This window comes from Cannabis sativa, chromosome 9 (genome assembly GCF_029168945.1).
Source record: "Cannabis sativa cultivar Pink pepper isolate KNU-18-1 chromosome 9, ASM2916894v1, whole genome shotgun sequence".
Classification (NCBI taxonomy): Eukaryota; Viridiplantae; Streptophyta; class Magnoliopsida; order Rosales; family Cannabaceae; genus Cannabis; species Cannabis sativa.
The window spans coordinates 5,052,575-5,112,834 of record NC_083609.1 but is presented as its reverse complement, the minus strand read 5'-3'; the positions used below and the strand labels follow the sequence as shown (position 1 = coordinate 5,112,834).

Sequence of the window (60,260 nt, the reverse complement as noted above, 5' to 3'; positions counted from 1 at the left end):
AATTAAAACAATAAAATTATTAGGTCGTCAAAAAGAGCTCATTTATATACACCTTTCCAATATTAATTAGAAAATGGTAAGTTATTGGATAATCTTATTAATTAGTTCGTTTAGTACGCCGTATTATACTGTATTGTATTATATAGTGTTATATTAAATTAAATTTTATACAATATTTTTATATAAAACTATATGTAGTATTTATTTGTATGGACACTTAAATATATAATATTTTAGTATAAATTAAAATTTAATATAATATTATATAAAAATATAATATATAATTCAATTTAATATAATACAATACAATACAAGTTAATACGATGTTCCAAACGAGCCAGTGCATAAGATTAGGACTTGGACAAATTAATAGTCTCTGGTATGTTGTGTTTGATGTAATATTGAATTTGGATATTTGATGAGTTTGAATGAGTTTTCTTGTTTGTTTAGGAATGCATCTGCATATCTGTGTTCGATATGGGTATAAATGTCTGGTGGAGAAGAATAGTGGGAGGGAAAAAAATAAATCAGAAAAACTTGAGTTGTTTAGTATGAAAGAAAAATAGAGATAAGAGAAAAGTGAGAAAAAAAAGAAAAGTATGGTCCTTTTTAATGATGAGAAATGTCCTTTTAATTATAGTTGAAATAAAGGATTTAAAAATGGTATTTATCATCTAAAATAGTATATAATTTATAGAAAAAAAAATGAAATGAAAAATTATATTTTTTTATACTTAATTTTTGTGTAAAAATATAATTTTTATGAAAAAATTGAAATAATGTTTTTTTTTTTTCTAAAATTTTCTAATAAAATAATATTTTTTAAGAAAAAAAATCATATTTTGGTAAACTTATAATTGATAGAAGTCATAGTCACAGATAAGGCTTCACATTTTACATACTATAGTAGGGCCACATTAATTAGAACAATACAAGGTCATTCATGCTATTATTATATGGCCCAATAGATACTCAATATCACTATCATGACTAACATTTGATAAAGAGTAATTGTTGATTTTACTCCTTGAATTTTTTATAGAAAAAATAATATATGGGGTGATTTCTCTTTTTTATAATACTAATTTTGTTCCTTAAAATATACAGTTTATTAAGAATTTTTTCTGAACTTTTATATTTACAAAAATTTAGTCCTTCTGTTAGATTTTGTCTTATTATTTCATTTAAATACTGACATGTCTTTGTAAATTAGTAAATTTGTAACTTAAACTTTGACAACTATTAAATCGTATCTCCTCAAAATAAAAACAATATTTTTTTAGTAAATCTTAAAAAATTAATTTATTTCTTAAAAAATCATTTTGAATAATTAAGAAAATTAAAACGAAATTAAAATTTTGAAACTAAATAACTAATTTAAAAAATATATTTATTTTTTTATTAAAAAAATCTATTTTGATATAAAAAAAATATTAAAAATTCAATTTTTATAAAAACTAAATTTTACGGGAACAAGTTTGAGTCTATTTTTTTTCTCTAAAATCTAGACTTGTTAAAGTAAACATAATATTTTTTAAGTTTAATTTCTATTTTTTTTTTCAAAATAATTTTGTATTTTTATTGAATTTTTAATTATTTTTCTTTATTTTTTAAGATTTGAGTTTATAAATATAAATAAGTTTGATTTTTCTTCAAAAAAATCTTAGTTTGTTTAAATTATTTATTAAAAAATTTTAGTGTTATTTTTTAAGATACATGTTTATAAATAAAAAATTTAAAAATATTTTTTTAGGAATAATTTAGGTTTATTAAGTAAACTTAATATATTTTTTAATTAATTTAATATTTTTATTAGGTTTTTTAGTAATTTTTTATTAATTTTTTCAGAATTAATAGAATATTATAACTTTTAAAATTAATTTTTTTTAATAAAAGGAGCAAAATTTTGTATTGGTCAAAGTTCAGGGGATAAAAATATTAATTTTTAACGGTAAAAGAAACAGAATCTAATAAAAGGGATATAATTATGTAACTGTTATATTTTAAGAGAAATTTTTAACAAGTAATATATTTTAAGGGACAAGATCAGGTAATGTCGAAAGTTTAAGGACAAAAATACTAATTATTCTTTAATAAAATATGATGGATAGAAAGTACACAAGAGTTGATGAAAAAAAAGTTGGTGAAATGTAATAGTTTTTCTTAATCTAAGGGTACTTTTCTTTGTTTTCTTTTATACAATTGGAAATACTATTGTATTACATATAAATATATGAATGCTACTTCTTACTTTATTGTTCATGTCATGAACGTACATGATTAACTCTATATGATACGTAAATTCAACTTAATTAATTGTCACATATCTTTTATGAATGACTCTACTACATCTATAATTAATTAATATAGATTATGAAACTAATTAATTTTATAATTATGAGAAACCCTAGATCGTGTACCACTTATAAGTTGAATCAAGTATATGGAAAAACATTGTGAATTTGTATCATAAACAAAATCAATACATGTTGTTGGATACATGTCAATTTTGAAGGTCGAACTACTATAATTTGATTTGACTATTAATTAAAAGGTAAGAAATTTTCATTAACATAGTCAATCATACAATTTTTACAATAGTGTCCTATACCAATCCTCAATATATTAATTTATTTTAGACAATAAATTTAAAGGGTACGTACTCATTTAGGTGGCATTTAGTTGGAAGTAATGAAACAGAATGGAATGGAAAGGAAATAATTTTCATTCTATTCTTTTATTTGGTTGCATCTAAAACACTTAGAATACCATTCCGATGGAATGATCTTTCCATTATTTTAGTAGAATGACTATTCTATTTTGAAATTGAAAGAAAAACCATTCGAATGCAAGATTTGAAAAAATTTAATAATTTTTTTATTATTTTTTATGCATTTTAAATTTTATTCTATTCCATTCCTATTTCAATTCTCATTCTTAATCCTATTCTTATATTTTCATTCCTTCCAACTAAACGTCACCTTAGTGTTTTATTAAAATACCAACTTAACATTATATATTTAATAATACTTGTGGGATAAATTGTAATTTAAAGCTATACATATTTAATTACTTTTTACTAAAATTTTCAAAAACTGATTATAAAATAATTAAACTTAAGAAAGAAATATTTTAAAGAATAAGAAAATTAAGACTTTACATGGTTTCACTACTACAAATTACACTATTTACGTCGGTCAACGCTACTGTTCATAGCGTTGACCGACGTGAATAGTACCCAAATAACTGACCCGTCTTTTTAAAAATGACACTAATAATATGTTATTTGCGTCTTTTAAAAAATGACGGTAAAAAATTAACTGACGAGAATAAAGGAACAAATTTTAAAATTGCTTTTCATTTTACGTCTGTTATTAACACTCGACTATTGTGTTAGCGAGGTTTTAAAAACGACACAAAATGAAATAGAAGAGACAGCAACCGACGTAATAAAATGTAAAATCCTTAAAACCTAATCAGATGCCTACTGTTCACAACCTAACTCTCTTCAAATTTGCTCTGGCGAAACAGGCGGCTCCTCTGTCCTCTTTGATACTGCGCCCAGTCGAAGAGAACCAAAGGGCTCGAGTGGATTCAACTACACCCCATCTCATCCACTTCAAAAAGTGTAATCCCTAAAAGTTGGTTTCCTCTCACTCGTGATTCTCCCTCCCTCACATTTTTCTCTCGCTATTTTTGTCGATATACCCTAAACGCATACTCCCGTCTCTCGAACCAACTCGCATTTTGTGTCCCTTGCTTCTTGGTCTGCCGCCGCCGCCGGAGTAGCCTTCACAGAGGACCATGTCACAGGTATTAAGGTTCCTTCCTCTTAGTTACTTCTATAATTTGTTTGGGTTCATTTATGAGATTTTTTTTCCTTTTCGAAACCTTAGAAGTAGGAATTTCATTTGCTTCATTGGTGAAGGCACTCTTAGTGGAGTGCACAAGTTAGAATTTTGGATGATTTGATTATGTCTGACAGTAGCTCTTTTTTTATGGATGGCTCTATTACATTCATGAGTTTTGAAAGGGTACTTCAATCTCAGAGTAATATCGATTAGATATTCTCTCAAGTTTGTGTTGTTTGTATGTTTACATAAGATGAGCTCATTGTATAATCAAGAAAATACTAGTTAGAGAAATTAAATTTAGGTCTATTTAATGATTCAGGTTATATTACGCTTGTTTATTCGTACTTTTCCTATGTAGTTTGGCTTGTGTTGATAATAGCATTAATTTATTTTCTAACTTGCAGACAATAATAAGAACATTGAGATGAAACATCCTGGAAATATTAGTTTTGGAACTACAGAGGTAGTATATAGTGGTGAGCTATTTGAATTCGACCATCACCTTAAATTTAAATCTATTTGCTGATGTTCCATTATGACTTGAGAAACTATTAGGGCCTTATTTATGAATTCAGTTAAAAAGGGTTTGTTGTTGCAGTTAAATGTTTTAAGTTGTAGAGTTCCCAAAACCATAGGGCAGAAAAAGTATTTTAGAGATTTATAGAACATTCCCAAACCCTGAAGCTCTCCTCTCTCCTTCTCTGCCATCTCCAACCCATCTCTGACGCCCATTTCTTGCCGTCGATGGCACAGGCGGACCATAGATTCAGTTTAGTACTCTATGGAATTCAATGTTTACTCATTACTCTATTTATTCTCCCGCTATTTTGAAATTTCGATTTGATAAAGTATTGAAGAATTTTTTAATAGCCTTGGTCCCTTTTTCTTATTGATATTCATGTTGATTGAGGATCATTATTTGGTAGATCATGAGTGCTGGTCCTTCACAAAAGATCATTATTTCATTTTTTTTTTCTTTCTTTTGATTTTAGGTTGGTCCCCCATTATGTCGCTTTTCAATTTCTTGTAAAACCAGAGATTTTAATTATTGTTGAAAAATTACTCAATTAGCCATATATATCGAATATAAATTTTGAGTTGGTTATTATATACGTTTCATTCTACTGTGATATGCTACCTCTGATTTTGTATAAGCCATGCATGCATTTCTCTTGATATGTGCTTAATTTTTAATTTAGTCATTTGTTTTGGTGCGCATTCAATGTTTGAGGTAAACTGCTTTTGCATAAGATTTATTTATCATTGCAAGTATTGTTCTCATCCCTTTGATCTGATTGTAGTTCTTGTATCGTTGTGTGTTTGATGTGAATGAACAGTTGGAGCTTGCTCAGAGCGTAAAAGATTCGTCGAATTGTCAAGTGAAAATAAGGTTTGAATTCATTATTTCTTAGTCTAATATACTACATTTCTCAGGTTTCGTCTTTTGATATTACTAAGATTTAAGGTAAACAAAATTATACTAGTGTTTGAAATTTGAATAGTTTATACATTGCTGTCCTATTTGGTAGTTTTTCACTTGTAATTACCATATATTTGCATATTTTTTGGGGACAATTGGTCCCATATTAGTTAATACATTGTTGGCCTATTTGATAGATTTTCACTTGTTTATATTTGATGCATAAATAATATAAGCTAGCTATATAGCTACTGCATTAATCTGAATCTATAACTACATATTTTTTTCACGTAGTAGTTTTTCACTTAGCTGATCTTAAGATATAGAGTAGACCACATCGAAGAAATACTAAAAGCCTACTAATTACACACATAATTAGGCTTCCTCATTATTTTATTTCAACTATTCGGTTCTTTTCTTTCTTTCAACTTTTGTTCTTTTGCTTTTTGTATTCACCTTAAGTTTTGCTTTTTCAAGACTAATAGAATTTTAAGTGGAGAAACGTATTTCAATAATTGCAAATTTTAAGTTAGAAAAATTGATACCATAGCCATTAGCCGATAATTACTTTATTCTTCCTATTTTTTTTTTCTCATTACTCTTTTTCTGGAACACAATCAAAACTAGTATTTAGTAATCCATTCCATTACTCTTTTTTAATTTTCTGATATTATTATTATTATTGTTTGTTGATGTTGTAGTAGTTTCCTTCTTTTAATTAAATTCTTGATGAAATACATATACGTTCATGGTGCATATTGGTTACGTGCTCAGGATCATGGTGTTATTTTTCACCCATGTAAACTATGTGAACCTATACACACATGAACACAACAAACTATTAAAAGATTATATTCTTATTATGAAATACATGATCAATTCTTAGATATATTTATATTTGCTTAGAATTCATTAGTACTTAGTACTTACTTCACTCCTGCCTATAGAGGAAGACTAAGAAAATATAGGCTATTAAAAACAAAGAACCACTGGTGCTCTTCATTATATTTATGAAAAGGGCTCTCATGTAATGTGGTGAGACTTTATTATTAGAATTCTAGCTAGTACCACCTACATATAGTTGTTTAGAGCTTGCATATTCGTAATTTGGTGCATTGCTTTATATAGCTAGAGATTATCAATGAGTAAATTCCTAAATAATAATAATACAAAAATAAGTTTTTTTTTTAATTAATGAGATTTGATTTGAATGCATTTGTATAATTTATCCAGCTTTAAGAAAAATATTACGACGCTATAAGCTGTTCAATGTATTATATATATATTAATTAATGTGATGACTAATGTTTACTGTCTACTTGTTTTTTTTTTTTTTGTGCTGGGATGAAATTATCAATCGGATGGATGTTTTGAATCCCCAGGTATGCCATTCATTGTTTATTAAGATAATAAGCTTATGATTATCGTTAAGTATTTATTCAAACAAGAGATAGCATTCATTGAATCCACAGGTATGCCATTCATTTTTTTCTCTGTGTTATGTTTTGTATATGTGAAGAGAAGAGATAGATCGACTGAAGTTGGACTGTCTACAAAGAAAAGAGGAGAATTCGAAGGAAATCACTGGAAATGGCCATTAATAATGACTGGAGCTATTCTTGAAATCTCTAGCTGTTCCCAGCCGATACAAGTTAATGGCTCTTCAACTTTGACACTGCATCCTACACTGTGTTTGACACGCTCTTGGATTCAAGCTACATATGCTTGGTGATCTTGGGGTTTCCTACTGTTTGTAGCTGAAATTTCAGAGTGGAGACTCAACTCAGTGTACTTAACAAGAAAATGACAAAAGGAATATTTTGTATACTAACACAATTTTGGTATTATGTGATTAGTTAAAAGAGTTGATTACTAATTTTATATAAGTTTTAAAAATGTTATTATAATTTTTTTTTGTATTATGTATTTACTATTATATAGAATGATTCTAAAATTTGATAATGTAGGTGGGAAAAATTGCATGAAAATTTACAATTTTTCTTTACCTACACTTGTGCTTCATTTTATAAATGACGCAATATGTTAAAAAAAAAGTATTTTGGCAATTGATATGACATTTTTGAACCGACATAATAAGTTTTTTGTGACAGTTTTAAAATGCCATGAAAGATTTAGCGTCATTTTTTAATCGACACATAAAATAAAATAGAAAAGTAAGTATTTAGCGTCGGTTTATAAATGTCGAAAATTTTTTTTTGCGTCGTTTTGAAAATGACGCTAATAAAAACTATTTGCGACTACGGTATATACGTCGGTTTTATAAACCGACGTAAATTCTTTAAGTGACACTTAAAAACCGACGTGAATTATACTTTTTGTAGTAGTGTTTAGACGGTAATGAATCTTGCTCCACGAGCTAATATTATTGAGCTAAAAAAGCTTCAAAGTATCTTTACAAAAATATTTTTGTCCTAGCAGATGAACCCTAATTCTTAGCATTTTTCTCAGAATTGATTTGCAGCTGATCCCCTTGCATGAGGGGATACTGTTATATATATCGGGTAGAACCGAGTATTGATGAACTCGAACCCGGTAGGGTTTGAAGTTGTCAACTAGGCCCACAAATAGGGTAAAATACAATATATATTGACTTCAGATTGATTGGGTGACACCCAATTCATGAAATAACGGTCATCCATACGAGTGAGGACCGATTATATATGATGCCACGTGTCGCAAGTTGTTGTACTAGTGATGAGAATGTCAGATAATATGTCACTGGACAAAAGGATTGTTGCATTTTGGTGGTGTGCGCACTCTTTGGGCTTGACGTAGGGGACAAATCCCTGACATGGTGGGACCCCATGTCTGGAGGACGTTACATAAGATGATATTCGAAAGCTTATGGATGTCTCTTCAATTACCCGTATCTGAATTACTACTGCATCAATATTGATCTTGATGGATCATTTGCCTTTTGGGCCAAACATTATTTCTCGAATCATAGTGGCCTGGCCTCGTCACGTCTGTAGGCTGACCTTACATCCGAATTCAAAGTCGTAGCTTGACTCCGTAACTGGGTTTACTTGCTAACTTGATTGGGCCTGCTAATATTAACTTTGGACATTAGAAAATGCACACGCCATCTATCTAAAAATATGGATAACATTTACCCCCAAGCCTTCAGGGCTCGAGAGTCATGGAGGCTTGTAGCCTACTCCCAGATTCACTATTGGATACGGACCCATGAATAGGTACAACCTCTTAGGATTCTATAGTAGTAAATGGTGGAGGCTTGCAATCTTTTTGTCTAATGGAAATGGAGTACATGTGTCATGAATCTTTTGGTCCGTGCACACTACATGCCTTGAAAAAGCGTGTGAAGCCTGAGGATGTGAAATGACGGCTAACTCATGTCAGCAGGATTTTCGAGGTGAATGTCATCATAAGACGACCTCGATCCCGCATACATCATTAACTGCTACCCTTCCCTATTCTCAAACTGTTAGATCTCTTTTATGTTTTCCAAATTTTAATATGGGTTGTCAGATTAAAAGTACATGGATCACCACTTTGTATATATAGAGTGAGGATTGACTAGTTACCACTTTCGTCATTTTAAATTTCTAAGTTCAAAATTTCCAAAGGGAAAAAATTTCCCAAGAGAGAAGAAATCCTCAAATATTTACTAATGAATGTCCAATATCATAAAAGAAATTCTTCACATTCTGCTTCACATTCGATCAAGACTATAGCTAGACACACCACCCCTATCCCTCACCATAGACCCTTCAAAGCCATCGAAGTCGCTGGGTTTTCAAGCAAATGTCGACGAACTACTAGGACGTGCTCAAGATTTTCAAGCAAGGCTCTTACGTCTCGATCAAATCCCCCTGACTATAGTTTTCATAAGTAAGTGTTTCTTACTTCAAACTTATATTTAAATTTATGTCGAAGTCGCTGCGTCTAAAGAGGAGATTGTAGATGTATAGCCATGATGTTTAGGGTTTGAGTGGGTTTTTATTGCAAACTTTGTTGTGTAGGGCAGTTCTTAGGATATGTGTTTTGCTTGTGAAGCTTTTAAGTTAATTAAGGCAAATTTGCTCAGTAGTTTGCTCTGTATTGGTGGTATATATGCTTTATAAACACTGCATTTTCTTTTGTCTAGGTCTCTTTTGGTGTTAGACAGACCATTTTGTGATCTTTTGCTTTGTATTCTTGTGTTCCTGATCTTATTATCCTGGAGTAATGTTCCTTGGAGAACTTGCTTCCGGATGTTGGGTCTAGCAGGAACCTCTCCAAATAGTTATAGGGACTATATTTGTTTTTTCTTATCAAAAGGACTATATTTGTTAGTGTATGGTATTAACGACTTGGTTTCGCCTTTTTTTTCTTTTTTCAGTTTTTGCGATGGCCGAAGCAAATAATTTCGCAAAATAAATGATCATAGACCACAAAGTGGAGCTGGCTTGAGAAACCATTAGCGTGGAGTAGAAAGTAACAGCCAATCCATCTTAGTGGGAGATGGATCAATATAAAAATAAAATTCTGATAAAATAACTCTAATTTTTAGAGTTATCAAAGACAAAACAAAAGGTTATAATAGAGTTGTCTTAAATAAAAGGTTTTGTTGACTCAAAAATTAGGACTGAACTTCTAAGCCACACCCGCTCGCTAAATTGATGAGAATAAAAAAGTTGTAAAATAATTATAAGAGAGACACAACAAATTTATAGTAGTTCACTCTCTATATCGCGACAGTAATGAAGCTACAACTACTTTGAGTTATTTTTCATGAGATGGTATTATAGAAAAAGACTAAATATCAAAAGCTCCAATTTATAGAGAAAGAAACTAGAGAGAGAAGTTCTGACCTTGTGGGTAGTTTTTGAACTTGAAAAATGAGCTAAGGGAGCTCTCCTTTTATAGGTGAAGGAGACCCACAAAAAATAAGAGAAAAATATATTTTTTCAACCTAAGCTAATAATCTAACGGTGAAAATTATCTCTTGGTGGTGATAGCCATTTTTTGGAGCCCGACGAGTCATGCTGAGGGTAACTTAGAGCTTATTTTCGTAACTCTCTTGGAGTAAAATTTGACGATGATAGCTTCAGAATTACGATTTGAGTGTGATACATGACTTGATAGATAATTGAATTATCTTCGAAACACAAGTTGAATCGCGTCAATCAGATCAATATAGTGAGTTATGATTATTTTACTGAAGTCAGTTCATGACCCAACGTCCAGGTTGATATCCAGCAGCCAGGTTGACATAACGTCCAAGGGATGTAATTTAAGATGCCTAGCTGATATTTTGACATCACTCAGTCTATTTTTGTATCCTGGTGATGTTGGTCACCAGTTCTCGGAGATGTTGTTGTTCTGCAAAAATAAGAGACTCAAAACTCTTCATTTCTTAGAGTTTTTCATGTTGGAAATGAGAAATGTGAAGTTGTGAATTTGACTTCTCTGACTTCATGGATATTAGTTATTGTGAAATACTAGATTGACGATCGAAACGAAATCAAAATCAGATAAACAGAACCCAACGCACCAGGCCATTTGTCAACCTCAGCGTTGGGTGTCATATTCCCAAGCTCTCAGGATCTCGTTTTAATACTTCCAAGGTTCTTGATGAGATAAATAATCTTACATAAATAAAATTAACTGCATTAGTGATCCAGTTCTCCAACATGGCTAAACACTGAACTACTAAAATTATTGAGTCTAGTTCAGTCCAATCCTATCTGCCAAACATATCCTTAAATAAAAAAAAATGAGTATTGCTATGAGGCACTCATAGTGCCTAGCACTACGATGAAGTGTTATCGTATAATTAGTTAGTAATATTCTATAATATTTATAGGCTAATTAAGATTTTTGCCCCCTGAACTTTGACATGTACCAAATTATGTCCCCTGAACTTTTAAGGTCATTAAAAATGCCCCTGAACTATTGAGATTGTTAGATTTAAGGACTTTTGTCTAATTTCATTCAATTTTACTATTTCAGTGATTATTTATGTACTAAACCATGCTCCCTAAACTTTGATATCTACCAAATCATGCCTCTCAACTTTGACATATACTAAATAATGCCTTTGAACTTTCATCCATATTAGACTTTTTTATTAAAATTAGAAAAAAGTCCTTAAATCCAATAATCTCAATTTTTAACGACCTTAAAAGTTCAGGGAACATGATTTAGTACATGTTAAAATTAAGAGGACATAAATCTCAATTAGCCATATTTATAAAAGTAAAATAAGTGGGAACTAATATGTCACATTCAAAACAAAAAATAGTATAAAGGACAGAATGAGCAGTCATCAGCTGATCCTTTCACCAGTGTAACACTAACACATGTACAATGTACAGTAACACTATTTAATAAATGAATTATTGCTATTTTTCACTTTTTTTTTTTATTTTTTTTAGTAACAACAAAAGAATAAATACATATATTTTTTTAAAACAAACAAATAAATAATATTATTTAAGTAAATAAATAAATAAATAAATAATAATAAATAAAAAGTACAGCGCTTAAAAGTCGTCTTCTCTTTTATGATATGCAATGTATGTATGTATATGTCTGTGTGACCATTTTTAGTTGCAGTGAAAGAGAAAACTGATCACTTTCATTAACCCTTTTTCTTCTCAATTTTCTCTCCTCCTCCATTTCAGACTATACACTTTCGTTTCTTCCTTCCTTTCTTTCTTATCAAGTAAGTTTTCATCAATTATTATTGTTTTATCCATCTAATCAGTCGATTTTGAGTTTGATTCTGTATTACTCTTTTTCAAGATTGAAGGGTTTAGATGGGTTTAAGGTGTATAATATTGGGTTGAAGTTTTGAGATAGAATTAAGGACGATTTTTCCACAATGGAAGGAGGACAGCTCGTGGATTCGAACATTCATGGATTCCACACTTTGCAAGGTACGTACGACGTGGTCTCTCTCTCTCTCTCTGATATTTTCTTGTGTGTAAATGCGTAATTTTGTGCTCTTTGGACTGATAATTGGGTTTTTTTTTCTTCTTCTTTGTCTTGATTGTACTTGTCTCTGTTATTTGATTTCAATTTTTTTTATTAGCACAAAACTTAAATTATATATGGTTTCTTTTACTGAACTGAGGAGTGACCAAACTGCATGGGATTTTTCTGTAAGAGTGAGAAAAGTAATTTTAAATTGTGAAAAAAAAAGTGCCTTTTTTTATTTGGGATTTCATGTTTTCTATGGAGGAAGTATACATTTGGGTGTATTTTCTTTGTTTTGAGGATTCGACTGAATTAGGCTGATTGAAGGGGTTTATAGTCTGTATAGTGTAGATTTTTAAGTGTTCAATCTGTATATTATTGAGTTCCTCATGTTCTACTTTTGTCTGGTTAATTTTTTTGGGTTATGTTGTTCTTTATGTCGATTCCTTTTATTTGGATGTTCTGTTAGTTTTTGTTTGTTACCTCGGAGATAAGCTCAATAAGTTTTGACCTGATATGCATGTGTGCTTAAGAGAATAAAAAGTTATTTTGTACAATAAGTTTGAATTTTATTGCAGATTTGGATGTTCCAACCATCATGGCTGAGGCCCCGAGCAGATGGCTTCGCCCGAATGAAATTTATGCAATGTTGTCCAATTACAAATATTTTACCATCCATGTCAAGCCAATGAACTTACCTAAAGGTAACTACATATTTCTCATGTTTGTTGTAATGTATTGTTTTTTTCTCTATGGTTTAGCTCCATAATCTTCCATTTATGTCCCTGTTATTCCTTGGATTATTCGTTCATAATTAGCTCACAGTTACCTTAGTTTGTGCATTTCACCTTTTCCTTTTTATTTGAATCGACATTGTATAATAGAATAGAAGCTATTATGAAGAGGAGTTTGCAATGCTGCATTAAATTGTAAACGTAAACATATATGCTGACATCCTGACACAAGAACTTTTGATTTTGGTCCAATTTCTTTGCTTTTGATCTGTGTGATATAACAGGTGGCACTATCGTACTATTTGATCGTAAGATGCTTAGGAACTTTAGGAAAGATGGTCATAACTGGAAGAAGAAAAAGGATGGGAAGACTGTTAAGGAAGCTCACGAACACTTAAAAGTGAGTTTTACTTCCTCAATATGTTATCTTTATCCTATTACTCATTCGTGTTATATGGAGTAGTGAACGGACTGGGTTGATGATGCTCTTTTTTCCAATATTTACAGAATTGTTTTCCTGGGCCTACTATTGTGACATGTTTGCTGTTATTATGTGGATGCTTAAAAATGCATTAAATCTCTGGATGGATAAATCTTTCTACTGATGATCGGCCTTCCAAATGCATGAATTGTTACAATTGTTTGTATATAATGACTATACGGGCTTATCTATGTTCATATATGATTGGTATTTCTTGCTAGTCATTCAAAACTTTGTTGCTAACTACCCAGTCTAAGTTGACTTCCGGTTAATGGGGGTTTTGGATGATTATAAAATTGATTTGTTAAAAAGAAGTTTGTGTGAGCTGTTCTATGTACCATTTTTGTATCTTATTATTAGGCATGCATTCGATTACTTTATAGCTCTTCCCGTTTAATTTTTGGAAAGTGATACCCTCAGCTGGAAGGGTGAGAGTAGAAGATGTGGAGTTTAGAACATAGGAATTTGGACTGAGGTTGGTAGGAATTTGGACTGAGGTTGGAAGTTAAGAGAGGTTACAAGTTGGGGCAGCTTTGTCAGGTTCTGGTGGTAGAAAATCTTGTTTCAATTTGTACAGAGAGATATGTATGTATGTGTATATATATATATTGTATCTCTAAAATGTTTATCTTCGGTACCACCTATTTGATCTCTGGATATTTAACTGAGCAGGGGCCTTTTGATTACTAATTTTTTAATTGGTTGACATTAGTCTTGCTTTCATGGACTGAATCGTCTTGAAATAACATTCCCTCATTAGAAAACTATGATTATACATTCATTTGCCTTCTTTCATTTTTTTGCAACTGTACAGGTTGGTAATGAAGAAAAGATACATGTGTACTATGCACATGGCCAGGATTCCCCAACCTTTGTTCGGAGGTGTTATTGGCTACTTAATAAGTAAGTGAATTTTTGTGCTTCATCTATTAGTCTACTGTCTCGTGTAAACAAACTCTATCAGTTCAGTACCATGTAAAATTCATTGTTAATTTTATTCCAGGAGTCTAGAGCACATTGTCCTTGTTCATTATCGAGAAACACAAGAGGTTAGTATTCTTTTTAGCCTATCAGTAGTTGATTCAAAGTATAATTGAGTAAATATCTATTTATTCTTCTTTTGATTTTTATATGGCAGTATTATGTTACTTCAATAATTCAATAACTTTCACTGGAACTTGTTTTAAATTAATAGAGAGAAGTCCAGTATAATGAAACTAGTAATACTAATTTAATATACAAAAAAACTGTACACTCTTGGTGCAAGGTTCTTAAGGCTTGGAAGAAAATAATTTTTTCTTTGGCTAATTGTCTTGAGAATGGAAATCTTAGCCTTACATGGGAATGGATGTACTCATAGCTGGCAGAATAAGCTATTCGAAACACCCAATTTAGACTCATTTTGTCATTTTTGCTCTGTGCTCTAAACTATGTGCCTAACCTTACTTTTGGCTCTGATTTCATTATGATACAGTCGCAGGGATCTCCAATCACTCCTTTGCATACACCTGTATATTCACATTCTAGTTCTTCGCCTGATCCACATGCTCGAATTTTATCAGATGAACTTGATTCTGGTACTAAAAATGCACATTATGACGCTGGAGAAGAACATTTAGGTGCACTCTCTACTTAACTATACAGTGTTTCTGTCTTGGCTGGTTATTTTGAAGTCTTATAGAAACAAATCTTGTTCATAATATAACCCTGCATTATAATGTGATTTTGATCAATTTGAAGTAGTCCTCCTATAATGTAAAGTCATTTTTTTTGGTTCCCCTTAAATAAGTGATTCTGCAGTGCTTCTCACCCTTTGCTTTTCTGTGGATCAACAGAGTCTGGGAACACTTCAACTGACAAAATTTATGAGCAGAGCCTACATGATATTAATACACTTGAATGGGATGAACTTCTTGATCCAAATGATCCGATTAACTCAGCATTGGGAGGTAACTGACCAAGACCATTTATTAGTAGAGGTTGTGATAAGGAATGTATTGACTCTTTTTTCCTTTTGTCCTTTTTTTTGTGGGGGTTGGGATTATTTTTTAATGTAGCACATACAGTTTCATGCTTCAACCAGCAGAATCAAGGTGTTGGAAATGGCTTCTCGAGTGGTGTAAGTTCTATCATTTGAGGTTCTTTATTCCTAGGCTCAATTTTCTTGTCCCCTTCTATATAAGTAGTTTATCTACCGCTGTTCGTTTGAGTTGTGTAGAGATTATAAGAAATGGCTAGCTGTTTCAATTACACAACATCAACTTGTTTGGTTGGTGACAGCAATGATAGTTTTCATGTCGTATTTTTATGATGTGCCTACCAAATTAAAATCATTCGAAACATCAATTCTAGTGGCTAATATTGATTCGCCATTGATCACATGTTTTCTTCTCTAGCTAGGAAGCTACTAGACCATTGCAAATGTTTTTTCGCTTCAGCATTTGCATTATAAAACCTTCTCTCTCTCTCTCTCTCTCTCTCTCTCTCTCTCTCTCTCTCTCTCTCTCTCTCTCTCTCTCTCTCTCTCTCTCTCTCGGGGAGGTTAAGTTTTTTTTTGTAACGGATCAATCTTCTGGGTTGCCTATTCAGGGAGCTATGCACTCTTCTTTTGATCATTCGACCAATCCGAATGCTATGAGTGGCAACATGCCTGGTGATCTCCAAAACAGTGTTTATGTTCAGAATATGGGAGCCCAAATGAATTCAGATTTCCAGAAAAGGGATTCTGTTGGAGTTGTTACTGGTGAGTCAGACCTTTTGGCTAACAATGGATTGCAGAGCCAGGACAGTTTTGGGAGGTGGATAGACGGCATTTTGATTGAATCTCCAGGCTCTGTAATCGATCCATTGCTTGAAACATCAATTTTGCCAGCTCAAGATTCATTTGTTTCTCCAGCAACTGGTCATAATCTTCAATCTTCTGTTCAAGAGCACATGTTTAATATAACTGATGTGTCACCTGAATGGGCTTATTCAAATGAAAAGACAAAGGTATTGTTATGTATGCATTTATACAAAGTTTGGAGAATGTTTCGCAGCTTTCTTGCTTTTGCCAAGATAAGTAACGATTCATTTCCTATATTTTTCTCAGTGACATTTTAATTTTCTTGCAGATTCTAGTCACTGGCTTCTTTCATGAACAGTATCAACAGTTTGCAAAGTACAACCTACTTTGTGTCTGTGGTGATGTATGTGTTCCTGCCGAATTTATTCAAATTGGGGTGTATCGCTGTTTGGTTCCACCACATTCCCCTGGATTCGTAAACCTTTTTCTGAGTGTAGATGGCCACAAACCCATCAGCCAAATTGTAAATTTGGAATATCGTGCCCCTGTAATTAGTGAGCCAGTTACTACTTTGGATGTGAAGAACAACTGGGATAAATTTCGACTGCAGATGCGGCTTGCACATTTACTTTTCTCCTCATCTAAGTGCCTCAACATTCTATCTAGTAAAGTATCACCTATTACACTGAAGGAGGCAAAGAAGTTTGTGGAAAAAATTCCCAACTTTCCTAAAGCCTGGGATAAGTTCATCAATTCAACTGGAGATGGGAAAACTCTGTTTCCACAAGCACAGGATAAACTATTCAATCTCATTTTAAGGGACAGGCTGAAAGATTGGCTAGTTGAAAAAGTCATTGAGGGGTCTAAGCCCACTGAATTTGATGTTCACGGTCAAAGCATAATCCATCTATGTGCCATTCTTGGATATTCATGGGCCATCCATTTGTTTTCAATGGCAGGTTTGTCACTGGATTTTCGCGATAAGCATGGTTGGACAGCTCTACATTGGGCAGCTTATAATGGAAAGTATGATATTTCTTCATTTTTGTAGTTTTCTTTTCAATTAAAGAGGAAGCAAGGGGGGAGGACAGGGTGGGGGAGTATTTTTATAATGTTTTCCTTCTTATTTTCTTTATAAAATTAATAATGTAATAATCAGGAGTTCAATTTTCTTGCTCTTCTTTAGCTCTTTAAATTTTACAGGGCTTTGATCTCTCTCGCGAGGTTGCTTATCACGTCTGTCTGATTTTCATTTGTTTTATTAACATTGCTTGAATCGCTAGATCATTTCTTAACCCGTAAATATTTCATTGACAGTGACAAAATGGTGGCAGTTCTTCTAACCTTAGGAGCAAAGCCAAACTTGGTAACGGATCCCACTTCAGCGAACCCTGATGGATGTACAGCTGGTGATCTTGCATTGTTGATGGGTCATGAAGGCTTAGCTGGTTATCTTTCAGAAAAGGCTTTGGTAGAACAATTTAAGGATATGACCATAGCTGGAAATGCTAGCGGCACCCTTGATACTAATGCAAATGACACTGTATACCCTGAGACTCTCAGTGAAGAGCAGGTGTATTTGAAGGATACTTTGGCTGCTTATCGCAACGCTGCTGATGCAGCAGCACGTATACAGGTTGCCTTCAGGGAGCATTCATTGAAAGTTCGAACTAAAGCAGTTGAGGGTTCCTCTCCGGAGGAAGAAGCACGCAGTATAATTGCAGCAATGAAGATTCAGCATGCCTTCCGCAATTTTGAAACCCGGAAAAAGATTCAAGCTGCTGCTCGCATACAATATAGATTTCGTTCTTGGAAGATTCGTAGAGATTTTCTTAACCTGCGCCGCCAAACTATAAAAATCCAGGTGACCATTGGTTGAAAATTGTGTTTCTGAACTATTAATAAGATCCATGAGGCTGAATGAACAAAGTACTTTTGAGAGCCAAGAAAACCTAATGATTTTTCTATTTCTCCAATGCAGGCTGCTTTCCGGGGATTTCAAGTACGAAGGCAGTACAGAAAAATTCTCTGGTCTGTTGGAGTCCTTGAAAAGCTTGTTCTGAGGTGGCGTTTGAAGAGAAAGGGCTTTCGAGGACTCCAGGTTCCCCCAGTCGAAGAACAGGGCAGGGAAAGCGACACCGAAGAAGATTTCTATAAAGCTAGCCAGAAACAAGCTGGCGAACGCGTCGGGAGATCAATGGTGCAGGTGAAGAATATGTTTGCTTCAACGAAAGCACAAGAAGAATATCACAGGATGAAAGTTGCACATAATCAAGTCAAGGTTAGTGATCTTTAACATGATATTCTCAGCATAATAACACTTCAAAGTCTGCATATCATTGATCATTTTATAATGTTTTGTTTTCTACAGCTCGAATATGAAGACCTTTTCGATCCTGATTCCGACATAACCAGTTGAAGGAAGACAAAAACAGCCACAGGTTTCACTTATTAGCTTCAGACAAAATGTGAATGAATGAATATAGGCATGTATCAAAGTTGACCTACGTCTGCAGTTGTGTAGCCTGTAAATATTGTAAATGCTTAGAATTATGTTATATCAGATCTGCCCTTTAGTCCCTTTTTAAACTATATTTTAACGTTTTAAGGGGTCGTTTCAGTGTCCAACTTTTAATGTCTTTTTTTGGTTTTTGATTTTCTTGTTAATGGGTTCACTGACTTTAGGCTAATATTTTGCTAATGGTATGAACTATGAAGGTTGACAGACCACAAGCTTGCCTTTTTAGCATCTCCTGGCTACTTGATTGTCAATATGCAAAACCTGTTGTTTTCCAGCTAATAAACAAACAGAGAGCAAATTCGACTTGTTTGGTTCTTCTACATCTTCGGAATTAAGACTCCTCAGCATAGCATTAGATGAGATATTATGTGCTGAACGTATCATTAAAATATATTTTTTTAAAAAAATTACTATAATGCTCTTTAAATGAAAATTAAGACTTCAAATAAACCAATTGAAAGTTCAGTCAGGATAATAAGAAGCTCTTGCCAAGAAATGAGACACCTAGACTACTACGAATGGCTTGCACTACAACAAGATAATCTATTTCGAGAACTACATTATGCCACTCACATTTCTTAATTCAACTCAATGCTTCTTTTAACTCCCAACACCTCAACCACATCCGGGTCTAAATACAAATAGTGCACTTGGAAATAGATTCAAGGAAAGTACCATAATGATTCCGAGCCACATAACTAAGGATATGGCAATTAAGGTTTTTAAAAACTACAGCATTCACATTAATCTTGATCATATTTTTACCTGGTTTAGTCCAATGCTCTACCCCATCATTAAGAGTCATGAAAATCATCCAAGGGTCCATGTTATTACTTTGAGCATTCAACCATTGATCAAGAACGAGCTTAAAAGATACTGCAACACCCTCCACCGTATTCACTTTCCTTCTCCAAACAAGATCATTACGAGAATTACAAAAAGACTAACAGAGCATAGCAACCGCCATAGTATCATCACAAGAGTCAAAAAGCTTTGCAATCACCCCAAGAAACTGTTTTCAGCAACAGTCCACACCCTCATCCCAAGCCAAATCCAACAGCTATGAGCAAAAGAACAACAAACTAAAGAATGAAGAATAGTCTCAATCCCAGAATGACAACTTCCCACACTTCTTTTGTAATGAATAATGTCAATATTACTTAACAAGCATTGTCAAATTAAAATCACCAAGCTTATGAAAACCCAACCTCCATTAGATTTATCCACACACATCCTCTCCCAACTCATCTAAGAAATCTTCATGCCTTGAGTGAGAATTAGAGTATTTCCACCAAAAGCGACTCATCATCCATCCTAATTCCTCATGCATGCCTTTACGTAACAAAAACACTCCTATTGCATAATTAGGCAAAGCTTGAACCACAAAATTCCATAAAAATTCCTTACCATCTCTTGACAATAACTTGCCTTCCCAATTTTGTATACGCTTTCGAATTTTTTTAGTCAAAAATTAAGAATAGCATTCTTATTACGACTCATAGCACTAGGCAGCCCAAGCCCAAGATAAGTAAAAAGCTCACCACTCTCAACAATGCCCATCAGTGAACAAATTTGAGTATTGTCTAACCACCTCGTATTAGTACTAAACAAAAAGTATGATTATTTAAAGTAAATACTTAACGGGTTGTGTTGAGTTTAGGGATTGTATATGCTAGATAATATAATATTGGAGAAAATTTTGGTCAAAACAAATACACAAGTTTTTCAGTATTTTATTTTTCTTAAATCAACAAAGTACAAAATCCAAGAGGTGAATTTTTAGGTGGAAGTTGAAGTTGGTGTCGGTGTGTAATAAATAAAATGAGATTTGTGTGCATACATACAGACCATGGCTCCTTGTTTGTGACGACCTTAAGGTTGTTGTTAGGTATAAGTGGTCCACACTCTTCTCAAAACAAGACAAGACAATACCCCATAATTTCCTTCTTACACCCAAACAAAAAAGAAAAAGAGAATTATTACTTGGTGAGTATCATAGTCCACAAATTGTAAATTTGCTAAATTTACCTCTATAATAAACAAACATTACTTTCTTTAAGGATCCAAAACTAGAAATGGGAACTTGTAACATTGAAAAAGTCAAGGGACTGGTGGCTCTAGATTTCCAAAGCTACAAAAGCAAAAGCTAAAATTACTCTGTTTTTACATGAACACTATGCTTAAACATGGGCTTGAATGGCCACAATCTTGCTCATGTCATAACCCAATCTTAAACTACTTGATGTATTGAGACAGCCACTTGAAGCCTTCTCCATAACCCATCTTCCGGACAATGCTGCACATGAAAACCTCAATGGGACGAATATCGGAATCAGATAGATTGAGCTTGTCCTTTCCGGTTGTCAAGTTAGTGAGGCCTAAATAGTAACGCAGCTCATCTTCTGAGGCAGCATAAGGTATGTCAATCTTGTTCCCCAAGATGAGAAATGGAACTGTGGCTAGAGACTCGTCGGTGAGGAGAGCATCGAGCTCCTTTTTCGACTCTCCAAACCTCTCCTTGTCGAAAGCATCGACTAAGTATATAACAGCATCAACCTGAATTGTCAATATGAAAACAAAGATGAGCAAAGATGAAACATGTCATCCCAACAAGAACAGAAAGAGAAACACTATAAAATGTTACTACTATAGTAAATGAAAGAGTCTTTCTTCATTCTATAGCCACTTGGGGCATCCTGAAATGGTTGGTTAGGTGAGTTTTAGAGTTGGTATTTGAGTTGGTTAAATGTATCTTGAAGAAGAAGAACATTCAAAGTTAAAGAGTTTTGCCTATAGTCAAACATAACATAATGAAGAGATAATAACATTTTACATTAATAAAGAAGGTTCAATGGTCCAACAATCAAGATAGACTTCATCGTTTTTAACGACAACCTTTCAAAAAATAAAAAATAACCAACCAAATGAACAAATAAATTAATTTCAAACATTGACTGTACTGTTTAGTCTATAAATAAACCAGTGCCCAAAACTATAAAACTAGAGTTTGAATTTTATAAGTAAAACCCACAAGTGTCACCACCACCACCATTGATCAACCTCATAGAGTTTATGATTATATACCTTAGCGTAATAGTCCTTCCACACTCTGCGAGCGATCTGATGACCACCCAAATCAAAAGCTTTGAACTTGATTTGCCCAATACTCAATTCTTCTGAAGTTGGGTACTGCGTTGGTTGATGCTGAACTAATCTCTGTGTTTAAAAAAAGAAAAACTATTAATCTTATATTCAATCAAAACAACATATTATGCTCCTTCTTCTACTTAGATTTTCCATGTAATATAAAAAAAAAGGTTAAAAATGAATACCTCATCCTTTAACATGTGAAGCAAGGTGGTCTTTCCAGCATTATCAAGCCCCAAAAACAAGATCTTAGCTTCCTTTTGCCAAAGACCAAGTGATGCTAGAACCCCATAAAACCAATCAACCAAAAACATCTCCTTTTTTCTATAACTCGATCAAGAAAAATGAAACAGCAACCTCAGCCTATAAGGAGAACAACCCAGATAAAATCAGACCGAAAAATTGAAACCCAATGAACGGGAAGAGATTTGGTGGAAGAAAACGAGGGAAATCCAAATGCCGGAGAGTTATTTCTGAAAGATTTTCCGGGAGAATTATATATAGTGAGAAAGAGGGTGATACCGATGACTGGTTTGGCCGGTTGTAATAGGCATTCGGTGTGTTTTAGGTGCTGACGTGTAAAGTGATGATGGTATTAGTCAGTTTAATATCTTACGTGGACAAATTTTATTGGAGGATACTCGTCATTACTTGTGTGCTTGTCCACTAGACTAGTCGTCTATTTAGAAACCGGTTAACTTTTTTTCAAAAAGAAAAAAAAAATAAAAAACAATATATTTTCGAGTAAATACCATTTTGCACCCTTTGTTTTGCAAAAGTTACCAATTAGACCCTGTGTTTTATTAAATGACAAAATAGACCTTGTATTTTCTAAAATAGTACAAATAGGACCTTGAATTGATTTTTTGTCAAAATAAAATTTAATTATAATCCGATCTAAAAGTGCTATGACAAAACTGTTTATATTTTTTGTATCTGTTCGTATTAAGCATTGTCTTTAAGTTGGTTGTATTAAAAAAAAGTTGTCAAAAATTAAGTTCAGGGTCCTATTTTTACTATTTTAGAAAATACAGGATCCATTCTGTCATTTAATAAAACACAGGGTTCAATCTATAACTTTTACAAAACACAAGGTCCAAAATAGTATTTACCTTATATTTTCTTTCAGAGTAATTATATAATTTTGATTAAAAAAATAAATAAATAAATAATATTATATAACTCCAAATTCAAAAAGGAAAAAAGAATAGTCTTTGTTTTTTTTTAAAAAAAATTATTTACTTATAATTTCTTTTTAGAAAATTTTGTTATTATTAAAGAATCGAATCCATTATAACAATAAAATAATTGAATAAAGTAGGAATAACCCTCAATTTGTTTGCATCACGATTAACATGAAACACTATTGTTCTAGAAAATTTTGAAAGAAGAATAAAAGTGTCATCTACAAAATCATAAATGACCATTTCTCAAGCCATTTACTTATAATTATTCATTAGCATTTTATAATATTCATGAAAAAATACCATAATTTATTTTGATATTTTATTAGTTTTTAATTATGATTAAAATGTGAAATAATTTAGATTGTCATAAAGAAAATCCACTTTTAAAGTAAAATAATGTATACTCTTTCCTTAAAAATAATAATGTATTCGAAAGATTTTTATAAAATATACAAAAAAAAAAAAAAAAAAAAAGCTTAAGTAAATATAATATTATGCTCAATATAGGCCGCCACTAGAGTATTTAATACTTACCATATAATTAAAATTGAATTTAAATTTGAAGGAAAAGAAAGCAACTATACTATAAACTATAAAGTTGATCAAAATTTAAGTAGACTTTTTTATTTAAGTAAAATGAAAGCAAGAAAATAATATTTATTGAGATTCCATACAATGTAAGCCAAGAACAATAATAATGATGCTAAACAAAAAGTCACAAGAGTTTAAAGCACAAACTTTCAGTCCCAACATTAGCAATGAATCAAATATTGTTACCTCCTCCAACCCAATAAAATGGAAAGCAAAAAAAAAAATTATGAAAAGAAAAAATTATAAAATCTCTGTTGGGATATGAATCGTGGTGAGTCACTGCAACCTAACAGCAGAAAAAAATTTCCCACGCAAATACAGAAAAGCTAATAACAATAATAATAATGATGATGATGATGTTTTTGCTTATCTCCCCCTAACTCTTCTTTCTTTCTTCCCTATTTGATGTATTGAGATAGCCATTTGAAGCCATCTCCATATCCCATCTTGCGAACAATGCTGCACATGAAAACTTCAAGAGGCCTAACGTTGGACTCGGTGAGATTGACCTTCCCCTTCCCGGTTGTGAAATTGGTCAGCCCCAGATGGTATCGAAGCTCGTCTTCTGAAGCTGCATATGGGATGTCAATCTTGTTGCCCAAAATCAGAAATGGTACAGTGGCGAGGGACTCGTCTGAAAGGAGTGCATCGAGCTCTTTCTTTGACTCGGCAAACCGCTCTTTGTCATAGGCATCAACTAGGTAAACTACAGCATCAACCTGTTTGATGAGAAACAGAAAGGAAAGGCAATGTAGCAGAGTTTAGTTCTTTGACATGTGATTATAGTTTCATAACGAGAAAAGGACTCTTTCGATGTTCTTCCTAACTATAACATAATAACTAATCTGACATGCTTACAATAGTAAGAACTAGTTTTCAGTCATTTTCTTCATGTATCTTGATTTGGTTCAGACATTACCTTTTACAAGTATCAAAATGCTGTGGCAAAAACACTTGACAACATAAAAGCATGATTAGCTTCCAAAAGGAAGACATGTATGGAAAACTAGTATCAAACACCTCTAGTAAATATAGTGAAAAAAAGGTACTTATCAGCAAAACTTTCCTGGACAATTTTTGAGATAGCCATGAAACAGATAAAACATGGAATTTTAGCTTAAATTGCTTTGGTAACATCTTTTGAATTTCAAAAAGTCTCAGTTTTTGTCATATGAAAAAGATTAACAATCAACACAACTGAAATGCACTAAGATGCTGGTTGTACATAACAATGTCTCATTATCCCAACATATAGGGGATTTTGCAAAATGACTAAATTTATATTTAGGAAAGAAACAAAAATTAAAAGGTGAAATCCAATGCTAACACCAGCAAGCAAAGGTTTTTTAACTTTGAGATCAAAACAAACAAGAGCACAAATCAAATTCAGCTCACAATTCAAATCTAATAATTAGTTAAGAAAATAAGAACAAGAAAAACATTGAGAAGAAAACCCAATATATGGCAAAAGAAAAGAACATGGATTTACCTTAGCATAGTAATCTTTCCAGACTCTACGAGCGATCTGGTGACCACCCAAATCAAAAGCCTTGAACTTAATCTTCCCAATGCTCAATTCCTCGGAGGTGGGATGCTGGGTCGGCTGATGCTGCACTAATCTCTGAAACCCAACCAAACCCAGTTCCAAATTGTCAAAAAAAAATTACCCAGAAAAAGAAATCTACACGAAAATTAGAGAAACAAACAAACAAACAAACCTCGTCCTTCAACATATGGAGAAGGGTTGTCTTGCCAGCATTATCAAGGCCTAAAAAGAGAATCTTTGCCTCCTTTTGCCATAGGCCAAGAGAAGCGAGAACCCCGTAGAACCAATCTAACAAAAACATGGTATGAGAAAGAGAAGCCCAGATCGGAGAATTGATGAAAGAGATCGCTTGAAGCAGAGATCGAATCTGGGTTGAAGGGGAAAAAGGGGTAGGAGGAGTTATTGAGTTGTTGAGTAGTAATAGAATACAATAGAAGTCGTAGAGGTGTGATTTTCTTCTCCTGAAAAGGTATTTATATATATATCGAACATTTTTAAAAATACACTTACCTATAAATATTAATTTATTTTAAAAATATCAAACAATCTAATTTTAATCGAATAATGAAATTATAAAATTTGAATTTCTATATTTAATTTAATTACTTGATTAAAAAAATATTAAAAAATATATCTTTTTACACCTTATCAAAAATATTTAACTCAAACTCAATTTTTTCTTTTTTTATTTTTCTTGCTAAAAGATTTTTTTTTTTACGGATGTAACAATGTCAGCCCATATAATATAAAAATTAGAAACTTTTTTAATTAGATAGAAAAATTAAGCATAAAAACTCAAAATTTTTTAATTTTACCTATTTATGGGTAATACACATTAAAAATGCATCCCCATATATATATGAGTTGGTCTCTTCTTCTCACCTACGTTATTCAATTTCAATAGTTCCGTCGCCTCGTCTTTCATCATTATTTAATTATTTTCTTTAACAATAATTCTCTTAAACATTTTACACTATTAAATTAAGTTGTATTTTATGTAGTACTTGTTAATAATAGTTTTGTTTACATAAATTTTTACTTTTACTTATAATTAAGTTATTTAAAAAAAAATTATAAGATAAGTTTAAGTTTTGATTTGTTTTTATTATTTGAATGACTATTATATAAATATTTTTATTAATAAAAAAATATTTTTTAAAGTATTTCAATATTATTAGAAAAAAAAATTGTAAGTAAATTAAGAATTATCCAAATTATTTTAACTTTAAAAATAACTTTTCAAAAGTCTCTTTAAAAAAAAATTATAAATCTTAGCTTCTTCCAAAATGATATTTTATTTTTTTATCCACACGCTTAGAAGGATTTTTTTTAATTCTAACAGCTAAAAAAGAATCAAACGGGGTCATTATCTCTTAAGATATAACTTTTAAAATAACATAATCATTCCATCACATTTTATTCAATTTTATCGTAAATTAAGTAAAGTGTTAGATAGTAATTGATAAATTAAAGTAAATGAAATACTCTTAACCATTTTTACGTTAATGAATAATATAATAAAAGATATTTTTAATAATAATTTATCTTTTTTAATTTTTTAATCATTAAAGTAAAAAATTTGATAAATATTTAATTTATATATATTTATTAACTCCTACTTACTGCGTCACTCATTTTACAATAAAATTAAATAGAATATAATGAAATGATATAATTTTTTTTTTCAAATAACATATTAGCAACCTAAGAAAAAAATTATAATTATTATACACTTTAAGCAAATTAGTTCGCTAACATGTGTTTGGAAGTTACTACATAAATTACTAGGTAGTGTAACTATCAAGTGTTATTTATAAGTTTAGCAATTACATTATATTTTAAAATATAAAATGGATTTAAATATGAAATAATAATTACAATATGAATTTCTAATATCAAACACATAGTAAATACAAGAAAATAATATTTTTTTAATAATTAATAATTGAAATCAAATTTTTTTAATAATTACAAATAATTCTAGAGAGTGTAATTATATGGTTGTTTTTCAAACACAAAAACAATCTTAAAAAGTGCAGAACCCAAATTAAAAAGGGAAATTTGACAATATATGCTTAAATATAGCATATATTGTTTTAATATACTATGTTAAAAAAAATTAAAAAAATACTCTCCAATTAATTATAATCCCAACTTTACCCTCCCCATTTCAAACTTTCACTCTCCCTCTAACTCTCAGTTTTCTCTCTCTCTCTCTCTCTCTCTCTCTCTCTCTCTCTCTCTCTCTCTCTCTCTCTCTCTCTCTCTCTCGTTCTCACGCAAACCAGACAACACATACCCCAGTCACCGGACCACCCCTCACTCACCGGACCACCCACGACACCCACCCCTCACGCAAACCAGACAGCCCTCACCCCACTCACGGACCACCCCCTCACCACCCGACCCCAGCATCCAGAGGAAATCGCGAAACCCATCTCAGACGACATCGCGAACTCTTCGAAGAAGAAATCGTGAAACCCCAGACGAGATCGAGAAACCCCCATTCGCGACACCCCCAAACGAAACCCAGATCCAAAACCTTAAAAAAAGGTATTTTTCTAAACTTTTTTGTTGTTTCATTACTTTTTCTTCTGTTTGTGCTTCATTTTAAAGTAATGTAGTTAGTTTAGGTTCAATTTGTTTGATTTCGTTTGAATTTCATTGTTTTGGTATATTTTCTGGTTTTTGTGCAAAATTTGCGACGTAGGGCGACTATGTTCACGACATAACGCGACATCGTCTAGAAAAAGTTAGGGATTTTCTGTTAAACGTCTTTTCACGACGTGTTGTCGACATACTAGCGACATAATTAGCGATATTGAATTTAGTACTTAGGTTTCATGATTTTTATCGACTTGTATGTGTGTTTGGCGACATGTTTTGCGATATATTAGCGATATATAACAGTTATACATAGGACTAGTTTTGCAGCCTCTTTTTTGTGTTTAGCGATTCATTAGCGATATATTGGCGACGTATTTGGCGATTTGATCAGGATTATATTTAGCGATGTATAGCGACATACAGCGACATGTTTCGCGACATACTTCTAACAAATTTTTTGACAATTTTGCAGATGGCTCCTGAACTTAAACTTCCAATTACCTCTCATTTCACGGGACGTCTTACCTATCGGGGTACAGATAGGTTCAGATATATCAAGGCCAAGTTTACTGAGATGGATTTGGTTGAGACAGTGAAGGCTAGTCCTTTCGGACACTTTTGGGAAGCTGGAGAGTTAACTTTCTCTGGCGCGTTGGTCCACAGCCTCCTCTTACGAAAAATGAAAGTGGACACAGAAAAGGAGGATGAGGTTTGGTTTCATGTAGGGAGAAATGACATGAGATTCGGACGGATAGAGTTTGGACTCATTACTGGCTTACCTATGGGTAGTGCCCCTACGGAGGAGGAAATACACGCCAAGTCCAACGACCATCTAGTTCGGACTTATTTTGAAGGGAAGAGTTCTGTTCAGTTGGACTCCCTTATGATCCAACTTGAGAGGTGCGAAGATAAAGATGATGCCTACAAGCTTGGACTGATCGCTTTCATTGAAGGTGTATTAGTATCAAAGGAGGGCAATGTCCAAGTTTGGCCTGAGATGTTGAAGTTTGTTAACGATCTCGACTTCTTCTTTAAGTATCCGTGGGGCGAGCGCGCTTTTCGTAAGCTGATGGAGACATTAGGAAAGAATATGCAACATTACAAGGATAATGTTGACAAGAAGAAGGGGAAGAAGATTGCTCAGGAGGCAAAGTACACAGTTAGTGGCTATGTACCTGCCTTTCAGTACTGGGCATACGAAGCAATTGAGAAGTTGGGGAAGAAGTATGCCCACTGCAACGGGACCAAGTTCCCCGTAATGTTGGTGGAAAACACGGAGGGCCGGCGGAAACAAGATGTCAAGGCAACCGAGCATTGCACTGTTATTCAACAGTCGGGTATGTTTCTTTACTGTTCTGTATTTTATTTAAATTTATTGAAAATGAACATTCGCGACATTGTTAGCGATATGTTAGCGACATTATGCGATGTCGCAAAAGAAGTGGCTGTATCGCTTATCGCGACATATGTCGCGACGTGTTATCGACATGTAGCGACATTGTGCTTCTTTTTTCAATTATCATAATTTTTGACTTCTTTTAACAGTTTTTAATTATTCTGTGTTTTCTTTTTTGTTTCAGTTGGTGGTGAAGAAGTGCTTGTTTCCCCGGCCCAGTGAAGAGGCATACTTCAAGAGTATTAATGAGGGTAGAGCCCCTCTTTGCTTTGAGATGGACGTAGAACAGACGGTGGACGTTGATGGTACACAAGAGTCTGTGTTTGAAACTCAAGCGAAGACCATCAACGAGGCCGTGACAAAGGCAAATTTAGTTCCACCACCACCGGCACCTGAAGTACACGAGCCATCTACTTCAGCAGGTCCTTCTGCTCCAACCAGTACAACTGTGGATACTGACCTTGTAAAGAGGTTGGATAGCATTGAGGCCCGGCTAGAGAAGCTTGAGTCCCAGCAAGAAGCCGTCATGTTGGCACAGACGGGGTTAGTAAATAGCCATCTCAGTATGAGGCGGTCCTTCACAGAGAGTCAGAAAGATCTGAAGGAGACTCTACTGGCTAAGATGGACGAGTTGATGGCTATGGTAAAAGGAGCGCCCACACCTGCAGAGCCCACACCTGCACCGCAAAATGAGGAACAACAGGCGAGTGATAACGAAGATGTCTTCCCAGAAGATTGGGAAGCAGATGATAACGAGGCACCGTCAACTCCATTGGACGCAATCATCACGGCCATTGGGGATACACAATCACAGGACGAAGTCCTACTTCTACCTGCACCCCCAGAAAATGTGCCATTTGTGAGGAAGAGGAAGCCGCCAACGTACTTGAACGACTACACTGCGGAAAAGAAAAAGAGGCGAGTTCTTCCAGAGAACGTAGACCCGGAGAGACCAGCAGACCGTAGATTGCTTCGTACGTTCAAGAGGTGGTTGATTGGAGACATTCCCAATGCTCGACCTAGGAATGTGCACACCGGTGTTGGCGATGTGAAGTTCTTCACAGTTCTGTTTCTTAGGTCAGAGTGGCTTCACGATGGGGTAAGTATTTAATCATTAATTAGTATTTTTCATTTTTTTTGCAACATTTTATTGTATTGTCGATGTGTTAGCGACAATGTAGCGACATTTTCGCGACATTGTTGCTGACACAGAAGTGTTTTTCTTTCTGTTGAATTTGTCGACATTTCGCGACATTGTCACGACATTCTCGCGACATGGTCGCGTTTTTTCCACGTTCTGTTTAACGACATGTCGCGACATTGTCACGACATTGTCGCGACATAAGGCAAATTTATTTAACGACAATCTTCGCGACATTTCGCGACTTTATTTACGACATTACTTAATCTTCTCTTTTTTTTATGCAGCACATAGATGCCATATCACACTTGATGAGGAGGAGACGCCATCATTTTCCAGAGTTGTACCCTCAGCCAGGTGTGATTCTGGACACAACACTTCCACAATTCCTCATAGGCATTTGGAGCTGCCATGCTGGTGACAGAAGTACGTTCGAATGGCCAGATGCGGTGAACCAGTACTATCTGGGTATGGAGAGCCGTTACATGCCATGTTGGAAGGATTTGAACTTCATATACTTCGTCCTGTACTTCGATCATCAACAACATTGGGTTGCTGTTGAGGTAGATATTGATATGTGGCAGATTCGGGTGTACGATAATGATTTATCATGCACCACCGAAGCACAGTTTGATGCCATCATGCTACCTTGGACTGAGTTGTTTCCACATCTGCTGAGGTCTACTGGCTATTATGATCAGGTCAACAACAACATTCTGAATGTGGACTTAGGGGACAGTAGCCAACTGAAAGCAATGCATGCTAGACGCATGCCAAGTGAGGTGGTTCCCCAAAGTAAAACAAGGTATTTGTTAATATAGTATATTATTATTTCATTTGCCATTACTCTTTATATGCAGTTCAGTCTCTAAATGTGTTTGTTGTTAATTTTTCAGTGGTGATTGCGGGGTGTATGCACTTGAGTACATCGAACACCTCATGCTGAATCGGTCCTTGGACAACATTACAGACGATAGCATGAGAATGTTCAGAGATCGGTGGTGTGTAGACTTGTTTTATCAGAACTTAACTTGGTAAAATATAATTTAAAAGGGTTGTAAATTTTTTGTATTATAGACGATAGTTGTTTTTAGTACTGTACAGTTTTTATATATGGAAAAGTGTTCAATTTAAAAACTTTACTTACATGTCGCTACATAATCGTTAACATGTCGTTAAATGTCGAAATTTTTAAGTTTCAGAGTGTTTGGTTTCATATCGCTAAAGCACGCGAACTTTGTCGTTAAAATGTCGATAGTACAATCATGTTTTGACTCTTCAGTTGATGTCGTTAACATGTCGCAAGAATGTCGCGAAACGTCGTTACAAAAGACGTTTCCACATTAAATGGTAATTAATGTGACATTTATTATCCCGCCTAACCAACTACTTGATTATGTCGCTAACATGTCGCTATGTGTCGCGACATGTCGCGAAAATTTCCCAGATTGCTTTTTGCATGACAAACATGTGTACAATTGTGTAATTCAATTTTTACATTTATTATCCCACCTTCCCAACTACTAGTTTTCTCTATAAAAGGCAATTGTCTATCTCATAAGTTACACATATTTTCTTAATTTTTTTCCTCTTAAGATAATTCTCTTAGCGATGTCTCTTTTAGAAGGAACAAGGGCAAATATCCGATTCTTACTCCCGAAGAGATCAAGCGGGAGCACGATTGTGGGGAAATTACGCCTCAAATGCAAAAAGTGCTTGACGACATGAAACGTTTTGAACATGAACGGCTTATGAACGAGTGGAGGTTTCTAAAACTTGAAAAAAAATTTAACAAAACGGGTGTATGGCGGCTCCACCACCGAGGCTTCCCCGAAGGCTGCCGTCGCCGCAAGTTAGGTTATTTAAATGGTAAACGGTGAAGCCTGGATCTCTATGCAAATATTGCAAGTCTACACTTCGCTTTGAGTCGCAAATGTAATCGTTAAACGTCGCTAAATATCGACTTTTCACTGAATAAATAAAAGTTACATTAATGTCGCTATATGTCGCTAACTTAATCGTGAAACGTCGCTATTTTTTAATTTTTTCCAGAAATTGATAAAAGTTCTTCCTACATGTCGCTTTTGAGTCGCAAATGTAATCGTTAAACGTCGCTAAATATCGACTTTTCACTGAATAAATAAAAGTTGCATTAATGTCGCTATATGTCGCTAACTTAATCGTGAAACGTCGCTATTTTTAATTTTTTCCAATTGATAAAAGTTCTTCCTCCATCGCACCCTGTCGCTAGTGTAATCGTGGAAAGTCGCAGTTTTTAAATTTTTCCATAATTGAAAAAAGTTCTTCCTATATCGCGACATGTCGCTAGTGTAGTCGTGGAAAGTCGCATTTTCAGGACCTTGTCCAAAATAAAATAAATTTCCAAACATGTCGTCAAAGTGTCGCTACATATCGCAAAATGTCGTGAAATGCACAATTATAATCAAAAATGCGAGATAGTGCGAGTAAACGACCACGTACACGTAAAATAATATCCATAAAACATAGTCATACATAAAAAAATACAAGTAACATGTCATAAACCATAATAATAATAATGCATGCAATTTAAAAACGAAAATCTTTGCTCGAGCCACGGCCTTGCAAGTAGCTTTGTTGTGTCCCAATGCGCCACGGTTTGAACATTTGCGTGGTTCCTTGACTTTGGTACCGTTCGATGGAAATCGGTTAGTCCGTAGTCTTCGCATTGCTCTTTCTTGGACGACCTACGGGTTTCTTCTCCACCTTTGGTACACCGATTCTCATGTTCTGCATGTGTTCTGGAAGCACCCATTCATCCTCCTCGCCCACAACATTAATTGTTGCATCGTAAGTATTCTTCCACGTCTCCTTTGTGTAATAGGGAGATGACAGAGCGTACACACTGACATTCTGAGTAAGCGGCTGCGGCTTTGTGCATGGGGACAAGGAATTTTCAACAATTGGAACATGCCGCAAGTGCATGTTCTCTCAACTAAGTTCACATCTCCGCCTTTTTCAAAGTCAGAACCGTCAACACCTCTTCCAACATTAAACAATTGTGCACCGTTACGTAGGACACTTCTACGTCTACCATCCTCGTGTTGCTTTATCAAATCTTCCTCAAAATGAGTTGCCAAAGGGGTAACACACTTACTTGCCTTCTCGAGACGGTTAGCAAACCAATTTTGTAGTGTGAACCTTATGAACTCAACTAGAGTAGTTATTGGATATGCCGAATTCTTCGGATCACGTTGTTAAGGCTTTACGGCGTTATTTGTCATGATGTTGTACCTGTCTCCTAGACAATAAGGACGAGCCCATTTTTCTAATCCTATATTGTCAACATAAGCGGCGATGGGAGGATCCATCCGTCGGAGCACTCGCAAATGTCTATCACATTCCCTCTTCGACCATGCGTAAGCGGCCAACCATATTTGCGTGTTACATACATCAGTCTTGAACTTGTGGGTGACATTCATAGAAATATGTTTGTAGCATGCACAGTGGCATGCTTCGGGGAAAATAACCTCGACAGCATGTTCAATGCTTTGATGCCTATCCGATACAAACACTAAGTTTTCAACCTCCCCAATCGCTTCCTTTAACTTTTGCAAGAAATACTTCCAAGAGTCATGATTCTCGCTGTCAACAATTGCAAAGGCAATCAGAAACAATTGATTATTTGCATCGTATGCTACAGCAACTAGCATTGTGCCCCCAAACCTTGTCTTCAAGAACGTGCCGTCGATACTAATCACAGGACGACAAAACTTAAATCCCCTCCTACAAGCAGCCAGTGACCAGAAACAGTACTTGAACCTGTTATCCTCTGTGATAATGTCTGTAATAGTACCTGGATTCTTCTGTTCCAGCACGTAAAAGTAACCGAGTAAGCGACTATAATTTCTTCTGTGGCGTACCCACTAGAATACAAAGTCCCTTCTCTCGGCACCTCCAAGCCTTCTCATAGCTCATCTTGATCCCATACTCCCGAAACATATCCCTTTGTATGTCTTTAGCTTTGTACTTAGTTCCATCGATTTGAACTTGTTCTTAATGAGGTGGCCAACAACCCACGGTCTTTCTTGACGGTTATCAGCATGTCTAGAATCCAGGCTACATGTGTGTTCATTGTGGAATACAGTAACTTCAAACATGTCACAACATGCCCTCTTCCTCCCCCTCACTCTCCATTTCCAATCTGAACCCCTGCAAGTTGCATAAAAAACATCGGTCCCAGACTTCTTCACCATGAACTCAAAATTCATTTTCAATGCAAACCTTCCAACCACATTTTTCAATTCAGTCTTATTTGTATACAGCTTGCCAACATATATTTCCCCTGAATGTGTACCAGTAAAAGAAGTTGTATAAACATTATTTTCCTCTATGTCTTCCCTTGTCCACACAATAGGTTTGAATTTTGTACAAACTTCAAAATCAGATGGTACGGTACTACGAGGAGGACACAGGCGAGTGCCTCTTGGTGCACAGTGTTTCGTGATTTTCACTCCGAGGGGTTCTTCTTTCTTGGTCTTTCCTTTGCTCCACTTGGACGTGGTGGAGATGGTGGAGGTAGTTCTAACCTTAAAGAAGGTACTTCTATAGGTTAATGAACTTCCAACTCCGCATCACCATCCTCGTTCAAATCTACTATAGGATCATTGTTGTAAAATGCACCATCAAACTCATTGAAGCGGGTCAAATCCATAGTCAACCCTATTATCCTCCTCTATATTAGTAGGGGCACGCTCATTCATCCCTACTACCGGATACGTTTCTGGGACAAAACTCCCAACAACACTTCTTGGGAGGACGAGTTGGCGGAGTAGGCCCCAAAAGCGCATGCCTTTTAACCTTAGTCACAAACGGTGGCGGCAAGTTCTCCACACTCATTTTTGCCTTCATTCTTAAGAACAATCTTACTTGACTATCTTTCACTAAAACTTCTGGCGGTATCATATTGCCTTTCATGTACATATAACACACCTCTATTTTCAGTTCATACACAATAGGGTCTATATCCAATTCTTCATACAAAATATCATTCATCTTTTCTAAAGTAGTGTCAACCTCAAACATTAACATCTTACTTTTGGGATTATTGAAAATCCGGTTGAAACCTTCAACTGCGCCCAAGCCCCATCATATAGTACAACTACAAACACATTCGAATCGCAAACCAAAATGACCACAAATTATAACAAACCAATATGTCGCAAGATATCGCTAACCTATCGCTACTTATCGCGAACCAATCACAAACAAAGTATGTCGATAAACGTCGCGAACTTGTCGAGAAAACTAAATATATCCACAATATAACACAATAATTCTATGTGTCGCGACGTGTGTCGCGACATGTCGACATATGTCGCTAAAAGTCATCCCTAACCTCTAGCCAGCCAGTGATCGCTAAATGTCGCTAACATGTCGAAACATATCGCTAAAATTGCAAAAAAAACCAGTAAAGTCGCAGACTTGCTGCATTTCGTGTTTCATTGACAAAGGGTGTCAAAAGGGTGCATAAAAACCACGGATATGTGTAGATCTATTACTTTCAACATAAATACATCTAAATCAAACAATAATTACTAAAGAAATTACATACCCATTATTGTTTAAAGGAATGACTTTCTTAGAGCTTTGGTTGGGTTTCAAGTTCCCTTTGAGTAAGTCGGCCGAACACTAGCTCCGGTGGTGGCAATGTGTGTATTGTAGAGAGAGAGAGAGAGAGAGAGAGAGAGAGAGAGAGAGAGAGAGAGAGAGAGAGAGAGAGAGAGAGAGAGAGAGAGAGAGAGATGGAGAGAGAGAAAGTGTTATGATTTTATTTGTTTTAGGGGTAAAATTGTAAGGTATAAATGTTTTAAGTATAGTTTTCATAATATAAAGAATGCTAGCACAGTTTTAGTGTACTCTTTATTTTTAAGCATATATTGTCAAATTTCCCATTAAAAATGTGATATTTATGAAAGTTTTAATTTTGCAGACCTAAAAATCAATAGAACCTACCTCAACTCTTTCTTTCTCGTACCATAACCATAACCATAACCATAACCTCTCCTACCTCAGTCTCAGTTACTCAACTTTACTTCGGGAGGAGACGACTCGGGGTTGGTATGCTCATTACCATATGCGCTTCAATCAATCGTTACTTCACTACTAGCTACTCACAGGTATGACTATGAATTTCAGATGAGGATTCTAAGTAGTGGATACGAAACGAGGGCTGATTTCTTTTTCCCTCTTCATAATCTTGTGATTTCTCTCCTTGGGTTTCTGTTTACTCTTAATTATTTGTTGAATAGTAATGGTTTCTCAATCCAGTGTTCTATTGCTAGGGACTTTTTTTTCCCACCCATTTAGTTACTCTTATTTTGTTTTGGTTGTATACTATAATGTTGTTATATTCTCTAATTACTGTATAAGTAATTAAACTATTCTTTTTTTGGCTTATCAAACTCTTCACAATGCTTGAAACTTCATAAAACTCAAGCTAAAATTCTTTACAAGAAGAAGAATAATTATTGGTTTTGAAATATGCTTGTACTGTTTTTTTTTTTTATCTCCTATATGTTGTAATCATATTTTTGTACTTGCAAAATGTTATTCATATATTATTCTGTTTTAATTTTAATTGGTTGTTGTATTCCATTGTTTTGAACATAACTTAGCATGAGAACTTGCAATCTTTACAGTGGTTTTGGGATCAAATGATGCATTGTTTTGAGCAGTAGTTTTGTTGTTTGTATTAATTCTTGAACTTCTTTCTTTCAGTGAGACAATGCTTCTTATGTCAAGACTAGTCAGATATCGTCAAGTTGTTCAGATCCCACAAAAGAGTAACTTTATCATACTTAATGTTGTTAGATCGTTTACTCATAGTGAAGGTCCACAGTCTCAAACTAAAATCAAAATAAACAAAATTGCTGCACTTATTAATGAGCATCCCTTTCCTGATCAGCCACTTCAACCTACCCTTCTGCAAGTTATCCCTCCACCTTTAATTTCCAACATTTTAGTAGAGAATGTTCTTGGTCGTCTTTTCGCTGCCCATTCCAATGGTCTTAAAGCCCTTGAGTTTTTTGATTATTCCCTTTGTCATTCACAGTTTAGTCCAAGTACTGATGCTTTTGAGAAGACACTACACATCCTTGTTCGGATGCGGTATTTCGATAGAGCTTGGGAATTGATGAAAAGAATCAAAAAAGAATACCCTTCCTTGCTTACTCTAAAGTCAATGAGCATCATGATCTCAAAGATTGCCAAGTTCCAATCCTATGAAGATACGCTTGCAGCATTTGAAAAGATGGAGAATGAAATTTTCGTTGGGAGGAAATTTGGTACAGAGGAGTTCAATGTACTTCTTCGAGCGTTTTGCACACAGAGGCAGATGAAGGAGGCACGATCAGTGTTCCTAAAGATGCATTCCAGGTTTGCCCCAGACAAAAAGAGTATGAATATATTGTTGTTGGGTTTTAAAGAATCAGGAGATACTACTGCTGTTGAATTGTTCTATCACGAGATGATTGCAAGAGGTTTTAAGCCAAATGTTGTCACCTATAATATTAGAATTGATGTTTACTGTAAAACAGGCTGCTTTGGTGATGGTTTGAGACTTCTCGAAGAGATGCAGAGGTCAAATTTGTCTCCTACGTTAGGAACAATAACTACTCTTATTCACGGAGCAGGAATTGCTCGAAATCCAATAATGGCACGTAAATTGTTTGATGAACTTCCAGCGAGAAACTTATTTCCTGATTCTGGGGCTTATAATGCTTTAATGAGTTCGCTTATTAGGTGTAAAAATGTACAGGCTGCAGCCACCTTAATGGATGAGATGAAAGAGAAACATATCATTCTTGATTATATGACCTATCACACCATGTTCTTTGGCTTGATTAAAAAAAAGGACTTCGAAGGTGTATTTCAGCTATATGAAAAAATGACTGAAAGAAAATTTGTCCCAAAAACGCGTACTGTGGTTATGTTAATGAAGGTTTACTGTGAAAATTGTCGAATTGATCTAGGCTTGCATTTATGGGGTTATTTAGTGGAGAATGGATATTGTCCTCATGGCCATGCACTGGAGCTTCTGCTGACAGGATTATGCTCCAGAGGGTTTGTCAACGACGCGTTTGAGTGCTCCATACAAGTCCTAGAGAGAGGGAGGCACTTAAGTGATGCAGCATTTCAGATGATAGAGCGACTTCTTACGCAAAAGGGTGAGATGGATAAAATCAGGAGGCTCACTGAGATGATGAAGAAATTGCATACTCATTTGCCTCCATTACAAGATAAGACCATAATTGTTCCTGCCTAATTACAGGTACAAAGTAATGGCTATATTTATTATCCAAGCATGTACGTTGTAATTTTATTTTATTTGAATTTATAACTTACCTTGTCATCTGAGAAAGTTAGATGGATCACCCAACTATGTTCATATTTTGTTTTTCATAGTTTGGGAGATCAAATGCATCTGCCATTTTTTCAGCTCCAACACGCATTCACAGCTTTATTGTCTGAATTTTCTTCTCTTCTCCACTAGACCTGCCCATTTGTCACTCATTTATACTAGCTGAATTACTGGAATCAGTATTTGTCTCATCCACACTATCAAGTTCTTAGTGTGATCAACTCAACCAAACTAAACACGGGCTTTTAACAAAACTTTATCCTTGGTTTTTTAAGCAATTAAATTTTAAAACTTGAGAAGTAGATTAGTCCTTTTGTGGAGTGAATAACTGGATCAGATTTGTGGGATAAAGAGATCTATGTTTTGAGATGATTGAGCAATATTCTCATTGCTGATACCACTTTATGTATGAAGGACATTTTCTTGGTCATTATCATGTGGTTGACTTCTAGGTAATTTGTTACTTTTACTGAAGGGAAAGTTATTAATTTGAGACGGTCTTTGAGTGTTGTTTTTTAAACCGAGTAAGGTAAAGGGCTCCAAATGATTGAATAAGTATTGTTTTTCTACCAATGTGTCAAATTTTCTAGGAAAGGAAATAAATATCATCTAAAAGACTAAAACCATGTGACCACGTCAAAAATCTATATTTGTTGCAAAATTTGTATAAATATCCATATGTATGAACAGGTAAAACAGAAAAGATAACAACTTTAGAAAGATGATTAATGTGCTGGTGGGCATTCACTGGACTTACCCACATGATACTTGAGGGATATTTTGTCTTTTCTCCAGAACTTTACAAGGATAAGACTGCTTGTCACTTAGCTGAAGTTTGTAAGTGACCAACTTTTTTGAAGGTGATTTTAAGGTGTTTGGTAATAGTTTTATTCATACATATAAGTCACTTTTTGATTTGTAGGGAAAGAATATAGCAAAGGGGATTCAAGATATGTAGCAAGAGCTTCTGATATAGTTGCTGTTGAAGGACTAACTGCAGTGCTTGAAGGTCCAGCTTGTCTTCTAGCTATGTAAGATTTTTAGCTTTGTTCTATGCTTTCCATATTGTCTAATTTTGATTTGAAACTATCCAAGAAGAGTAGCTTAAGTGATTAGGCATGTGTATTGCTTTCTACCATGCGTATTTGCTCTTACTCTAAGTCTCAAGTTCGAGTCTCCACTTACATATTTGCATAGCATAAGAATCCTATTTCAAAAAATGAAACAAATCTGAATATAACTCATTTCACTTCCATTAATGTGTATTTCTACTACTACTATCCTTCAAGACCCCGAAAAATGAACAAAACACTTGAATACCTTCATAGCATAAAAATCTTATTTCCACTAATGAAACAATTCCAAATGTAACTCGTTTTACTTCTATTAAAGAGTTCTTATATGTTTCTACACCCTTTCAAGACCCTGAAAAATGAACAAATCCCTATTTTATTCTTAAGAAAGCATAGAGAGATTTGTCATTACAAAAGGGGGTGATTCATTAGCCATGTGATAAACTAATGTTCTAGTATAGTTCTTGAAAGAATTAGAACATAGACATTGTATCAAAGAGAAAATTATAAAGTTTCAAGTTCAAAACAATTGGGATTTTTTAGAGATTGGATGCAGTTACAAATTCATGATTTGGCATACACAAAATGAAAGCTTCATTCTCGATTCTATGAGAAATTTTTTGAAAGCCTTTCATTTGTTTATCTTCGAGTATTTTACAAGAACTTTTTCGAGACAGTTCGGCATCTCCTCCAGTAATCTTTTACTCACTTTGTTACAACTGATCAACCCTTTATTTATACCAAGTCTCCCTCAAACTATTTAATCACCTTAAGACTATAGAATAGCTCACCTAAAGTCCCTAAGATCTTGACAACTCGGCTTCTAAATATTAATTAATTATACTAATGAGACTAATATTAAGGTGTAACACCATGTAGGTTGCTCTAAAATTACATGGGATTCCAATTTTTTTTCTGTAATATAAGAAACTTACTCAAGACTCTCATTTAAAGCAGTATATGTATGCATTCAGATTCATGTGTCTCTTGCCCTGAAACTGGTTTTGGTGATTTTGCATTGTGCAGATATGCAATAGCTACAAGAAAGCCATAAATTTACATTCTTCAATTTGCCATTTCATTTGGTCAACTCTATGGAACATTTGTATACTTTATAACTGCATTTTTGGATGGTGCCAACTTTGCCACAAGTCCATTTTACTACTATGCATACTATGTTGGTGTCAACTTCTCATACCAACTCTCATTTCCGTCCAATGTTGGAAGAAGATCTGTTCAGCTGTGGAGGTGGCTAGGCTCAACCTCAATTATCCCAAAAAAGGACCAAGACTCGTTGAAGATGGTAACTTTAGTCATTTTCACAACTTTTTTTGTAATGATAACTTATGATTTATTTTGTGAGACTTTCTTTCTTGGGATGATTTAGTCACAAACACAAGGTGATTACTTCATTCTTATGCCTTTCTTCGTGTAATAAATTTTGATACGGGAATTGGAGCCTCAGGGATCTGGCTTCTTAGAATTCGAGAAATGGAATCTTTTTAAGAAAAACAGACAATTGAAATTCAATTGGTTCGGGCCTTTGGAACTGGAATTTTAGGGAATCGAAAGTAGATTGATTTTACAAAAAAAATTCTATTGTATGGTTATCCGTTATTCGATTTGGGAATAGAAGTACTAACTGAAGCCCATAAAATATAGGCCTTTGAAACTGGAACTTCAGAGATTCGGGAGTAAGTTACTTCTTACTACACTTAGATTAATGATCCATCAGTTAGATCAGTTTAACAAGGCAAAAGAAACTCGAGTTTCAAAAATAATAAAAAAGTAGTAATTGTAAAAAATGCTAACTGGAGTCTGAATGGTCTAAGCTTATAGAACTGGGACCTTAGGAATCTAGGAGTAAGTTACTTTTATACATTCTATTTTTTAAAAAAATGAGCAGGTTGAGATTAAATTCACCAAAACCCCAAGGCCTAGGTTATTGGAACCAAGACTTGAGGGAATCTAGAAGTAAACAATTTAATAAACAACTTGAAACAAAAGACTAAGTGTAAAATTGAAACTCTAAGGTCTAAACCATTGGAACCGGGATATCATGGCATGTGGAAGTAAATTCACTTAACAAGAAATTCATCTAAACACATGCGATTTGTATGGCTCTAAAGTGGGCAATTCAAACTCATGGAAAATCACTTTCTTTCAGATTGTAGTGAAGTAGTTCGAGCTTTGGCTCAGAAGGCTTGTCCCCCGTATTGGGATTTTTTTTGAATTTATCTTTATTGGTTTTAGACTTAGTTAATCAAGTTTTAGATTGTAAGTTTTTATTTGTTAATCGACATCTAAATTCTGTTGCGGATGGACTAGCAAAGAGAGCTAGATTTTCTAGCCAAGTGGCTAATGTTTTTCAAGGAAAGGGAATTCTCCCTATAATTCCCATCTATCCATCTTAATCTAATGAACTAGTGTTCTTGCAAGAAAAAAAAGTACCTTTTTACAATGCTACTATGCAATTGTTGTATGGTAACTTTATAATTACTCTAAATTACATCATATTTGTATAAATAGCTTTAGAAACGTGTTTATAATGTAACTAGTATGGTAAATTTGTCTTCCATACCAGATAATTTGTAATTACTCTAACCTTTTGATTCAATATAATTAGGCACTTTTTCAAAAAAAAAAAAAACTTTGGAAACGTGCCCAAATAGATGTTGTTGTTTGATTTGAAAAACGACATGTCACTTGATCTTGCTGTCCCCAGCCGTTCATGTATGGGTCACTCGGCTGAAATGGGCTATTGGGCCATTCATAGCCTTACAAAAAGCCCAAAAATACTCAATTATACGCACAAGGGTATTATAGTAATTAAAACACAACCTCTAAAGAGAGCTAGGGCTTCATCAGCAACTCAGATAAAGGGGCCAACTTCCTCATTTTTTCGGTCTAAGGCAAAAAAACCCTAGCACACTATCGCATACTTCCCTTGTTGCAGGTCAGTCTTTCTCTCCGTTTAATCTCAAATCTCTTCAAAATTCTCAATCTTTACGAATCAAAGTCCGATCTACGTTACATTAACACTTCTAATCTGTTATTCTCTTTTTTTTTGGGGGGGTTACAGAGATGGCCAAGTCGAAGAATCACACCGCTCACAACCAGTCCTACAAGGCTCACAAGAATGGCATCAAGAAGCCAAAGAAGCAACGCCACACTTCCACCAAGGGGGTGAGCTTAATTTCTATCTTGTTTTCTCTAATTTTTTCTCTTTTCAAATTGAAAATGCAATTTTTGTTAAACCTTTTTGGGGTTTTTTTTGTTTAGATGGATCCCAAGTTTTTGAGGAACCAGAGGTATGCAAGGAAGCATAACAACAGCGTTAAGAACGATTCTGGAGCCGAGGAATAGATGAAATGCCTTCAAATTTGCAGTTTTGAGGGTTGTTTTTCGTATTTGTCCTAATTAGGCTTTATAGTATTTCAAGAATATTTTTTTTGGTCCTTTTAATGTTTTTGCTGTTCTTATTAGCTACAATCTGAGGTTACTCTAGTGGGTTTTGATTTACTATTCGAATTTCTGAGTAATGAAAATACTTTCAAGGGTTTTTTAACTCTTCCTGTTTGTTCTTAGCTTTACTATTTTATTTGTTTTATTAACTTTTCTTTTTCATTGATATGGAATCTTTGGATTGATGAGCTTGTTTAGATTGATATGGAATTTGTTCTTGAATCATTACGTGCCTAGTTCTAAAACTTTATCATCTAATTTAATAGATAAAATGTTTTGTATATCCATGCTTTGTTTAACTTATATTTAAGATGTTTCTAAGTTGTGAAATCAGCTCCTTTTGAAATGAGATACTATGATAGTACATTTTGGGTGCTTGAGTTTATATTTTGCGATGAAGTTTCTTACTCATATTATTAATTTATAGGAATGTGGTTGAATTTAGCTTGATCGAACGAGTGGTGTTGTAACTGAGTTTTGATTAATTACATACATAAGATATAGGTGAAGAATGTTGGATCTAATTTTCAAGATACTTATTGAGAATGACTTTTATAGGTACCACTTGATGTTGTGTCTGTTGTGGTGCAAATGATAGTGATTATAATTTGCTAATTTGTTTTGTTCAACTGAATTGAATTGATTACTAAATAGAACAAATGGTTATTCGTGATGTTTATGGTGTTTTTTTCTCCTTGCACACCTTGTCATGCGTATATTAATGAAGTTTTCATATTTTACTCGAGAAAACAAAACAAGTATTCCATCAGTTATTTATTACATTACTTGACCAAAAATTCAAATTTTAAGTGTTTAACTTTTATACTATGTTAAAGGTTAGCATGCTTAAGGTTTTTTAAAAAAATAATGTATAATAGACAAAGTTATATAATTTAATTTAATAAATAAGCTCAATTTAGATAAAAGTTAGATGGTTAATACAAAGTTCTAAAGGAAAACACCTTTTATTATAGTGACTAGTCCTACATAAAAATATCATTGTAACTTGTATCTAAATAGGTTGTTTTCTATAATTAAAATAATTTATAATATAGTTTGTAGTGAGATAATATATAAAAACTAACATATTTAGTTAGATTAAATTGTTTTACTATCTTGAATAATGAAAGAGGTTTTGATAATGGGTTGGATTGCTTTCATGAAAAATGGTTGCCCATTTCTATGGTTCTCTCTGAATGTCTGTAGAACCAATGATTTCCTCTTCTCTCAACAACAACAACAAAAAAGAATAATGAATGAGACACTAAAGTTACACTTACACATTTTTTTTTACAAATGTGTAATTAATTCAACTACATAATTAATGTGCAATTTGAGTTTTTAAAGAGTTGCCTAATTTGAGTCTTAAATGAAAGGGATTATTTCACCAAAACATAAAAACAACAAAAAAAAATTATAAAAATACGATTTCATGAAATTTTAATTATTTGTATGGTTTTTTTGATTTTATTTACAGAAAATACAGTCTTTTTATGTTGTAGTCTTGCTAATTTGTTGTTAATTTTTTATTATCTGTATGTTATTTTTTGTTGTTATTTTCATGTTACTTTTATGTAGTTTTCTTGTTAATTTTATATTGTTTTCGTGTTATTTTTTAGAAAACCGTAAAAATGTAAAAAAATATTGTTTAAACGTAAAAATATAATTATTTTACAAAAAATAGTGTCTTACGTAATTATCCCTAAACGAAATGTTAAAATGGACTTTTTGAAAGAAAAAAAAAATACATTTACTTCATAATTTTTTTTTACATTTATTTGGTAAAATCAATGTTCTAAATAAAAGTACAATCAAAATATTTATATATTAGGGTTACACCAATAATGCTATAAAATACAATTATTTTTTTAAAAAAAAAATGATTGCATATTATAGTACAATTAATGTATTTTTTTTACATTTTTTTAAAAGACTAGGATTTAGGACAATCATATTTTGGAAGCAACTTTCGAAGGAGTTCCTCGAACAACATCAGGTTGTATGTGATTACGTCATGCGTGTCACAAGTATTACCAATGTAAAGCAAGACAAACAAGAGAGTTTGCGAAGCTACATTCAACATTTTAGTGCTGAAGTTACTAAGGTAAGAAAAGTCTCCAAATATGAACTCAAGATTGTTATAGCCGCAAGAGTACCCCCTTGAAGTAGACTATGGGAGAACATGCTAAAAATAGATTTTGATGGCCTAGATGACTTCTACGAAAGAGCAAAAAAAATACATTTGTGCGGAGGAGGGTAATGGAAGCTTAAAAGTAGATACAAGTAAGTGCTCATCAGACCCTTACAGAGTCTACTAAATGATGCTCCTCGGCACTTATAAATTGATATACTTGAGCAAAGTTTCCATCCCCCACCCTGTAAACTTTAAATATCAAGAGATTCTTAAAGTAAAGTTCTCCTATGTCCTACGACCGATCAAAAAAGACATAGGAATTAAAAATTTGTCTTTTTTCTTTTAATAAACTAAAGATGACACCTATGTTGACCTCTGGGAGTAGAAAATGTACTTAGGTGCTTATGCATTTCTCTTATCAATGAAATTTTAAATTTTTGTGTTACACGTGGTATTCATCACTCTCCACATGTCCATCAAAATGGTCAAAGTGAATGAAGCGCTACAAGAAACATAAGTGACTAGCGATGTTAAATGACCACAACAAGCCAAAATATATATATGTGGGAAAAGGAAAAAAGTACGACTATGAGAGGGATGTCTCTCTAAAAGAAGTATAAATCCTATAATATTCAAAAATGCCCTTTAAGTGTCACGAATGCAGCAGAAGGGATTAGCAGCGCCTAAGAGGCCACAAGCTCCCCTACTTAAATATTATACCATGCAAGGAGTTGAGTGCTGCCTAAGGGGTCAAAGCTCCCCCAATAAAATCTTAAATCCTAAAAAAGATTGAGTGTTGCCTAAGGAGCCAAAAGCTCCCTCACATCAAATAAGTAACCGAAAAGATGTTGAGACTGCTCTAAGAGTCTGTACTCCCTCCTCGAAAAGGTTACGCCAAAGAAGAGATTGAGAAAGCCAAGTGGAAAAAAGCTCCCTCAAATAAAATAATGACAACTCATAAAAAAGGTTGAGAAAGCTTAAACATCCAACAATCCCTCAATGTAATGAGTACCCACAACAAAAGGATCGAGATAGCTCAAAAAGCCAACACTCCCTGCCCACTAGCAGCTCCCCACGCGCCCGTAGTCCCCTGCTCCCTGGGCGTCAGCCTCTCTCTCTCTCTCTCTCTCTCTCTCTCTCTCTCTCTCTCTCTCTCTCTCTCTCTCTCTCTCTCTCTCTCTCTCTCTCTCTCTCTCTCTCTCTCTCTCTCTCTCTCTTCGCTTCCTCACGCTCCCCTCTCAAGCTCACATAGACCCAACACTTAGTTAAATTAAATTTTCTAAGTGTTATACTCACATCATGAGTGTAAACTATAAAGAGAGAGATACCAAGGGAATGTACAACAAAGAATAGAGTTGTTAAGCATGCACAACTTTAAGGAAGAAATAGTTGTACAACAAGTACAAGTAGAGAAGACACTATTTGTCTCACTAGGAGTACTAACTATATTATGGATAGTATAGTAAATATATCAATCCATCCCCTCCCATTTTTTCATACCTCATATATAGGCCTGACCTTCGGCATAGGCAGGCTAGGCTTGTGCTTAGAGCCCACGTAAGAGCTCCTAAAAAAATTTCTTTTTAAAAATACACATGGTTTTTACTGATTTTAAAAATACTACATTTCTTTTTAAATAAGTATCTAATTTTTTTATTTTTACTATGGCCGACTAAAGTTTAGAGCCGACCCTACTCATATACAATCCATCCTTAACTCATTTTATCCATCCTACCAAACGAAGGGGGTTTGGTGGTTTCGATGATTTTGGTAGTGCCTGGATGGACATAAAAAGTTTGGCTAATTAGGATTTTTACCCCCTAAGCTTTAACATGTACCAAATCATACTCCCTGAACTTTTCTGACCGTTAAAAATTCCCATTGAACTATTGAGATTGTTAGATTTAAAGACTTTTGTTTAATTTTATTTAGTTTTACTGTTTTAGTGATTGTTTATGTACTAAACCATGCTCCACAGACTTTGATATCTACCAAATCACGCCCCTCGAATTTTGACATATACTAAATCATGTCCCCTGAAGGTCTGAACTTTCATCCATGTTAGACTCTTTTTACTAAAATTAGACAAAAGTTCTTAAATTCAACAATCTCAATAGTTCATGGGACATTTTTAACGACCTCAAAAGTTCATGGGACATTTTTAATGACCTAAAAAGATCAGAGAGCATGATTTGGTACATGTCAAAGTTCGGAGGGTAAAATTCCTAATTAGTCAAAAAGTTTTGAAAGAAAAAAAAAATTCAACCATTGAATCCAAATATATTAAATTTTATCAAAAGGAAAACAAATCTAGACAAACTGAACTCTTAGCTTAATTACACATTAACAATTATTACTCAGATTCAAATGGTTTCCCACCATATTCAATCCAACGGTACGACAAAAGTCTCCCATTTGTGTGTTTTAATGTACAATGCCTCGACAATAATGCTAGAATGGTGAAACTAGACAACATAAATTTTTTTTCTTACTTTCAAATTTTAATATTAATAATTTTTTTTTCAAATCTATATGTATAAAATAAAGAATACATCTTTCGTGTAATTTGTAGAGTTTTGGTTAGAATGAATTAGTGCTAAATTACTTGTGCACATTATATTTCCCAGCCTTGTATAATATCTATCTATTTTATTTGATTCAAAAGTTAGTTTAAAAAAATGAGGATTGATCGATTGTATATAAGAAGAAACTATGGTATTCTTTTTTTTTAATAGAAGATCAAATCCAAACAGCTCTTACTATTTTATTATATAAGGCCTCACCCTCACTAAACAGATTTGTTGTCCAAAACTCGAACTACATGAAAAAAATAATTATAAATACAATAATTTTTTTCAAGGCACTACCAAAACTAAGAAATAAATGTACCAACATCCATAATAGTTCATGTCTACCGGTCCTCAAGTCGCTCTCGTTCTCGTTATTGCTCTTTTTTTTTGCTTTCTCCTTGTGCCATACTTTTTCATCTTTTTCACCTTGATGATGACCTATGTTGTTCCTCGAAACTCCCTAAACAAGTAAATTTCTTCAAATATGTTATTATATTTGATTCTTGACAAGCTTAGACTGCTACTGGTTCACTTACTCGGCTAGAAACATGAGCTTTAACCTGCCCAAGAAAAACTCCATTATACATGATATAAGATAGTGTAGCTTATTATATCATCTAAACTCCTAAGCTGAGCATCTATGTATCTAACTGAATTAACAGACTATAACGGCAATTTTGCTCGACAATATGTTTAAATATTGAATCAGAGTCTCACCTTTGCTGATTTGAACAATTCGTCCAACACTTCAGACAAGGTTGGGTGTGCGTGAACAGCGAGCTTTAAGTCCTGCAAGGAATAAGACATTTAATCAGTTAATTATAGTATATAAATTTAGAGCTAGTAAGCACGAAGGTTCGAAAATAGAAAGTAGGGAAACATAAGTAAGCTAGCGTATAATCAAGTAATACAAATAGTTATAGTTGTTGTTATATGATTGATCATATAGATTTTGGGCAGTTAATACAAAGTTCGAATGGTCACCTGAATACGTGTTCCCAATGCTATTGCATTTGAAGCTTCATGAATAAGGTCCGCAGCATGTAACCCAAAAATATGGACTCCTAGGATCTCTCCATTGTCGGGTCTGTATATTAACTGTGAACCAGAACGCATGCATGGAAGTCAAAACAAAGTCTCTTTTCCAGGCAGAATCGTGTAAAGGTTTTGAATAGCCAGAATTGTGTAAAGGTTATGAATACACAACAATAAGAAGAAGAAAAATGCATCGACAAATGACATGGAGAGAATTAAAGATTATCTGATTTTCAGACATTAGATTATACCAAGACAACAGTGAGAAGGAAAAAGTGAAACGTTAAACAGACTAAAAGTCTGATGTTTAAACATGCTGTAATAACAACCTGTGTTTAAGAGAACCCATAAGAAAAAGAAAAGTTACTTGTCACTCTAGTCTCTAACAAATATAGAAAATGTACTATGACTAATCTATTTATTCCAAAGTCCATGCAGTTAATTTTTTTTGAACTAGGATCTCCGCCTAACCCTACAATAATTGGAAACCAAGAAACTATAGCAATTGCTATGTAGGTACCAAGAAGGAATCGTATCTGAGATTTGTGGGAGCATACCACATGCCTCGCCATTTTCACTACTCCTCTTGGGTGTTTGTTGGGAATGATTCTAATTAAGTGTTTATTAAAATTTTCGAACTGGGAAAAGTATGATGGGATTGGGCAATGCACATAGAGGAAGTTGTATTACCCTTGCTCATTTGCTTACCTTTATTTATTGTTAAAATCCAAATAATTTATTTTACGCCTAAAAATCTAGTTGATCATACACAATGCTTATTTGCAACTGGGCAATTTAGTGTTCTAGAACTATTATTCCCTTTCCAATCTCAACTCAACAGCATAATACAAATAACAACCCCTTATTAATTCTCCTCTTCTATTTATTGAGATTACGTTAATGGTTGAAGATGTCTCATACCACGTGATATAAACCAATTCTTATTTTTAATTTTTTTTATTTGCTAGAACAATTCTTATTCTTTTCACTGTCAAGCATTTCACCATATAAGATAACTAGCTAGCTTACTTTGGGAAAGATAAAAGAGAACACTATTTTCGGTGGATGTTTGAGACAAAACATCTAAAAGATGAGAATTTACAGATAAAAAAAGATCAGTAATTTGGTCTGCATCTTTCATATGGAATTAGAACAATAAGGAAATGTAATAATGACTAACCTTGGCAAGTCCCTCGCCTTCATTTTCTGCCAGGGCCTTTGTGTTAGCCTTGAAACTTGTTTTGGCAATACCTATCTCAAATCCCTCTTTTTCAGCTTTCTCTCTTGCTTGAGGCTGTAAAATTTTAGAAATATTAGCCAAACCTTACAGGATCAAAGGTAAATGGTATTTCATTACTAACATATCACAAAGAGAAAGAAGTTTGTAGAACCTCTGTTAATCCAACCATACTGATTTCAGGATGGGTGAAACAAGCTGCAGGGATGCTCAAATGATTGAGCACATGGTCTCTTCCAGTTACTTGTTCAACCACTGAATACACAATTAAGCAGTTAAAGCCAAAAAAAAAAAAGTCTAATATAGATTGTTTGTTTAACATGATGATCCAGTATCAAGAAAAGGAGAGAGCCCTGTGTGGAGCAATCAGTAACCACCAACCTGATATTCCTTGGGCACTAGCTGCATGAGCAAGCATCATCTTTCCATTTGCATCACCAATGCAATATATGTGAGGAACCTGATTTTCCAAATCGTCAGTAGTTCGGTACAGCTTGACTTGATTGCACAAAGAAATGTGCTATAAATAAAAATAAACTACATACCAACTTGCCATTTGCATCAATAACTCGCATGCGTTCATCAACAGGAATAAAACCACGTTGTGTTGTTACGTTAACCTGCAAAAAACAATAGAGTAAAAAGCTAGTCTTTTTTCGTGAATGATTAACATAGGCCCACAATCAAAGTATACAAATGACATACATTCTCCAAGCCAAGGCCTTTTGTGAATGGAGCTCGTCCTGTTGCAATCAGTGCTGCATCTACCTGTAAGAATGCAAATTGAGAGGCCGTGATAAAAACTTAAACGTCATGTATTTTGAATCATGGCTAAGTCAACTAGCAATTATTAGTCAACACTCCTTACTTCCAAAGTGTCTTTTGGCTCCTTGGTCTTTGCATCAATAAGTTCAATGGTGACTGGCTTTCCATCCTTTGCTGGAGTAATCTAGAAAGAAACAACAAAAGCAAAAATAAATTTATGAGCCAGGGGTTTATTTTTTCAAAAAAAAAAATTGACTTAAGTAAGATGTAAATAAGTTACCTTGGATGCAAACACTCCAGTGTGATAGTCAATTTTTCGTGGATTTATGAGAACTCTTTGGGCCAACTTCCCAATCTCAGGATCAAATCCAGGCATAAGCTGATCTAAAGCTTCAACAAAAGTAACCTGAAAAGTATTTTGATAATAACAAGGTAACTTAGAATAAGGAGAAAGAAAAAAAAAATGATATGCTTGGATTAACGTGATTTCCAGTCTTAAATTTTCCAATCGAACTCAGAAATACACACATTATCTGCACTGAAAAAAAGGTTGCTCATTTCTTTCAAATACAAATATTTCTAAATAGAACAAGATTAAACGGAAACCTACCTCACTTCCAAGAGCAGTATATACATCACTGAACTCAAGACCAATGTAACCACTGCCCACAATGGCAATCCAGTCAGGGACAGATTCCAATTTGAGTGCGTGATCACTGGTAATTACGGTTTTCCCTGCAGGCAATTTTAAGAGCTTAGATATGTATCCACATACAAATTAATTTTTTTGCGTAAGTAAGACAGAAAATATCTCTAATAGTATGAAGAACACTGAACATATAAACCACTCCATGAAAATACAAGGAAACCACAATGGCTATCTGTGTATTCTTCACTACTTGCATGAACTTAAATAAGTTCATAAAAACAAATCACCTAAGGACATTAACGCTCTAATTCAACACTTAATGTAAAAACGAAATAGCTTTCAATTTTTACTGCGGTTCGCATCCAAATGAAATTGTAATTCTTAGGGATAAAAATGTTAATAACTTGTATCAAACGAAGAACAATAAGCAAACTAATGAAAGTACTCATTCAGCTCTTTTATGCATCATAAACCCATACTTCCATTCTTCTTATTTTTCTGAATGACTTACCATCAACTTCAATACCCTTAGGAACAAAGGGAACTGAACCAGTTGCAATGATTATGTCTTTTGCGGTTACTGTGTTAGATCCAACCTTGACTTTGTGTGGGCCCTGAAAAGTTTCATTGTAGCAAACATGAATGTAGCATCATAAGCAACTAGTGAGATTATCATGCAACTAAACTGATTTCAAATTTATAGCTAAACGCCAAAACTTCAGTTTGTGTGCCATGAAAGTATATGACAAAAAGTATGGCTTACCAGAATTGTACCCAAACCTGTTAGTATCATAAGCAAACACGAATGTAGCATCATAAGCAACTAGTGAGATTATCATGCAACTAAACTGATTTCAAATTTATAGCTAAACGCCAACACTTCAGTTTGTGTGCCATGAAAATATATGACAAAAAGTATGGCTTACCAGAATTGTACCAAAACCTGTTAGTATGTCCACACCAAGAGCCTTCATTGAATTAGTCAAATTACTACGAATTTTGGTTGCAAGGTTATTTGCATGGTCTGCCACTCCCTGTCTGTCATAACTAGCTGCCGCAACCTATATTCAGTTAAAAATTAAAAAAATAATGGAGAAGCATAAAGTGCCAATAAGTTAACAAATTACAGTAAGAAAATCAATCATGGTCAGGCTAAACTTCTATTTTTGGACAATGATAATGCATTGTAGTTACCTGCAAACCCAAGGCCTTCAAATGATGCTCATTCTGGAGTTCACGCATCCGACCACTCACAGCCAAAAGAGCTTTAGATGGCACACATCCCCTGTTTACACAAGTTCCGCCCACAACATCTCCCTCTACGATGGCAGTTTTAAGACCCTGTAATTGTTATATTACGAATTAACTCAGTTAACACTAAAAGATCAATAATATAATTTGAACAGCAGCAGACCTAAGATTATCAATTCAACCCAACCGAATAACCCTCTTAAGGGAAAAATTAAATAAAGCTGTTTAATTTAATCAAAGCAAATGACTTTATAGTATTTGCCATCGTCATCGTAATAGGATGACATAACAATGAAGTATACTGAAACCAAATCAAATTTCTAACCCATAAGACCACGATCTGAGCTAAATTATCTAGTTCACTGTGAATTAACATCAAAACCATATTTGCCAAACAAACTGAATCAAAACAAGGGAGAGAGAGAGAGCATATGTCATACCTTCTCAACGGCATGAAGCGCGGCACCATGGCCACCGACGCCAGCTCCAATAATGAGCAAGTCGTAATCGAATGACTTGGAAGCCCTTCCATTATCAGACGAAGAAGCCGCGGCTACAACTAAGTTCCCGGAGCGCGGCGCACGTGTGGTGGAGATTCGAAGCGTGTGGGAGGCGGATTGTTTGAGAGAAGAGAATCCAAACACCTCCCTCCTGAGACCACAGAATCGGAGGTTAATAATAGGCTTGGAGGGAACCAAACCGGAGGAGTGAGAGAAGTGAGTTGATCCAGCAATGGCTGGAGCTGTGGAAAGAGAAAGCGAATACTGCATTTTGGAGAGATCTACGGAGAGAGAGAGAGTTGTTATGGAAATGAAGGAAGAAACAATGCAATTGAAATTGGAAATGGAAATGGCTTCGAATAATCCGTTATATGAGAAAGAAAGAGAAAGAGAGAGTTGAGTTGAGTTAGCTGTAGTTACAAAATTGGGCGGAGTTATCAAAGACCAGCTGATAAACCACTCCCCTTATTTTCTATGACAATTATTATTGTTATTGTTACTTGTCACTTGTTGTTGTCCCACTTTGAATTTTTTTTTTTTCCTTTTTTTTTCACACAAAAGTTTCATGAATTTTAATTATAAAAAAAATTGCACCATAAATACTATTTTTTTAATGTAAATTTCATTCAGCTAGACTAATTGGATTTTAACAATATTAATAAGGGTAAATAGTGGCGTAAGTACTCAAAGTTTAGGTTTGTAAGCGACATAAACCCAATGTTTATAAAACTGTAATTTTCTTCTAGTTTTATCAGTACAGACTTTGTTATTGTCTTAAACAGGACACATATAAGATCCAAATTTTAGATTATTTGGTATGGACAAAAAATATGTAGTATCAATTACTTCCAAATTTTTTTTTAATAAATTTAAAATGGAGCATGTACTGATGAAAATAGAGAAAAATTACAGTTTTACAAACATTGGGTACTTATGCCACTAAAAAAAATTACTGGGTTTATGCCGCTTACAAACTCAAAACTTTGGGTACTTATGCCGTCATTTACCCTATTAGTAATATTACTCTTCAAAAATACGATCAACATATAAACAAGATGCTCTAGACATAAGATGAGTAACCTGATTAGCAGACTGTTTGATAAAACGTAAAGAAATATCCCTAAAAGAAGATAAAAGTTGTTTATAATATTCAATGATACCACCAAAAGTGGATGACAAAACATTCAAATTTCTAACATCTTGTACTAATACCAGACAATCTGATTCGATAATACTAACACCCAAAAAATCACGCTTCAACTATGATAATACTTCCTTGACAGTCATGGCTTCAACAATATATGGAATAACTTGCCCAATCTGCAGTCCCATAATCCCAGCCACGACCCGACCCTTGTGATCCCGAACAACACTGCCAAAACTATGCCTTCCCTCCTCGTTAAACAATGCAGCATCAATATTCACCTTGAATTTTTTATAACCTGGTTTAGACCATAGCTCAGCCCCATCTGAGAGATACCAAGTATCAAACACAAGAAACAAACTTTTTTTTAGCTTTTCTCTACTGATCAAGAGTGATATGATCCAAATTGACAACAAACTCCACCCGACTTTTCCTACCCTTCCACAAGAGTTGATTTCGTGCAAACCAAATTGCCCAAACCAACACCACCACCTGAACACTTTGTTCCTTACCCAGTCGTGAGAACAAATGAAGAAACCAATCCCCAAATGACCCTACATCAACTGGAATCAAAGCCGAATTTTTTACCCGCCAACAACTCAGTACAAAACCACAGGCAACTAAATAGTGCAAAATTGACTCATCTGCCCCATGAAAAATTGGGCACAACAAAGTGACATCCACATGTTTTGTCTTCAACTGAACGCTCGTAGGAAGACACCCACTAACCGCTCTCCATACATAACTTTTTGCCTTTGAAGGAAGCTCTAATTGCCAAAACTTCTTCCAATCTCCTCGTCCACACTACCCTCACAGTTTGCCTGTAATAATTTAAACGCACTCTTAACTGTATACTCACCAAAAGATTCAAACCCCTAATGCCAGTAATCCTTAGTAACCGAATTAGAAAGAAGAATACCAAGAATATTGACTGTCACTTCCTCATCAAACAAATCTTTGAGAACATCATCATCACGAGCTTGCTCACCCACCACAAAAAGACTAGTAACCTTTTCATTAGCCAAACCAGGATCCAAACTACCTTGACTCATAATTGACCCATTCGGAAGCCACGGAGCATCAAATAAAAGAGTCTCCTCTCCATTACCAATTCCCTTCCGCGCCCCTGACGAATCAAATTCCTTTTAGCAACAAGACTTCTCCAAATATAACTTGGATTATTACCAAGTTCTATCAAAAAAAAGTTCTCATTTTTAAGTACCGAGCTTTGTACACTTTAAAAACCAACGAATCAGGCTTGGTCAGGAACCTCCAAGCTTGTTTACCCAACATAGCTAAATTGAAATCATGAAGAGAGAGGAACCCCAATCCCCCAAACTCCTTACTACGTGCCATCCTCTCCCAACTCATCCACGAAATTCTTTGATGGGAATTCGTAGACGACTTCCACCAAAAATTAGCCACTGGTTGTTCCAAATCATGACACGTTCCCGCAAGCAAAAAGAAAACGCTCATAGCACAAGTTATAAGATTTTACGAACCAAGACCTCCTTACTATCACGTGACAAGAGTTTACCATTCCAACTTTGTATACACTTCCTCATCTTCTCTTTTAGAAAGCCCAATATAGCAGATTTGTTTCGACCGATTGTACTTAGGTCCTTTGGAGATCCAAGTACATATTTTCTTACCAGCTTCATTTATATTTAAAATAACACAAACAATCTCTCGAATAGCTTCACTCACATTCCTACTAAAGAAAGCAGTAGATTTTGTCAAATTAATCTTTTATCCTGATATCCTCTCAAAACTATGTAGAATCTCTATCACTCTTTGAGCCCCTCCTGTGTTAGCTTGGAAAAAAATATAGCTATCATCAACAAACAACATATGAGAAATTGACAGAGCACCCCTAGCCACACGACACCCCTTTATTAATTGATTCCACTCATATTAATGAAGTAATGTCGAAAAGCCTTCAGCACAAATTAAAAACAGAGAAGGAGACAAAGGGTCTCCTTACCTAATCCCTCAAGAAGGAATAATAGGCCCCATCCTATGACCACTGTGAACAACCTGATACCTCATTGTGAAAAAAATAACCTAAAACCAGTTGCACCCAATGTTGTGAAAAACCAAGTTTTTGAAGCATAAACTTGAGATAATTCAACTCTACCCTCATATGGTTTACTCATATCAAGTTTTAACGTCATAACCCCCTCCTTCCCAAAAACCTTACGCTTCAAAAAGTGCATAATTTCAAACAACACCATGATATTATCAAAAATCAACTGACCCTGTATTTTGTTGCTAATAAGTACCTAATTTTTTAAAATTCAGACATTAATACTCAAAACTTCATTATCTTAAACTTTCATGAGTACCCACTAACTTTTGCTAGTTTAATTTACATGTGGACAGTTCAGATAATTCCTATTTTTTTCTTTACTTAATAATTAGTTTAAAATAAATCTTATTTGTTAATAAAAACATAAATCTTCAAAACCATTGATTCTTCTTCCTCATCGCATCACCAGAGAAACCCTTCCCAAATCAAACACCCTGCCAAACGAAGCTGATCTTTTAGACTTTTAAGCTATTAGTCTATTATTTACCACTAACATTACCATACTTTGCAAGAAATTTCATTATATTTATACATATATCCGAAACTCATCCTAAGAATTATAGGTCAGTGAAAGGGTTTTTCTTTTTCTAATTGACATGAAATCTTGTAATGGGGAAGAAAAAATTATAAGGTCAGTGACATTTTGCATGTCGTATGTTTCTTGCATCACTCTCTCAAAACCTTGCTTTGGATCATAGATGAGTTTAACATCATTGTTGGCCAAGAAATAAAAGTAATTGTCGGCAACAGTTTTTTTTTTTGGAAATTGATGATAGGGGGTTTGATTTATGATTTTGGGGCTTGATTTTAGGTGTGTGCTTGGGGAAGGGATTTCCGCAGTGGTGCAATGAGGTTGACGAATTGGTGGTTTTAGGTTTTAATTTTTTTTTTAACAAATCATTCATTTTAAATTAATTAATAGGTGACAAAAATTTGAATAATCTGCACTGTCCACGTGTCTATTAAACTAACAGAAGTTAGTGAGTACAAACAGAAGTTTAAAAGAACGAAATTTTGAGTATTAACGCCGTAATTTTAAATATTGGGCTTATTAGCGATAATACTAATATAATAAGTATTTATGTCATAAATTTCCCTTAAAAAAATTACATGATGTCTAGTTATTTGACATGCTATAAGGCTATGAATTATGCTGGTTTGAAGAGGTCCCTGCACCGATTGTTGATGCCTTCTTAAAAATGTTTTAATGTGATTTAGATCACGTTATCAAAAATAAATAAATAATTATATAAATTTTGAATTTAAAAGAATAAATAAAGAAACCTCGCTTTTATTGGAAGATATTATTGGTGGGTAAACTCTATCAAATGTTCAATGGGTTTGAAAACTTATTACACATTATATTTATTTGATGATTGATTCGTGGTAGTTTATTGGATCCTTAGTTGAGGTTGTTCTCATCTTGAGATTATTCCAGGTCAAGTATGCTTAATTTTTGAGTTCCTTAGTGATGGATTACCAAAAAGAAAAGGCATCTTATTAATGTAGGTAGTCTCGTATCTACAAAGTCTTAAAATCATCGCACTTGATCTTTTCCAGACAATATAAAATTGCACATCTTACCCACGGATTACGAAACTCTAACTGTCACATTCTCTCAAAAGAAAAGCAATTAAGTATAGAAGTTAGCAAATTGAGAGAAGGAATCTAACAATTACAATAGGTTGGGCAACAATAATATATGGTACCACCATAAGGCTTCGTATCTTTTAATTTAGGCTATGTTTGGTAGGAAGGAAGGTATGATGGCTGGAGGGTAAGAGAGATGAGGAAAATAGTTGCTCTTTATTGACACATAAATCTAGCCAACACTTGCTCGCTAGATTGGCGATAAAAAATATAAATTAAGTAATAAATAGAGAGATACAAGAGATTTATAGTAGTCCACTCCCTGTATCATAACGGTAATAAAACTACGTCTACTTCGAGTTTTTATTGCTGACGAGAATTACAAGAAATTGAGTAAGGCAATAGCTCTAATTTCTAGATAGATACTCTGACCTTAAGGGCTCTTTTGTGAATGTGAAAAATGAACTAGTGGAGCTTTTCTTTTATAAGGAAGGATGTCCTATTAAAATATTAATAATATAATAAAAAAAATACAAAAAAAATCATTTTGGATTGATCTTGTCCATTGATGATGATCTAATGATAAAAATTGAATCTTGATGAAAATCGTTAATTTTCGGAGCTTGAATCTCGTTCGTTGGATCGTTATTGGGTAATCTGCGAAAAAATTGCACTTGTCTTGGGGACAAATTTTGAACTTTAAATCTTTATACTTGCGATATGGTTTTGGGATATGACTTGAAAGAGCTTTGAAAGAGCTTTAGAATGCAAGTTGAATCGCGTTAATCAGATCAATATTGAGGGCATTATGACCGTTTTACTAAAGGCTGCTTAGGACCCAACGCCCAAGTTGACATACTGACGTCAATCTGGACGTTGGGTGAGTGAAAAAATGTCACTTAACAAATTTATCAGGTTTGGTGAAGTTGTTCACTAGTTTTCGGAGATATCGCTTTTTGGTAAAATCTGGTAGACTCAAAACTTTTTAATTTTGCTGATATTCCACCTCGTTAAAATGGTAAAATATCGTAGTGTGAATTTGACCTATCACAAGTCGTAACTCTCATTTACTATAAAAAATAGTCAAATGCTTAAGACAAAATCAGAATCTGATAAGTAGAACCTAGTGCACCAGGTCATACATCAACTTAGGTGTTGGGTGCTTCTCGAGGAGCTTGTTTTAATACTTCTAAGGTATTCGAGATTGCAAATGAGGTCTCATATACCAATTTTAACCAAAATAAGATGAATGCCCGGAGCATAATTTGTATTTGAGGAGCAGAACTACACACTCCAAGTTGAATGTCAATCTAGGCATTGGGGCTCTATTCTGGCTCCTTAGAGATTTTGTTTGCTCCTCGAGATCACTTGTAGCTTCATTAAAAGATGCCCAAAATACTTTTTGGGAAAACAATCATATATATGAGAAAAAAAATACATGAAAGAAGAAAGCACAAGAAAAAAAAACATATGAGACCCATCAAAATTTAAGACATCAAGTGAAACTAAAGGTGACTTAATCATAATTGTTAAAAAAGGTTACTTAATTATGTGTATACTACTAATATTTGTAATACTATCCATATATAAACAAAATTATGTTTGACTCTGAAAAAATGTTCTAATAAGGCACAAAAGCACATTGATGATTGGGAGCCCTCTCAATTTTAATTTTATTATGGAAAAAAAATCAAGTCCACTAAATAAAACTTCAAAAAATTTAAGTAATCCCTCATTATAAGTTATGTCCCTCTCCTTTGATTATTAATGATTATGTCTAAAAGTTACCAAAATAATATTTGTGTTCCAAGTTAGAGTGTGTAATTGAGTATATGCCTACAAATATTATATTGTAAACAACCTAAAAAAGCATTTTATTAAAAAAGATCTTTGAATTAATATATTTTCTAATGATATATATTCAACAACATATACAATACCATCATTTTTTTTTTTTGAGTTATACAATACCATCATTAATAAACAATTTTCTGATTTAAAA

At 34.0% G+C, this 60,260-nt stretch overlaps 10 protein-coding genes and 1 pseudogene across 20 annotated transcripts; 7 read left to right on the top strand and 4 right to left on the bottom strand.

Moving 5' to 3' along the window:
- The first annotated feature begins 3,244 nt into the window (after nt 1–3,244).
- LOC133031111 (uncharacterized) lies at nt 3,245–7,178 on the top strand. Of its 6 annotated transcripts, none has more exons than XM_061104437.1 (5): nt 3,273–3,813; nt 4,259–4,317; nt 5,192–5,245; nt 6,618–6,656; nt 6,794–7,178. In XM_061104437.1, the coding sequence occupies exons 2-5, from the start codon at nt 4,279–4,281 to the stop codon at nt 7,004–7,006; spliced, it is 345 nt and encodes a 114-aa protein (XP_060960420.1). In that variant the 5' UTR covers nt 3,273–3,813; nt 4,259–4,278; the 3' UTR covers nt 7,007–7,178. The 6 variants fall into 6 exon arrangements, 4 of the variants coding, with proteins under 4 accessions (XP_060960420.1, XP_060960419.1, XP_060960422.1 ...); XM_061104436.1 differs by having other exon boundaries at nt 3,276–3,813; nt 4,259–4,330; nt 6,619–6,656; XR_009684598.1 differs by lacking the exon at nt 6,618–6,656 and having other exon boundaries at nt 3,245–3,813; nt 5,192–5,244.
- A 4,619-nt stretch (nt 7,179–11,797) lies between these two features.
- Nucleotides 11,798–18,968, top strand: LOC115724191 (calmodulin-binding transcription activator 5). Of its 3 annotated transcripts, none has more exons than XM_030653665.2 (14): nt 11,798–11,965; nt 12,046–12,179; nt 12,798–12,923; nt 13,238–13,353; nt 14,249–14,337; nt 14,438–14,483; nt 14,909–15,053; nt 15,270–15,383; nt 15,492–15,553; nt 16,024–16,425; nt 16,548–17,245; nt 17,537–18,083; nt 18,201–18,500; nt 18,591–18,968. In XM_030653665.2, exons 2-14 carry the CDS (start codon nt 12,125–12,127, stop codon nt 18,636–18,638), a joined length of 2,748 nt encoding a protein of 915 aa, XP_030509525.2. In that variant the 5' UTR covers nt 11,798–11,965; nt 12,046–12,124; the 3' UTR covers nt 18,639–18,968. The 3 variants fall into 3 exon arrangements, with proteins under 3 accessions (XP_030509525.2, XP_030509527.2, XP_030509526.2); XM_030653667.2 differs by having other exon boundaries at nt 11,805–11,965; nt 15,501–15,553; XM_030653666.2 differs by having other exon boundaries at nt 11,811–11,965; nt 12,053–12,179.
- Nucleotides 18,969–20,700: 1,732 nt separating this feature from the next.
- Nucleotides 20,701–22,374, bottom strand: LOC115722180 (GTP-binding protein SAR1A). Its single transcript, XM_030651315.2, has 3 exons — nt 22,073–22,374; nt 21,825–21,956; nt 20,701–21,296 (listed from the first exon to the last, which is right to left on the bottom strand). The coding sequence occupies exons 1-3, from the start codon at nt 22,199–22,201 to the stop codon at nt 20,976–20,978; spliced, it is 582 nt and encodes a 193-aa protein (XP_030507175.1). The 5' UTR covers nt 22,202–22,374; the 3' UTR covers nt 20,701–20,975.
- A 1,298-nt stretch (nt 22,375–23,672) lies between these two features.
- On the bottom strand, nt 23,673–25,692 carry LOC115722179 (GTP-binding protein SAR1A). Its single transcript, XM_030651314.2, has 3 exons — nt 25,384–25,692; nt 25,155–25,286; nt 23,673–24,384 (listed from the first exon to the last, which is right to left on the bottom strand). Exons 1-3 carry the CDS (start codon nt 25,510–25,512, stop codon nt 24,064–24,066), a joined length of 582 nt encoding a protein of 193 aa, XP_030507174.1. The 5' UTR covers nt 25,513–25,692; the 3' UTR covers nt 23,673–24,063.
- A 1,574-nt stretch (nt 25,693–27,266) lies between these two features.
- Nucleotides 27,267–29,436, top strand: LOC133031182 (uncharacterized). Its single transcript, XM_061104622.1, has 3 exons — nt 27,267–27,764; nt 28,291–29,155; nt 29,399–29,436. Exons 2-3 carry the CDS (start codon nt 28,291–28,293, stop codon nt 29,434–29,436), a joined length of 903 nt encoding a protein of 300 aa, XP_060960605.1. The 5' UTR covers nt 27,267–27,764.
- On the top strand, nt 29,172–31,497 carry LOC133030917 (uncharacterized). Its single transcript, XM_061103966.1, has 3 exons — nt 29,172–30,313; nt 30,643–31,160; nt 31,252–31,497. Exons 1-3 carry the CDS (start codon nt 29,489–29,491, stop codon nt 31,391–31,393), a joined length of 1,485 nt encoding a protein of 494 aa, XP_060959949.1. The 5' UTR covers nt 29,172–29,488; the 3' UTR covers nt 31,394–31,497.
- A 1,546-nt stretch (nt 31,498–33,043) lies between these two features.
- Nucleotides 33,044–35,048, bottom strand: LOC115710825 (uncharacterized). The gene is made up of 5 exons (XM_061104621.1): nt 34,973–35,048; nt 34,411–34,679; nt 33,629–34,200; nt 33,340–33,535; nt 33,044–33,265 (listed from the first exon to the last, which is right to left on the bottom strand). Exons 1-5 carry the CDS (start codon nt 35,046–35,048, stop codon nt 33,044–33,046), a joined length of 1,335 nt encoding a protein of 444 aa, XP_060960604.1.
- Nucleotides 35,049–36,296: 1,248 nt separating this feature from the next.
- LOC115723101 (pentatricopeptide repeat-containing protein At3g61360) lies at nt 36,297–41,341 on the top strand. 4 transcript variants are annotated; one of them, XR_009684329.1, is made up of 5 exons: nt 36,297–36,513; nt 37,115–38,666; nt 39,552–39,593; nt 39,679–39,787; nt 40,856–41,341. XR_009684329.1 is itself a non-coding variant. In XM_030652522.2 (2 exons), exon 2 carries the CDS (start codon nt 37,122–37,124, stop codon nt 38,658–38,660), a length of 1,539 nt encoding a protein of 512 aa, XP_030508382.2. In that variant the 5' UTR covers nt 36,297–36,513; nt 37,115–37,121; the 3' UTR covers nt 38,661–38,867. The 4 variants fall into 4 exon arrangements, 1 of the variants encoding a protein (XP_030508382.2); XR_009684328.1 differs by having other exon boundaries at nt 36,298–36,513; nt 39,447–39,593; XR_009684330.1 differs by lacking the exon at nt 39,552–39,593.
- On the top strand, nt 38,677–41,293 carry LOC115723502 (probable 3-beta-hydroxysteroid-Delta(8),Delta(7)-isomerase; annotated as a pseudogene).
- A 1,291-nt stretch (nt 41,342–42,632) lies between the features above and the next one.
- LOC115724087 (large ribosomal subunit protein eL29z) lies at nt 42,633–43,397 on the top strand. The gene is made up of 3 exons (XM_030653543.2): nt 42,633–42,785; nt 42,912–43,015; nt 43,112–43,397. Exons 2-3 carry the CDS (start codon nt 42,914–42,916, stop codon nt 43,193–43,195), a joined length of 186 nt encoding a protein of 61 aa, XP_030509403.1. The 5' UTR covers nt 42,633–42,785; nt 42,912–42,913; the 3' UTR covers nt 43,196–43,397.
- A 4,772-nt stretch (nt 43,398–48,169) lies between these two features.
- On the bottom strand, nt 48,170–54,007 carry LOC115722255 (dihydrolipoyl dehydrogenase 2, chloroplastic). Its single transcript, XM_030651415.2, has 15 exons — nt 53,376–54,007; nt 52,879–53,025; nt 52,611–52,745; nt 52,196–52,298; nt 51,646–51,770; nt 51,316–51,441; nt 51,139–51,219; nt 50,976–51,038; nt 50,816–50,890; nt 50,652–50,730; nt 50,425–50,525; nt 50,214–50,327; nt 48,983–49,096; nt 48,716–48,787; nt 48,170–48,558 (listed from the first exon to the last, which is right to left on the bottom strand). Exons 1-15 carry the CDS (start codon nt 53,703–53,705, stop codon nt 48,511–48,513), a joined length of 1,713 nt encoding a protein of 570 aa, XP_030507275.2. The 5' UTR covers nt 53,706–54,007; the 3' UTR covers nt 48,170–48,510.
- Nucleotides 54,008–60,260: the final 6,253 nt, after the last annotated feature.

Bases quoted from the DNA above. Each gene is read 5' to 3' on its own strand.
- LOC133031111 (XM_061104436.1), top strand. From the start codon at position 4,279: ATGAAACATCCTGGAAATATTAGTTTTGGAACTACAGAGGTAGTATAT. The intron at 4,331-5,191 runs GTGAGCTATTTG...GTGAATGAACAG, and splicing joins TACAGAGGTAGTATATAGTG to TTGGAGCTTGCTCAGAGCGT. The intron at 5,246-6,618 runs TTTGAATTCATT...TTTTGTGCTGGG, and splicing joins ATTGTCAAGTGAAAATAAGG to ATGAAATTATCAATCGGATG.
- LOC115723101 (XM_030652522.2), top strand. From the start codon at position 37,122: ATGCTTCTTATGTCAAGACTAGTCAGATATCGTCAAGTTGTTCAGATC.
- LOC133030917 (XM_061103966.1), top strand. From the start codon at position 29,489: ATGGACGTAGAACAGACGGTGGACGTTGATGGTACACAAGAGTCTGTG. The intron at 30,314-30,642 runs GTAAGTATTTAA...TTTTTTATGCAG, and splicing joins CAGAGTGGCTTCACGATGGG to CACATAGATGCCATATCACA. The intron at 31,161-31,251 runs GTATTTGTTAAT...TTAATTTTTCAG, and splicing joins GTTCCCCAAAGTAAAACAAG to TGGTGATTGCGGGGTGTATG.
- LOC115724087 (XM_030653543.2), top strand. From the start codon at position 42,914: ATGGCCAAGTCGAAGAATCACACCGCTCACAACCAGTCCTACAAGGCT. The intron at 43,016-43,111 runs GTGAGCTTAATT...TTTTTTGTTTAG, and splicing joins GCCACACTTCCACCAAGGGG to ATGGATCCCAAGTTTTTGAG.
- LOC115722180 (XM_030651315.2), bottom strand. From the start codon at position 22,201: ATGTTTTTGGTTGATTGGTTTTATGGGGTTCTAGCATCACTTGGTCTT. The intron at 21,957-22,072 runs GTATTCATTTTT...TTTTAAACACAG, and splicing joins TTCACATGTTAAAGGATGAG to AGATTAGTTCAGCATCAACC. The intron at 21,297-21,824 runs GTATATAATCAT...TTGACAATTCAG, and splicing joins GGAAGGACTATTACGCTAAG to GTTGATGCTGTTATATACTT.
- LOC115722255 (XM_030651415.2), bottom strand. From the start codon at position 53,705: ATGCAGTATTCGCTTTCTCTTTCCACAGCTCCAGCCATTGCTGGATCA. The intron at 50,731-50,815 runs GTATGTAGTTTA...TTGGAAAATCAG, and splicing joins TTGATGCAAATGGCAAGTTG to GTTCCTCACATATATTGCAT. The intron at 48,788-48,982 runs GTGACCATTCGA...TATTCCTTGCAG, and splicing joins CATTGGGAACACGTATTCAG to GACTTAAAGCTCGCTGTTCA.
- LOC115724191 (XM_030653665.2), top strand. From the start codon at position 12,125: ATGGAAGGAGGACAGCTCGTGGATTCGAACATTCATGGATTCCACACT. The intron at 12,924-13,237 runs GTAACTACATAT...GTGATATAACAG, and splicing joins GCCAATGAACTTACCTAAAG to GTGGCACTATCGTACTATTT. The intron at 14,338-14,437 runs GTAAGTGAATTT...ATTTTATTCCAG, and splicing joins TGTTATTGGCTACTTAATAA to GAGTCTAGAGCACATTGTCC.
- LOC115710825 (XM_061104621.1), bottom strand. From the start codon at position 35,048: ATGGATTTGACCCGCTTCAATGAGTTTGATGGTGCATTTTACAACAAT. The intron at 34,201-34,410 runs GTTGTTGGCCAC...GTGCTGGAACAG, and splicing joins ACCGTCAAGAAAGACCGTGG to AAGAATCCAGGTACTATTAC. The intron at 33,536-33,628 runs GTACAACATCAT...TGAGTTCATAAG, and splicing joins CCTTATTGTCTAGGAGACAG to GTTCACACTACAAAATTGGT.
- LOC115722179 (XM_030651314.2), bottom strand. From the start codon at position 25,512: ATGTTTTTGTTAGATTGGTTCTACGGGGTTCTCGCTTCTCTTGGCCTA. The intron at 25,287-25,383 runs GTTTGTTTGTTT...GTTGGGTTTCAG, and splicing joins TCCATATGTTGAAGGACGAG to AGATTAGTGCAGCATCAGCC. The intron at 24,385-25,154 runs GTAAATCCATGT...CTCATCAAACAG, and splicing joins GGAAAGATTACTATGCTAAG to GTTGATGCTGTAGTTTACCT.
- LOC133031182 (XM_061104622.1), top strand. From the start codon at position 28,291: ATGGCTCCTGAACTTAAACTTCCAATTACCTCTCATTTCACGGGACGT. The intron at 29,156-29,398 runs GTATGTTTCTTT...TTTTTGTTTCAG, and splicing joins CACTGTTATTCAACAGTCGG to TTGGTGGTGAAGAAGTGCTT.